Consider the following 70,790-nt stretch of genomic DNA (forward strand, 5'->3'; position numbering starts at 1 on the left):
AAACCAAGATTAGAAATAAACCCCATTCCTTTAAGTTGCTTCTGTAGGATGTTTTTACCCAGCAACAACAAGAAGAAGTAATATACTCAAGATGGCCTGCCAAGAACTTCTAAGAGGAAGGAGAAAGCAGGGAACAGGGAGACTAAAAAAGAGAAGAGGGGGATAGAGAAAAGCAAGGGATATGAGGGGAGGGGAGGAAGGGAGGATAGTTGAGGCCAGCAGAAGAACTGTAACAGCCAAGGCTGTACACACATGTAATCCCAGCACTTGAGAGCCCAAAACATGGAGACTGGAAGCACAAGGCCAGTCTGGCTATATCAGATGTTTCCTTTGTTGCTGGGTCCAAATACATAACAGGAGCTACTTGAAGGTAGAAGGGTTTGTATTTTGGCTCTTGGTTTCTTGTCAGAACAAGTAAGGTGTCAGGGCCAGTTCAAATCAGTGGTGGCAGTGGGGGATCAGCCCACTCCATCTGAAGGCTCAGGAATCCAGAGCTCTCAGCAGGAAACTATCCAGCTATCACCCTCCAGTTCACAGCTCTGGGTCAAAGTTGGCCACTGGGCTCCTAAACCAGTGTCACCAGCTGGAAGACAAGCTAAGACATCAAAGGCCTGTGCCTCTGGGGTCATTTCACATTCAAACCATAACACTTCACTATGTAGCAAGGTTCTATCTCCTATGATAAAACTGGACAAAATCCAAGCAGGAAGGATCGAAAGTTTGGACCATCTTTTCAGAACTCAAGCCAATGACACTCTCCCAGTTTGCTACCCACATGTTATCCATGAGATGCCAGTGATAGTCAATACTCCCACAGAAAAGCCAGCACTGTCATAAAGAGTCTACTTAACTCATTGATGAAGACCTCATGATTGGGGAGAGCTGGAACTTTTTATTATAGAACTACATCATCTTGGGCTATTACTTAATCCCTGTAAATACCCATTCATCACTGAACATATTAAGTGAATGTGGTGTTAAGTATCATAGGTTAGGGTTCCTCTTCTGAGGAAAAATAGTTATAGAATAAATCTATAATAAGTAAGGGCACTGTAGTGGCTGTTGTGTGTCAACTTGACACAGACTGGAGTTATCAGAGAAAAGTGATTCAGTTGAAGAAATACCTCCATGAGATCCAGCTGTGGGGCATTTTCTCAGTTGGTAATCAAGTGAGGAGGGCCCATTGTGGGTGGTGCCATCCCTGGGCTGGTAGTCCTGGGTTCTATAAGAGAGCCAGCTGATCAAGCCACGGGAAGCAAGCCAGTGAGAAACATCCCTCCATAGCCTCTGCATCCTGCTTCCTGACCTGCTTGAGTTCCTGTCCTGACTTCCTTTGGTGATGAACAGCAGTGTGGAAGTAAAACTTGCTTCTTGGTCATGATGTTTTGTGCAGGAATAGAAACTCTGACTAAGACAAGCACTTATGTGGTCTACAGGCTATGTATGGTCCAGGTCGTCCAAAGTTGGATGTCTTCCAACAGAAAGTCCAAGAATCTAGTAGTTGTGAAATTCATGAGGCTGGATGTCTCAGCTGGTTTCAGAATATAGAGTTATGCTCTTATCACAGTGAAGGAAGAGGGGGAGGTTTTTGCTTCCATGGCATTTACATAGGCTTCCAGCAGAAGCTGTGATGAGTCTTCCCACTTCAAATGATTTAATTAAAATTTTAATTTAATTTAATTAAGAATCATAATCCCTCACAGGTGTAACCACCATCTTAGATTTTTTGTTAATTCCATATGCAGTCAAGTCGACAACCCAGAATAGCCAGCACAGGTCTACCACTTGTCAACTTGACACACAATTGTTTCTTCATAAGTCATTCTTAATTTACAAATAAAAGCAATCACCAAGTCATATGCCTCAAAGGTATAGCTATCCAATATACAACTGCAAACTCATTACATATTTAACCAGGTCATAATTATGCCCAGCACAATAGAACTATCTTCCATATAACCACAAGCACAGTATAAGTTATAGAATAGATGTCAATGTCCCTTGAGGAACATTCTCTTAGTGTCTCAAATGTAAATATGTTAATCACTGATATTCTTTTAATGAATATTACATTGTAGTACATGATAAAGAATTTGAAGAAAGAAAACAGAAATATCTGTAAAAAATGCATTCCTTTCCTTTTAAAATATATTTCTCACATGTATATTGCTACACAGATGCATTCTTAGCAAGAAGTGACCAAAACCCTCATGTCAATGACACTCATTTCTGCAGCTGGTCAAGTGGCCTTCGCTGGTCCCTGTTACCACCTTCTCCACTGCTCCTGCTGCCTATTCTCCTCTCTCAGAGGTCTCAGCTCTTTTTCTAGAGGACGGCACAGACCTTCATTTCTGAAGGGTCAGTGTCCTCTGTCATCCTGTCTGTATTAGGCTGTTGTAGTTTCCCATTGACTTAGGACATGGTGGCACCAGGAGATGTCCTAAAGGCTCTCCTGCATTCCAGACATAATCTTTCTTACCTCAATTGTGGAGAGGCAATCCAATGTCCCCTTGGTAATCTGGAACAATGACCCCTCCCAACACTGTTATTCATTTCTTAACCTATTTGTTCAAGGGCATCAGAAGGCCAAAGTGGCCTGGGCAATGTCTGAGCTTCAATGTACAAATATATAGAGGTCAATGCCATGTTTGTTCTATGTCCTGGCAGAAGCACTCCCTGTTCTGAAGCCAAAATGTCTAGGTCATCAGAAATTAAGGTCACAGCAACAAGAAGCAAAAATATTTCTAGTGGGTTTTCTTGGTTATATTGAGTGGGACAAACCAGTTTTTACACATTATTCCAGGATCCGTGTTTCCTGGCTATGGGAGAAACTATACAACACATTGGATGCTGATTCAAAGTATATATTCCCCCAAAGGTATGCTGGCACAGCCTTCCAGGCTGCTGTCACTCAATTGGCATTATAGCTGATTTTTTCAAAAAGCCATTCCATCATTTTATCAGGATATCTGCTTCAGGATGGGAGGGAACTTGGTAAGACCAGAAAATTCCATGATTATGGGCCCACTGTTGTACCTTGAAGGCTATGAAGTGAGTTCCTTGGAAGCAATACTGTGTGGAACACTATGAGTATAGATAAGACATTCTGTAAATCTATGGATGGTAATTTTTGCAGAAGCATAGCATGTAAGAAAGGCAAATCTATAACCAGAATAAGTATGTATTCCACTAAGGACAAAGCATTGTCCTTCCCATGGATGAAATGGTTCAGTGTAGACAATCTCCCTCCAAATTGCTGAGTTGTCTCCCTAGGGAGTGGTTCCATGTCTAGGTCTCAGTGTTGGTCTCTGCTAGTAGCAGATATGGCCCTCACCTGTTAGCTGTATCTAGGTCAACCTTGAGGAGCCCCATTCTGATAGCATGGCATCTTTGGTCATAAATCCACTGGGTAATGACAGAGATGATTAGAACAAGAAGTCAGTTCTCCAGAAAACAGTTCGACCTATCTTCTGTTTTACTGACATTCTCCTCACTGGAAATCAGCTTCTGGTGATTGTTTATATGGGAGACAAGAATCTTCACATCTTCTTCCCATTTGGAGAGATCTACCCACATACTCTTCCCAGAGATATCTTTCTCACCAATTTTTCCCATCATGCCTTTTCAAGTCTCTGACAATCCAGCTAATCTCTTGACTGCAGCCCCTGAACCAATGAACACTCCCACATGAGAGGTGATGAAATAAGAGAAGTTCAAGCAGAACTGCGAAGAGGGCAAAGAAGGTTTGGAGGGTGCATGTGGGGGATATAGGAGTGAGGTCTCTGTAGGGTTAGGTCAAGTAGGTGTCCATGGAGGGGTTTCCTCTATCAAAGTTGAAAAGAGAGGGAGTAGAGAGATCTAGGTTTTGTTTAGTCTTGGGAAGAGGTTTGGCCATTATCAGGACAAAGTGGAGTATGCCTTGAGTCACCCAAAGAGGGATGAGAATGGAGTTCAAAGAAAGAAAAGCCAAAACAAAGGGCATCTGACACTACTTGACAGCACATTGGCAAAATTTGCCAAAGACCACTGTGAACCTGATAGTCAAATAGTGGGTAGATCTCTCAGCAGCCATTTACTGCCTGCTGAGACTGTTTGCCAACCTTATATTGGGGCCAAGGCATATCAGCCAATAATCACAAGAAGGTAGTGAATCTCAAAGATAGTTCTAATTCTGAGGTAACAAAAAGACTAAAAGAGACAAGCAATGGCGTTGAAGATTCCATTTTGGAATGGGAAGAGCCCAGGATTGAGCAAGTAAGAGGGTCAGAGCATGCAGAAGAAAGACAACCTTGAAAAGGTGGCAGTGGAGAACTTCAGAGTAAGCAGGACATGGAAGAGACTTAGGAAAGGGTCTTGAAGAATCACTCCAGGAGGAAGAGTCCTTTAGCATTGGAACTGAGACATTGGTGCTGGTTGATGCTCTTAATTGCTGAAGGGACAGACTCAGTCTAAGTGTGTCCCCAGAAGAGAGAATCCTCAGAAAGATGCTAAGCATGGGGTATCCAGGAGTGAGTGCAGAAGGTTCTTAATGCACCAGCAGAGTTTTTGCTCAACAGGGTCCAGGAGTCCAGAAAGATAGAGAGACAGCAGTCTCCAGAGACCCAATGAGAGAGACAGACACTGATGTGTCAGCTACAAAACATCACTTAAACAAGTAGCAAAGAACAAACAAGTGAGCAGAGTATGGGATGCCTTACTTATAGTTTCTATTGCTGTCATGAAACACAATGACCAGTAAGCAAGTTGGGGAGGAAAGCATTTCTGTGTCTTACACAATGGTCACCATTGAAGGGAATCAAGACAGGAACCCAAAAACTGCAGAATACATTCGGGACGAGCTGGTGCAACAGCCATGGAGAGGTGCTGTTTACTGGCTTGCTTTACATGGCTTGCCCAACCTGCTTACTTATAAAACCCCAGGACCACCAGCCAGGGAGGAATCATACCACCCACAATGGGCTAAGCCCTAAGAAATGGTCTACAGGTTTGCCAACAACCAGATTTCATGAGGGCATTTTCAGTCAAGATTTGTTCTTCACAACTTGGCCATAGTTGTGTTGACTTGACATAAACCTAGGCAGCCCAATGGAGGAGAAAAACACCTGGGAAGTCCAACTCTAAAATTTGCAGTTGAATATGGTAGGCAGCAGCAGGCAGCCAAATCAATTGATCTGCTCCCAGAAGTATGTAAAAATGGCACTTCCATTCTGTTAGGATGGACGGGACCCTGTGGAAGGTGCCCAGGGTTCTCTCCCTGGTTTCTGAACCAGAGGAAATCCAGTGAAGTCATCAAATTAGGCAACCTAGTGGGGAAGAAAAAGCATAATTAGAGATCAAATATCCAAGGTGCTCTCCTTTTCCTAGGGGCAGAAGAAAAAGGAAAATATCAGAGAAGAAAACAGGTTTTACATGGCAGCAGGGAAGGGATCTTTGAGCTGATTCAGGCTGTCTACATGGAAGGGAACTAGGTCCCTCACCTGAAGTAGCAGATTTTGTGGAAATATTAGAGTGCCTATTGGCAAATAGCAATGCACCATACACCTCTTTTCTGGTTCACACAGACCCATATTTAGGCTTTGTTTGTGGAGCCAAAGTCCTTCCTGTTTGAGGACCCACACTTCTGTTTTGGAGACAGTGCCTTTGGACCGAACACATGTTTACTGAGTGTCTACACCACTATTGACACAAAAGCCAAAGCTCTCAGAGTGAAGGAAAAGGCATACTTTATTCTGGAGACATTTTGCCAGGCAGTGGTCAGAGACCACAAATTTCTGTTACCCAAATTCCATGTTTCAATGTGGAAGCAGTTTCACAAAAACTATAGCTTTAAAAAAGAAAGTCACAGATAAAGGCAAGTTTAAAAGGCATGGGTGGATACCTGAGAGAGGCAGCTGCATCAACATGGGGGAAGCTTCTCTCTAGGCTCACAATGTCATCAGCTGTCATTCTTAGCATTGGTGTTGCAGCTAATCATCTGCTGGGGTCATCGTTTCTATTGTCATAGGCACTGGTTCTGACACACAGGAGGCAAAACATGGATGTTCATGGAGCCAGAACTGCAACTGTGATCTGTTCCACCATGCCACAGTTCCTGAAATAATGGCTCTGAGACACTATTTATGAATGCTTAGGTCACAAAGTTTGGATCATTTCTTCTAGCTTGTAACTCAATTATCCTGTTTAAACTAGTCTAAGTTCTGCCACAAGGCTGGTTACCTCTCTTCTGTTTCATGATCTGTCTCCTCAAAGCCCAGGGTGTATCTCTTGCCGCACCTGACTCTATCCCAGAGTTCATCTCTCTCTACCAAAAGGCTCAACACCTATTTCCTGCCTTAGATAATAGGCCATTAGGTGAGGCTTCCATACACTACACAAGAGATTCTCTTTACAGAGAACGTAGCACACAGGAAGTTAATGGGCATCTGGATGGACCAGCAAGACTCCAATCTCTTTATTGAAGTGAAATTCTCATTAGCCAGTCAGTTTCTGCAGACACAGACTCCTTTCAGATTTCCTCCTCTGCTGTCTGGTGTGAGCATGGTAGTGATGCCACCTCTCCCAGAAGGACTCTGTCACAGTCCTGTCCCCTCCTGCCTCCTCTACTAAGCACAGGTGGCTTGCCTTCAAAAATCTGTTAGCCAAACAGTGTAGAGCACATCTCTCCTTAGAATGTGCCCAATCCTGGCAGAAAGGATAGTAATCTAGAAGCAGGCAAAGACCTGTCAACATTGAGACATGTGATTATTACTCTATGGTTTTCCATAAAGAACAGAGGTGCATGGACAGAGTTGTATTTTTTTTTTCTTTTTTACTTTTTTGAGGTGACTTGGGGAGCCTAGAACAAAGTTCAGATGCAGCTCTTCCTAGTGACAAGTGTACACTGTCATTTGCCCTGACTGCATACCTGTTCCATACTTACCTTTGAACTATTATAGAAACAGAAGCCACAATGAGAACATCCAGCCAACCTGTTGTTTAAAACATTTCGGAGGGTTTCCTCACCAGGAGGTGTGTCTGCAAGACAGAGTCTTTAAGTCATTCTCACCACAAATCATCCTGTCAGTCCATCTCAAGTGTGAGCAGAGAGCATAGCTTGTCTGGGACAGCATTTCCTAAGAGGAGGAAGGAGTTCCTTGATATAAATGGGCATCAGTATGCAGGAGTAAAACACTCCATGAAGGCAACAAAGCCACACATCAGGACTCATCTAAGTGATCCTGGCCACTGGCTTCAGCTCTACAGGTACCCAGGGAACCTTCTCTTTGGGGACAGACAAAGGAGCCTCCCCAGGAGTTGTGTTACTGGCTATGACCTACCGTTTTGGTTCAGGGGAGGCGAGAACTTATTCTTAGGGAACTGAGGTTGAATCAGGATATTTTTGTAATGCGTAAAAATTTCTCTCTTGTCTGGTTCTTCATGGCTCTGGAAGGTACAGGTACCATGGGCTATGCTCATGGAAAGTGAATGTAGCCTGCTCCTTCTGACCCTCCCCTGACAGGATGTACTGAGACCTTGCCTAATCCAGGTGCTGATGTAGGAGGCAGGAGGGGACAGAACTGTGACAGAATCCTTCTGGGAGAGGTGGCATCACTACCATGCTCACATCAGACAGGAGATGTCTAGGGGTCAGAGACCACAATTCCTTGGTAAATCCATGGCCAAGAAAAGGGCTATATTCTCTCCTAGAAAGAAATGAAAGCAACAGCCAAGCCACTGAGCCAAGGCTTCTCCATCACAAACACACTAGCCCATTTTCTGCGGAAATCGTTTTGGATCAAAACATAACTGACTGCTTTCCCAGAGAAATGGTTGCTTCCATCTGATTGAAGATGAGGCAGCTGAAGCCCTTGGCTCCTCTGCAGACATGTCACTGCCCTGGGGACATGAGGAAAAGCTCCAACACCTCCCTTCCCTCCCTGTTTTCCATTTTCCTACACTCTTCTGGTCTCCTCTCCCCTCCATCTTCCCCTCGGCTCCCTATCCTTACCCCCTCCTTCCCCTCCTATTGACCTGCCCTCTCTTCCTTGCACTTCCTCACTCCTCCTTCTTCCATAATCCGTCTTGTCCTCTCTTCCCCTATTCTTTCTTGCCTTTCCATTCCTCTCTCATCTACTTTCCCATCTGAACTCCCTTACAACCAGGACAGAAGCTACAGCTGGGCGGCCTTGTTTACCATGATCACAGGATTCAACTATGTTCACTACTTCAGGGGAGTATGGATGAGTTGGCCCTCTGGACACTATCCACCTCCACTCCCACACTGTGATGAGCCAGACACTTTGGCCAATTATGTCACTGGGCCACTCAGCGATCTTCCTGAGAGATCTAGATGTTTGCTTGACACCACACAGCCATCCTGACAGATGAACTGAAGTCTGGTACAGGTATCAGAGACACCAATAACATTTGTTATTGGACCTGTCAGGAGGCCTTCCAAGCCTGAGGCCATGTAGTACCATGGCAGGATTGAAAGGGCCTCTCCCTATTCATCCTTATAAGAGCTGTTCTCGGGGGTGGCAGGGCTTTGGCACTGAGCCAGATATCTCCAGTGATATAGCCTGGCGCATTGAGATTTCTTTTTTTTTTTTTTTTTTTTTTTTTGGTTTTTCGAGACAGTTTTTCTCTGTGTAGCCCTGGCTGTCCTAGAACTCACTCTGTAGAACAGGCTGGCCTCGAACTCAGAAATCCACCTGCCTCTGCCTTCCAAGTGCTGGGATTAAAGGCGTGCGCCACCACTGCCCAGCTTGCATTGAGATTTCTTATATATGATTTCTGGATGTAAGGCTAAGTCATAGCTTACAAAATTTGTCCATGGTCTTTTCCTTCAATCTGGACTGGAGCTTACTAACAGGAGAGGGGCCAAGTGCAGAGGAAGAGGGCTCCTGCATTTTAATGGGAATCCAGAAAATGAGAAGAGACATTAAGATTACTCATGTCTTGAGCCCAGCTCTGAGTTTTTCTCTCCCTTTATCTGTGAGGCTGGAATGATCTGTCCACTTTATGAATGCTGGTTCTCTTAAATAGAAAAATTGGTTTCTGCAGTAGCACTTCCTCCATGGTAGAAGGGAGCTCGTGATGAAGTACTGCCATCTGAGAGATCAGAGAGCCTCCCATACAGGCAGGAAGAGCAGCAGAGCAGGGCACAATGCCAGCCAGATGGGAGACCTAGACAATGCTCAGAGCAGCAGCTGGTCCTCCCAGACTCAAAGGATGTTTTCCTTTCAGCCTGGAGAACACAGAAGATGGCCTTCATTGTAGCTCTGGGGCTCCTGATGGCAGGGATCTGTCCTTCTGTCACCTACTGGGCAACTGCAGATGGGCAACTGGGAAAGCACACTGCAGTCCAGAAAGACAGAGACCATGAAATACAACTGGACAGTGTCACACTGGCCTCCATCAACACTGACTTTGCCTTCAGCCTCTACAAGAAGCTGGCTTTGAAGAATCCAAATGAAAATGTTGTCTTCTCCCCACTTAGCATCTCATCTGTCTTATCCTTGTTGTCTCTGGGAGCAAAGGGCAAGACCCTGCAAGAGATTCTAGAAGGTCTCAAGTTTAACCTCCCAGAGACCCCTGAGGCAGATATCCACCAGAACTTTGGGCATCTCCTACAAATGCTCATTCAGCCAGAGAACCAGGTTCAGATCAATGCAGGTAACGCCCTGTTTATTGATAAGCACCTGCAGATCTTGACAGAGTTCAAGGAGAAGGCAAGGGCTCTGTACCACACTGAAGCCTTCACAGCAGACTTCCAGCGGCCTCGTGAGGCCAGAAAGCTCATCAATGACTATGTGAGGAAACAGACCCAGGGGAAGATCAAGGAACTGGTCTCAGACCTGCATAGGAACACATCCATGGCACTAGTGAATTTCCTCAACTTTCAAGGTGAGAGTGGTCACTGGTTGGTGAATGGAGGGAGAGGATATTGGCTGGGAACCACTGATCACTGGAGAGGTTGTAACTCACATCCTTAGAGCTATGTGCATCCAAGTACTTAATACCCACATCCCTTACTTCTCCTCTGATATTTTTTTATGATGTTAATATAGATCCTGAGACGTGCCCAGCAGAAACCCTGAGCTGTCAATCTAAGAAGGCTGATCTGGGCTATGACTTAAACTTACTGACTAGCAGAATGTCATATCTTCCACTGCCAGTCAGATTTGAGTAGGCCAAAGCTATGGCTACTGTCTACAAAAATGGAATCCCTAAGTCTGCCTAAAGCAGGCATTTCTAATGTACTCCTATAGGAGGTATCCAGCCCTGCTGGAGAGCTTCAGGCTGTATCAGGGTCTAGGTGGGCTGGGACTTCTTGACCTAAAGGAGACTTGTGACACTAATCTTAAAGGGGATAGTAGCATAACCCCAAACTAGTGGAGAATTGGGGAGAGTTCCTATATATAGGAAGACATCTCCCATGAGCCTATTGTATGATGCAGTGATCTTAGGCATGGAGAAGCAGAGACTGGCAATTCCATTAGAGAAGTGGAGTGTCAGCCACACAGTGGTCTGTATTTAGTGTCTGGCTGCATCATGGAATTTTTCTCTTATAAAATTAATGTACATCCTAAAATGTCAATAATCCCCAAACTCTCCCTGGACAGGGAATCAAATGGGACTTGGGTAGTTGATAGTTGGAGACTAAGCTGGAGACAAAATGTGTAAGAGAAGTCAGGGAAAATCCAGGGATCTAACACCCACCACTCTCTGCCTGATAGAGACCAGAAAGGTGACAGCCCAGATATTGTTGCCTGACAGAAGTCATGATGTAACCAGATCTGGGGTGCATCTTGGGTTAATTAAAGTTAGTCCAGGGTAGAGTGAGGGAAGGCCTGGACTATACGCAGAAAATCAAGGTGACCAGGGAAATATAGGATAGAAGGACAGAAGGCCAGGAGGCCAGCAGGCCAGGAGGCCAGGACTGCACTAGAGCTTCTGTGGGCTGCAAATGGTAGAAGCAGAGATACTGCATGAAGGGTTAGACTGAAAGGCATGGCTCTTTCAACTCACACAGGACACAAAATCAAGTGCTGCTTGGTGTGAGGTTTGATGTATGTCTAGGCTGTTAGATTCCAAGGCCAAGATATTGTTTCATTACCAAGTTCCACAGTATACATTGGTTGAGAGGTCATAAACTAGAGATCTGGGATAAGCCTGAGCTGATATCAGTGATTCTCAGGGTGGCCATAGTTCATGCGTGTGATGACGACATTACCCATGTCTTAACCCACAATCTATTTGATCATGGACTGCTCATGATGTGGCAGAATGCAGTCTCTGCTCTTATATTTTGCCTAAAACCTGTCTCACAAGCCATTGCCTTATAGATGTGGTTCCCATGAGGAAGAAGGGACCCTCAAGTATCCACTGTCTCCAGTCTTCCCACCTTCACTCTGGTCTCTCTTACACACTGCACCCCAGATACCTATGTCAGGAGCTCAAGTAGCCAGGCTGTAGTTTTGAGGTTCCCTTTTCAAACTAAACCTGGATCCTTATTGCTACCAGTTAGTCTACCTATCAAAGTTAATCTAGTTAAGGGTATGCCACCATGAGGGACTTTCTGAGTGACTAAAGATGGATGAGTTGCTGTCACAACTCAGAAGCTGAGCATAGATGGGGAGAAAGTGGAGTGTTTCTATTGCTGTTACAATCTGATTTGCCTCATCTTTAGGCTTTTGGAACGTGACTTTTGACCCTGAAGACACATTCCTGGGAAATTTCACATTGGATAGGAACAGGACCGTGAACGTGCCCATGATGAAAACCGAGGAGCTAACCACAAACTACTTCTGGGACGAGGAGATGCAAAGCACTGTGTTGGAGCTGAATTACATAGGCAATGCCAGCTTCCTGTTCATCCTCCCTGAAAAGGGCAGGATACAGTATGTGGAAGATAGCTTACAACCCCAGTCTCTGAGGAAATGGAGGAAATCTTTGAGGCCCAGGTGCTTATCCAGGACCCAGAACAGACCCTGATCCCTGTAAAGCTGTTGTCCTGATGGCCAGTGTCCCTGTACCCCAGATTCTCACTTATATCCAGCGTAATGATTTAAGTGTCAGCAGGGAACAGATAAGAGTTGAGTTGAATTTCCCTCCTCTGTCTCAGTTGATTGGGCACCTGCGTTTACTCTGGTTAGTGTTTTTTGACAAAATGAGATGAGCTTGAACAAGGAATGAGATTTTCTGTGTCTCTAACAGGCTGTAAATGACAAGGAGTCTTGAATGTGTCTTTAGAGGGCAGAGGGAATTTTGTTGATATATCAACTTTGAGAAACTCTGCCCTGTGTAGCCGTCTTCTTATCAGACATCTATTCATGATTCATGAAATGGTCACCTGAAGACCTATTATGTGCCAAGTTAGGACTTTGATGCTGAGAGAGTATCAGAGATGAGTGAACAGAAATTCTCATCCTTGTAGGTTATCTTGTAATAAAGAAAGAGAGAATATGGGGATGAAATTAGAACTAATCATTATTTAATAAGTTAAAGGTCAGGTTGAATGCAGTGGTGAGGATAAGAAGGACAACCAAAGGTGAGGAAAGTTGGAGAATGATGCAATGACCAGTGTGAAGAGTAGGGTCATGAGGTGATGACTGAGGGACAGAATGGCAGGGAAGGGCTGCATTTTATGGATCTAAGAGGAAAGCATTCTCAGTCAAGGAACAGCTAATACAAAGCCAGCTTGCCTGTCCACTGTAAACACTCTCAGGTACTAATGGATAATCAATGTATCAGGAAGAACAGACTTTCATGGTCTAGGCATGGGTGGAAAGAGGGCTCTGCTCCCATGAGAGGGCTGTTATTGAATGCTACCCCTCAGACATAAGTTGTGTTGGGTGGATACAGATTCCAGTGACTCTTTCCTTCCTTGTTTTTATTCTCAGGCTGCTAGATGAACTCTCCCTGCCCAAGTTCTCCTTATCACAAGGCTACAACCTAAATGACATCCTTCCAGAGCTGGGTATCAAGGAAGTCTTCTCCACACAGGCTGACCTGTCTGGGATCACTGGAGCCAAAAATATAAGAGTCTCTCGGGTAAGACAATAAACACAGGGTCAGTCATTTTGGGTCCTGAATGTAGACAATTCAGGCCATGAGGACATGTGGAAATGTTCAGTATGTGAGAAAACCTGCATGACTGAGATTCCTCAAGCCTGGGAGAGATAACTCATAGCCTAGTTACTCCATCTTAGCGTGTGAAGCCAATCCCTTCTTTAAGATCTTGACTTTAACACATCCAGAAGTCAATGATAGGGAAAGTGCCTGTGCTTGTTTTTAGACCACATGGGTCCCAACCTGTGCTGCACTGAACAGCTCCCCACAACACACTGCAGAGCCACCCACAATCCACTGCTGGACCACCCACAATCTACTGCAGAGCTACCCACAATCCACTGCAGAGCCACCCACAATCCACTGCAGGGCTACCTACAATCCACTGCAGAGCCACCCACAATCCACTACAGGGCCACCCACAATCCATTGCAGGGCCAAAGCACATCCAGCTTCAGCTTCTTCAATGCAGTGCTGTGCCATTACTATGTGACCAGCAGGTTACTGCAGTCTAGAAATGTGAAATCATGCCCTGTGCAACGCTGGTGAATATCACAGAGGCTGGAGTAGGAGAGATGTTGAAACCTGTTGTAGAAATTATTTAATCTCAGGCAAGGTTTCTACTTGGCCTTAACTATTTAAGTTCCTGAATGAAAGACACACCCAATCTATATATTTAAATAAGCCTTAAGCAGCACAATAGCTGGGCAGAAGCCTAGCCTCAATGTTATTAGAACCTACTTTCCTATCGATACCCCGAGTTATTATTATGTTTCATTTGGGCTTCTCTTAACTCCAATTGGACAACCCGCAGGGCTATATTCTCTTGATGCTGAACCCATGGTGGCTTCTGCTTTCTCCTTCTGCACTTCTTCCTCCTTGTGGCTCTCCCTTGGACCCCAAGCCCTTGAAACCTAAGTCCCATTTATGTTTCTTCTGCCAGGCTCTTAGCATCTTTATTTACCCATCAGAAATAACTTGGGGACAGGTTCACTTAGACTACATATAGGCTCTCTCTTCTCCAGAACAGCCAGGTTTTGGAAGTCCATACTTAGCATTACGATGGATAGCAGAAGACCAAGCCTCAACAGAAACCTACACTGTCTGCCAGCACCCTGGCTGTTCCCGGTGGGGCTGTTGGGAGGCTGCATATGAGGAAACTCCTGCCACTGCCTGCTCCTGTCCTCCTGTTGTAGTGATTTGGAACAGCACAGATTCAGACACTAAGCAGAACAAGGGCATGCCTCATCTCACAGCCTGAGCAGAGACTTGGAAATGCAGGGTTAGAGCCCAGGGAAGGAACAAGGAAATTCCCCAGCAGTGAGGTCAGCACACACTGCTTGCTCCAGACCCCTCTCCTGCCCTCCCTGGTCTCCAGTGCGTGATGTGTTTCTCTCCCAACAGATGATCCACCAGGCTGCGCTGGATGTTACTGAGACACACACAGAAGCAGATGCCACCACAATAGCCCGATATAACGTCCAATCTGCAAAAATTAAGCCTAAAATTGTTAAGGTGGACAGGGAATTCTTGTACCTTATTTTAGACCCAATGTCTGAGATCATTAGCGTTATGGGCAAGGTTTCCAACCCTTTAAGAAACTAGATCTTTTCAAGTGGTGGGGCTTCTTTCCAGGTTTGATTTGCTTTTTGGCTTCTATCCTCTGATTGGCTGGGATCTGCTTGTAATTGTTCACTGAAGTTGATTAACTTTAGTGGTCACACATACACAAGGGACTGTGGATGGTCTGTGTCGGGCATCAATCCCATTGGCATCACTAGCTCATATTCCTGGGCCTGAAATCTGTCTCTCTTCCACTTCCCAGATGGAGTTCTCCATCTTCATCACCCAAAATGAATAGGTAGGAGCAAACAGTAAATAAACCTATACCTGCACAGAAAGTGTCCAGGCAGTGTTCACTCAGCTCCTGTGGGCAGGAGGTGGCCTCTAGTGACAAGAGGGACATATACAATGCCAATTGCACTCTGTGACTCCTGTGGCCCATATGTTATTATGAGTTCCTTTTACTGAGGAGGAAACTGAGGCACCAAGAACCTCAGCCATTTTTTCCCATGAATCACAGCTAGACATTATGGTATTCCAAGTGCCCTGATGACAAAGGGACAACTTTCACCAAGCAAAGAGTCTGTTTCTGCAGTGTCACAGTAGTAGTGATAAGACTCTGGATGCTTCACAGAGAGCATCCAAAGAGACCTGGAGTTAGAAGGTAGCTCTGTGGTGGTGGTGGTGGTGGTGGTGAGGAGAAGGAAGAGGAGGAAGGAAGAAGAGGAGGAGGAGGAGAGACAAGAATAGGATGATAAGGAGCTAGTGGTGGTAGTCAGATGACCAAAAAGAAAAATTTTGTGTGTGTGTTGGGGAGGGGGGGGGGGTGGGGAAGAACAATGGAACCATTTCTGAGGATCTGACATGAGGTCCATTTAAGTAAAGGGCAGAACAGACACTAGATGGTAAAGAGTCTGGCCCTGTGTGATCCTCTAACATTTCTGAGCCATAGGGAGCCTTGGAGGGGTCAACTACTGCTCCTGTCTTAGGAATGCAACATGTGTGGCTACAATGCAGAGGACTTGGTAGATCAGGGGTCATGGGGAATGTCATTGAGGGAAACTTCAGGGAACATCAGGAGAAATCTGGAGAGAGGAGTGGGTGATAGAGCTCAAGGGCTGAGCCAGGTTAGAATCTAGATAGAGGAGGAGAGGAGGCCAAGATGCATCTGGGTCAGGTGCTGGGCGTTCATGGAGAATCCTGTGAGTCAGGAAACACAGCCAGAGGCTTGCAGGCAGAGAGAAAGGTTTATATCTAAGTGGAGACACACCTGAGCCTCAAGGCTCCTGAGAACACACAGTGGCAGGTGGACCTGTGGTCAGCAGAGAATCACACACACAGGATTCCCTTCTTGGTGCCCACAGAGATACCATGCATATGACTGTGGAGCAAGAGAACAAGGGACCATCTACGGACAGCAGCCAAGTGTCCCCAGAATGACAATCTGCCTGTCAGTCGGGACCTTGAGCTGGCCACCACATGCAGTCTATAGGTAGTGACATAACTCATCTGTATCCCTCCATCCATTAGGACCTCTGACCACATGTCTAAGGCGTTTGAATCTGAATAAATCTCATGATGTTCATGCAGTGGGTCTGGAACTTGTGGCTGACATAGAGTCCATCTAAGAAGAGAGTCTACAACATAGATATCAGGCTTTACTTCTCATTTCTTGCGGGCTGACATTTTTCCATGCCTCTTGCCAACCAGATATCGCCTTGGTGAAGAAGCCTCTAAAGAGGGAGACCTGGTGTGCAGTAGAGGTGACAGATTGTGGAGGGGAAAGATAGGAGCCTGGAAACATTGCTGTTCACTGCGGTTCAATGCCTGGGAACTTCCTGCATGACTCAGTGGTTTCTACATGCTGATCATTCATTTCTTAACATTTAACAATTGAATTAGCTGAGGGGCGGGGTCTCACACATGACATGTGTCCTTTCTTCCTTGCTTCTGCCCATGATACACTGGGTCTAATGAAACTCAAATATATAGTCACCTTGAGGTTTTAACCAAACTATCTGCAGAGGTCATTGCTAATGTCTCATGAATACACAATGGTTGAGTATTCATGAGAATGTCTGCCATGCTGCACTATGGGATAGGGAGTAATACTACCAGCAATAATTATAATAGCCATTAATGTCCTGGCTGCCACTTCCACCCTCACACTATCTCAAGCCCTGCAGCTACATCTCAGAAACTGATTCCAAATGCAGGCATATGACAAGACCTTGTCAATCTAAGTGACGTGTGGTTGCAGGGCTAGAATTCCAAGCCTTCCTGGACAGCAGGATGAATGGAGAATGGTGCAGCATCTTAGGAAACGTTGATGCAGCAATTGCACTCTAGGCAGGTACTCGGAGGAACAGGAAGCAAGGACATGGCAGGCACTGCAGGCAGCATCCACTATGCTTCTCACAGTTGGCAAAGGGCTTGTGACTCAAGTGTCTCCCAACAGATGCATGGATGAGCAGAGCTTGCTCAGGCCACACACTATTTCTGCATTAGACAAACGAGGGAGGTGCCATTTCCTGCTGCCCTGTGTGTGAGCCTGCCAACATGCTCACAGGGAAAGAAGCCAGACACAGTAGGGCCCGTGTCATGTGACCCAAAGACATGTGATCCCAGAACAGGGGAATTCATGTACATATAGAATCTTCTACTGGTTGTGGAGAGCTATGGGGAGGGAGGGGATGACTCATCAATGGGCATGCAATCAGTTGAGCAGTGACTAACATAGCTTGAAACTAGATTTAGAAAACCAGAGACAGTAAGAGCAGAAGTGAGGCAGCTCTGCATGTGCCAAGAATTCATGGGAACAAGCAACTGAGCTGTACAAATGGACACAGAACTGGGCTCTCAGAAGCTGACAGCAAGAGCCAAGGACCTGAGGCAGAATACAGTTGGTAAGTTAGAGCAATGGGAATGAGGTAACAGATGATTCCAGAAGGTTGAAAATAAGCAGATCATGCAACACAGAGCATAGGATTCTGCCTGCACACGGCAGGGCCATGAGATGTCTCAGTGAGAGTGGAGGAGTCACATGGATCTTTCCAAAGGAGTGTAAAGGCTCAGTGATTGGTGCCAAAGACAACAAGTTCAGGTTTTAATAAAAACAAATCCCATGCTCCGATACAGACTTGTTTGGGATGATTCAGAAAGAAGGCTAAAGACTCCACCTCAGCCCATGGAGGGGCTGTGTCCTGTATATCAAAGCTGAAATAAGAGGAAGCCCGTGTTATGCCCAGTTCATGGGAACCCCAGGAGACCACCAGAAATTGTGATACTGCTGTAATAATTAAAGAGATTTTTTTTTATTATAAAAGTCTGGGCCAGGATCAAAATCTTTCCTGCTGCACAGATTAGGAAAGTGATGCTCAAGTGTAGGGCTTTGAGTGAGATTATATATATATATATGTATATATATATATACACACACACATATATATGCACATACACACACACATATATACATACACACACATATCATACACACATACACACATACACACATACACATATACACACATATACATACATATATTCACATATACATATATACCCATATATGTATGCATATATACATGTATACATACACGTATATGTGTATGCATATATACATGTATACACACACACACATATATGAAGATGCATAATATGGGGCTCTCTACCCTGGCATTATGTGATTGGGTAGAGGAAAGGGGGTGCTGTCCTTCAAACCTGACATTTGTTCAGAGAGGTGACCTGACAGAGAGGTGGAATCACACAGCTGGAGAAGGACCTTTTTGGCCTGGGAAGAAGTAACTCATTCCATTATCAGAGGCCAGTGTGTTTTTACAAAGAGGCCACAGCTGCCTGGGAACACTTGATTGCCTCTTTCCCATAGCTCAAGGGTGGCTTTCTCACTTCAAGGATAGGAACTCCTGCCTCTGTCCAAGGCAGGAGCCTCTGTACAGGGAAAGTCCTATCTGTTAGAATTATCACAACATGGGAATGCAATGTGTGGTACTGGATTCGAGGCCAGGTTGGACTTCCCTTTGTCTGACCTCTTCAATGGTCAGAGGCATCTTCATACTGGGGGTTGGGGAAAGGGAGTACTGGCCATTCTGGCTCAACACAGGGACAAGAAAGTGCAGGATTTGATATGCAGTGATGGGGACAGGTTACCTGTGTCTCTTCACCAGAAGCTCCAGGTTCTGGTCAGCTTGGGGAGATTGTTAGGTTTTTTCCAGGTAAATCTGGTAACTCTGGCACTGGGCAGAGTGGGTGGGGCCAAACAATGGAGGTCAACGAAAGCCTGAGCATGGGCTCTCAGTCCATTTGCTGGCACCTGGGCAGCACTTGTCAAGATCAGTGAGAATCTGATACTCAAGTATGGCACTTCCTGCCTGTTGAGACTGTCAAGCTTATTTTGTGGCTGATGCATATCACAGTCCAAAAGAAGGTGGTGAGTCTTAATGGCAGTTCTAGTTTTAAGGTGGGAAAGAGACTTAAGGAGACAAGGAAGTGGAGTGGAAGAGTCCAGTGTGGAATGGGAAGAGCCCAGGACTGAGCAATTGAGAGAGACAGAGCAAGCAGAAGAAAGACAGGCCCTGACTGAGGTTGCAGATTTTGTGGGAATGTTAGGGTGACTACTGAGAAATAGAAATGTGCCACTCATAATGTTCTTTTCTGGAACATGGAGACACAGCATTAGACATTGTTTACTGAACCCAAACTCTTCTTGTTAGGACCAGAACTTCCATTTAAGGGACAGCAGTTTTGGACCTAACATCTGCCTACTGAGTGTCTCATCCCACTGTTCACACAAAACCCACAACTCTCATCCTAAAGGGAATACAATCCTTCATTTTGGAGCCATTTTTGGTGACAATGATCAGAGAAAACATCTTCCATTACCCAAATTCTATGTTCCAATGTGGAAGCAGTTTCACAAAAACTTTATTATAACTTTACAAAAGAAAGAAAGTCACAAATCAAGGCAAATTTAAAGGGCATGGGTGGATATCTGAGAGAGGCAGTGGCATCAACATGGGGGAAGCCTCTCTCTAGGCTCAAGATGTCATCGCCACCATGCTTACCTCTTGGGTTGCAGCTATCTGTCTGCTAGTAGATTTAATTGTCACAGGCATCAGTGATACACATGGAGGCAATACATGCATGTCTATAGAAACAGAACTTAGCACCTCCTAATAAGGTAATTGGTCTCTGTATGACCCTCCAAGGCTCTACTGAACTGAAATTCTTACCAACGAGCAGTCTCTGCAGACACAGACTCCTTTTAGAGTTCCTGCATTTCCTGACATAGGCAGCTTCCCTTCAGAAATCTGTGGAGAGCAGGTCTCTACTTAGAATGTGCCCATTCCTGACAGAAAGGATGGTAATACAGATGCAGTCAAAGACTTGTCAATATTGAGACATGTGATTATTGATCTGTGGTTTTCCATAAAGAAGCCAAGAAACATGGACATAGAGTTGCATTCTTTTTGAAGTGACTTGGGAAGCCCAGAACAAAAGCCAGATGCAGCTCTTCCTTGTGTTAAGTGGGTTAGGGTTGCTGCCCTGGTTTTTTGCCTTGAATGCTCACCTGGTCCATACTGACCTTTGAACTATTACAGAAACAGAAGCCACAATGAGGACATCCAGTGTTGTGTAGAAGACTCTTAGTGGTTTTGCCACCAGGAGCTGGTTCTGCAAGATAGAGCCTGTAAGTCTTTGTCATCATAAATCATTCTATATGTCCATTCCCAATCCGAGCAGAGCACAGATATTCACGTCAGCATTTCCTAAGAGGAAGGAGGAGTCCCTAGATATAAATGTGTACCAGTGTGCTTGAGTTAAAAACATTCCAGAAAGGCAGAAAACTGGCACATCGGGATTTACCTAACAAATACTAGCAGCTGGCTTTGATTCTGCAGGTAAGGCCCATAAAACCTTCTCTCTGTTGAGAATGGAAAAAGCCATCCCAGGACTGTGTGCTCCAGGCTATGACCTGGAGTCTTTTTGTTTGTTTGTTTGTTTTTTTGGGTTTTTTTTTTTGTTTGGTTGGTTTTGTTTTGTTTTGTTTTGTTTTCGAGATAGGGTTTCTCTGTATAGCTCTGGCTGTCTTGGAAATCACTTTGTAGACCAGGTTGGCCTCGAATTCAGAAATCCACCTGCCTCTGCCTCCCAAGTTCTGGGATTAAAGGCATGCACCACCACGCCCAGCTTGACCTGGAGTCTTGATTTGGGGGCAGTAAGAAGTTGTTCTTAGGTCACCCAGTATGAATAAGGGACATTTCTGCAGTGCATAACACTCTCTTCTCTTGTCTGGGTCTTCATGCCTATGGAAGTGGCAGGCACCATGGACTATGCTCCTGGAAACTGAGTAGAGAGTCCTCCTTCTGACCCTCCTCAGGGGGAATGCTTTGAGACCTTGCCTAGCCCAGGTACTGATGTAGGAGCCAAGAGGGGACAGAACTGTGACAAAGTCCCTGTGGGAGAAGGGGCATCACTGTCATGCTCACATCAGACAGCAGTCGCCCTTGCTCCCAGAAACATGCACCAGATTCAGTGCTACAAAATCTGTCCAATGTTGTTTCATTCAGTCTGGACAAGATCTTGTTGATAGGATATTGCACACATGCAAAAGAACAGGGTTCTCTGCCTTCTCATGTGGCGTTATACAAATCTAGAAAGGGACAAGAGATTATACATGTTCTGTGCCCAGCTCCAGGTTTTTCTCTTCCTTTATCTGTGACAGTGGAAAGACTGTTTACCTTTCTGGTTGCTGGTTCTCTTAAATAGAAAAATTGGGCTCTACGAGAGACTTCCTCCATGGTAGTAGGGAACTCAGGATGGAGTACTGCCGTCTGAGAGGTCAGAGCACCTCCAGTGGGAAGTCACAGAGACAGGAAGGGCAGCAGAGCAGGCCACAATGCCCACCATGTGGGAGATCTAGGAGATGCTCAGAGCACCAGCTTGTCCTCCCAGACTCAAAGAATGTTTTCTTTTCAGCCTAGAGAACAGAGAAGATGGCCTTCATTGCAGCTCTAGTGCTCTTAATGGCTGGGATCTGCCCTGCTGTCATCTGCTGCTCAGATGGCACACTAGGAATGCACAATGCAGTCCAGAAAGACCAGGACACTGGAAAACAACTGGACAGTTTAACACTGGCCTCCATCAACACTGACTTTGCCTTCAGCCTCTATAAGGAGCTGACTTTGAAGAACCCAGATAAAAATATTGTCTTCTCTCCAGTTGGCATCGCAACTGCTCTGAACTCCTTGACTCTGGGAGCAAAGGGCAACACCTTGGAAGAGATTCTAGAAGTTCTTAAATTCAATCTGACAGAAACATCTGAGGCAGACATCCACCAGGGCTTTGGGCACCTCCTACAGAGGCTCAGCCATCCAGGGGACCAGGTACAGATCAGGACAGGCAATGTCCTGTTTATTGAAAAGCACCTGCAGATCCTGGCAGAGTTTAAGGAGAAGGCAAGGGCTCTGTACCACACTGAGGTCTTCACAGCCAACTTCCAGCAGCCTCATGAAGCTATGAAGCTCATCAATAGCTATATGAGCAATCAGACCCAGGGGAAGATCAAGGAACTGGTCTCAGACCTGGATGGCAATACATCTATGGTGATAGTGAGTGATCTCCTTTTTAAAGGTGAGAGTGGTTTGTGAAGAGAGGGAGAGGATGCTGCCTTGGAACCTGTGTCCTTACACTGACCTCTGGAAAGGAGGGGCTCAGGCCTCAGAGCCTTGTGTGTAACTGTTTATTACACAATGCCCTTACTTCCCCTCTGAGAATTTTAAGATAGTGATGTAATTCCTGGGACATGTCCAACAGAAACACTGAGCTATCTTTCTAGGAAGGCTGATCTGTTCTGTGACTTGAACTTAATGACTAGCAGAATGTCACATCTTCCACTGCCAGCCCTCCTAGGTAGGCTTAATCCATGTCTACTCCCTACACAAATAACATCCCTCAGTCTGACTAGAGCAACCATTTCTAATATGCTCCTATATAAGGTATCCATCCTTCTGGATACCCTCGGTCTCCAGCAGGGTCCCGTTGAACTGAGACCCAAAGGAGCCTAGTTACATTAATCTTAAGGAGAAAGTATCATAGCCTAAAACTAGTGAAGAGCCAGCCTTGTGGGAGGTTCCTACATAGGACTTCTTCCCTGAGACTGTTATGAAATGATTTTGGCTGTGGAGAAGCAGGGTCTGGGGAAAAGTCATGAGAAAGGAGGAATGTCCCTTAGGCAGTGCTGTGTGTTAATATCTAGCTGCTTCTTGGAATTTTACTTTTATAAAATTTATATATGAAAGATCAGAATTCCCAAAACACATTCTTAGGGCAGGAAATCTGCTGGGACTTGGGCCCATGATAGTTGGAGACTCAACTGGAGACATTACAGATAAGGGTAGCTGGGGAAAATCCAGGGAACCCACACCCACCATTTCCTGCCTGATACAGACTAGATAGCAAGGTGACAGCCAAGAAACTGTTGCCTGACAGAAGTCACGATATGAATAGACACTGGTTAGATTTGGTGCTAATTAAAATTAGTCCAGGATACAGAGTTTGAAGGCTTGGACTATAGGAAGAAAATCAGGTTGACAATAGACAGAAATATAGGACAGGAGGACAGAGGACAGAAGACAGGAGGACAGGAAGGCCCCAGAGCTGCTGTTGGCAGGGGATGATGGAAACAGAGTGACAGCATGAAGGGTTAGACTGTAGGACGTGGATCTCTGAAGCTCAAGTGCTGCTTAGTGCTAGGTGGGATGTATGTCTAGGCTGCAAGATTCCAAGAGCAAGAACTTGGTTCATTACCAAGTCCCAGTGTGTATACTGGTTATGGGAAGAAAAACTAGAAATCTGGAAAAGCTTGAGCTGATATCTCTGACTGTCAGGGCGGCCATTTCCCACGTGTGCGATGTGGACTAATTATCTCTGTCTTAGCCACAATCTATGGGATTATGAACTGATCGTGATATGGAAGAACTCAGTCTCTGCTGTTTTATTTTGCCTAAAACCTGTCCCACAAGGCATTGCCTTCTAGAGATGTTTCCCCTGAGCAAGACAGGATCCTCAGCTCTCTCCTGTCTCCAGTCTCACCACCTTCACTCTAGTCTTTCTTACACACTCCACTCCAGAACCCTGACTAGGTCAGGAGCTCAAGTAGCCAGGTTGTGGATTTTAGCTTACATTTTAAACCAAATCTGGAAACTCATTGGTACAATTTTGTCCACCTTTGAGGTTTTCTCCAGTTCAGCATATGCCACTCTGAGGGACACTGTGAGTGACTGACAATGGATGGATTTCAGAAGCTAAACATACATAGGGAGGAAGTGTCCTGTTTCTGTTGCTGTTACAGTCCGACTATTTGCCTCATCTTTAGCGAAATGGAAGGTGCCTTTTGACTCTGATGACACGTTCATGGGAAAATTCATAGTGGACAGGAGTAGGCGTGTGAAAGTGCCAATGATGAAAACTAAGAACCTGAGGACACCCTACTACCGGGATGAGGAGCTGAAATGCACTGTGGTGGAGCTGAACTACGAAGGCAATGGCAAGGCCATGTTCATCCTCCCTGACCAGGGCAGGATGCAGCTGGTGGAAGCCAGCTTACAACCAAAGACCCTGAAAAAGTGGAAGAAATATTTGAGGCCCAGGTATGTGTCCTAAGGACCCAGAAATGGGTCCCTGTACTGCAGTTGTCCTGATGGCCAGTGTCTCTGTGCCTCAGTTTCTCACTTATGTCCAGTGTAGTGGTTAAAGTGTCATCAGAGGAAAGGTGGAGTTTGGTGAATTCCCTTCCTCTGTCCCAGTTGATTTTATTGGGGTTAGTGTTGCTGACAAGATAAGATCAGTTCAAATGAGGAATGAGGTTTCCTGTGTCTCTGACTGTAAATGAGAAGGAGTCTTGAACGTATCTTTGGGAGGCAGAGGAATTTATGATTGACAGGAGATGAAGATGAGTGTTCAGAATCGGCTGTGCCCTGTGTAGCCATTGCATCCCCTTATCAGTTATTCATTCCCTATTCATGCAATGGTGACTTGAAGACCTACTCCGGGCCATGCTCTGACTTAGACTCTGAGAGAGTATCGGAGAAGGATAAGCAAAAATTCTCATCCTTGCGGGCTATCTTGCAATTGAGGAAGAGACAGTAGGGGGTGAAAACAGAACTGGTCAGTATTTAATAAGTTAAAGGTAAACTCCGAATGCAGTGGTGAGGTTGAGAAGGACAAGCAAGGGTAAGGAATAAGGGAGTCTGATGCAGTGTCCAGTGTGAATAGAAGGGTCACTAGGTGATGAGTGAGGACAGGCATGACAGGGAAGGGCTGCACTATGTGGATCTAACAGGATAGCATTCTCAGTCAAGGTACAATTAGCACCAACTCAGTTTGCCTGTCCACTGTAAACACTCTCAGGCATTGATTAATAATTAATGCATTAGGAAGAGAAAAATTACTTGGTCTAGGCATGAGTGCAAAGAAGGCTCCTTTCCATAGAGTGGGCTCTCATAGAATGCTGCCCTTCAGAGATAAGTTGTGTTCATTGGGCATAGGTTCCTCTGGCTCTTCAATTTCTCTTTTATTCTCAGGAAGATAAAAGAGCTCCACTTACCCAAGTTCTCCTTATCCCAACACTACAACCTAGAAGACATCCTTCCAGAGCTGGGTATCAGGGAACTCTTCTCCACACAGGCTGACCTGTCTGGGATCACAGGAGTGAAGAACATAACAGTCTCTGAGGTAAGACAAGGAACACGGCTCATTCACTTTGAGTCCTGAATGTAGACAGTGAAGGCCATGTGGACATGTGGAGATATTCAATGTATGAGAAAACCTACATGCCTGAGATTCCTTAGGCCTGGGAGAGAGAATCATAGCCCAGATACTCCTTCTCAGAGTGTGCAGCCAGTTGCTACTTTAGCCTCTGGATTTGAACTCATCACAGAGTCAATGATGGGGAAAGTGCCTGTGCTTGGTTTTAGACCACATGGGTCCCAACCTGTGCTGTACTGCAGGGCTCTCTACAGTCCACCGCAGAGCTCTCCACAATTCACTGTAGATCATCAGCTTCTTCAGTGCAGTGCTTGGTCATTACCACTTGATCAGCACATATAATAGTAGCAGTAAAGGTAGTAACAAGGGATCAATGGCAGTTCTGATGAAAGATCTGAGAATAGGAGAGAAGATGCCCTCAGACCCTCATCACACATTCTTGGGTGCACAGCTTGTTGGTGCTTAGTCTTCTCTCCAGTGCCCACTCAGAGCCCTGGACTGAGATCTGTACCACCAGGGCATGGTAGTCTGGAAATGTGAAGCCATGCCCTGTTCCATGCTGGTGTATATCACAAGGAGGTTAGAGCAGGAGAGATGCTGAAACTTGTTGTAGAAATTATTTACTTGCACGTGAGGTTTCTATCCCACCTTAGCTATTTAATTCCTGGATGAAAAACATACACAACCTTTATATTTACAATAAGCCTTAAGCAGCACAATAGCTGTGCAGTGGCCTGGCCTCTACATTTTTAGAATCTATTTTCCTATCAATAACCCAAGTTATTACTTACTATGTTGCATCTGGGTTCTCTTAACTCCAATTGGCCAGCCAACACTGCATTGGTAGAGTTTAGCAGTTGACCATCCTGTATCCATTTGTCCTTTTTAACATCATTCTCTCTACCAATACAATCAGGGTGTTTCTTGCCCAGTGGCTAACATCCCTCAATTGAAGCAACTCCACATAGGAGCACTGATGCTCATCACCTTCCTGGAAGCAGTCTGGGACTATTGTCAGGAGCAGTCATGTCTTGTAGTGAAAAGATATTTTAATAATGAAGCAATATCTAATGCCATATTCAGTGGATCTCTAATGCTTTTGCAACCATATATCAATATATAACACAACTGAATTATTAAACATTGATTATTTTAGCTATTTACTATTTAAATAATTTTGAAAACATTTTAGTGTAATAAACTAAATTAGAATCTAATATGACCATGATTTTGACTACCTGACTCTTAGCCTGCATTACTTGATTATTTTAAACAGTTTGTAATAGAACCTATTTAAAGGACTAGGATTAAATCTTGTACTGTTAAATGAGGTACATAGGCACAGTGCCTAATAGTACCAAAATTAATTTTAAATATTGTATCAATAAACAAAGAATTATATCAATGAAAAGCTTAAACCTCTCTCAATATACAAATTCTGCACCAATGTAAGAAAATATAACTTCAATTCTGCATCAAAATATAAAGATTTCTGCCAATGTATGATTTTTGGCTGTAAAATTCTTTAAGAGTAATTTAATAACCAATCCCGATTTGTCTAATTTCTTATAGTATTACAATATCCCCCATTTTTTCAACCCCTTTTCCTTTATCTAAGGAACTAAGAGAAGAGGAAAAGAAAGATAGAAATTCCTGAGTCTAAGTTCTCTATTTGGCATCCTTCCTGTCTAAAACTATAATTATTTGTAAATTATTACTTAAAAAATGACAACATATCTATACTTCAAGCAATAACCAATCCACACACCTTAACTGAAGGGATTGGGAAGACCATAGTTTTTATATCTGCTTCCTGCTGAGTTGGGGAAAAAATTCCTAACCCAAAAGGAAACTGAAAAGTTGTTAAATCAAAATAAAGCTAGCTGTTATTCTTTGTTGTCCAGTCTCTATGTGATGAGAAATTTCAGAGCTTACATGAATTCCTGACTGAAACCGTCTGAAAACCTGGATGACCTGAGGTCATCATGGACAAGCAGCCCTTCCTGAAGTTGTTCTCGAAGCCAGTCTCTGAAAACAACATCAGTTGAGGCAGCATCAGGCAGGCAGCTGGAACAGCAGGCCATTTCAGCATCTCTGAGGGTGAATCTTGTCAGGCCTGCCCACTTGGTATTTCATTCTATAATATATGAACCTTACAACCAATATTTATTTCTAGAAGGACATTTGTATGGAATGTGCAAGATGCACATATCAGTTAAAGATGAAATTTTGCTCCTTGTTTGAGCAGGTGGAAGACAACTGTTCCTAAATAAGTTAGTTTAATTAATAACCAAGTCATAATAAATCTTCATTCATGCATATGCTGTTCCCATATAGAGGGATTAGCAAACCATGCCACCTCTTTGGTCTTCTTGATTTTTGCTTCCTGTCTGAAGCCAAGTTATTCAGAGACTCTTCCTCTATCAAATTTTATCCTTATTTTTTACTTTCCTATTGACACAACTACAGAGCCTCTCTGCTTGATCCAGCAACCCGAAGTCATCAAAAGTATAGATTGACTCAATTCAGCAGGCTCCTTTTTATTTAGGCCTCTCTACTTGACCTTTCACACAGAGGACTTGTAATACCATTATAACCACCAAACTTATAGCAACCTTCACTTTGATAATTAAAACATTTAAAACTATTATTATTATTATTATTATTATTATTACTTAGTAAGATAGGGTTTCTTTCTATCTGTGTCCATCCTTTTCCTTCTAAACATTGGGATCAAAGGCCTGGATTTATTCATTCATCCAATCCAATTAATTTCTCCCTTCTTTCCTTAAATCATGTATAGCAATTTGTTATCTCTCCCTTATTTGAGAATTAATATCACCATGGATAAATATACTTATCTCCCCCTCTCTTTATAGAAATTTAATTAGTATACATTCCCATATTTTACTTCAGTTAAATATCTTTCTACTTACTGTATAAGCCTATTTTCAGGCCTACATGTGTGTCACATGCTAGGCTCAGCAGTCCCAGTATTCCCGTGGATCCCACTTTCTAAGAACCCAGAAGCTTCCGATAGCACTGGCACCTTACATTTCCGTTCATTCTCTACACTCTTTTTTTTTTCTCTTTTTGTTTTTGTTATTGACTGTAGGAGGCAGACATCCTTGCTCTCTGACCTCTGATCTGCCTTCTTCATTGCAAAGCGGGGGCTCCTAGTATCTCAGAGGCACTTTAGAAGCCCCGGAAAAGACCTCAGGCTGGAGTCTGAGCCTGTGGCCAGCACACTGTCTGGGTCTGCCTGGTGGCACAGCTGTGCCCAGGCTTGTGCCACGAATCACAGAACTGTGTGCACCAGTTTATCACACATATTGTCCTAATCCCAAACCTGTGCTGCTTGGGAGAGAAACCACTTGACTTTGCTATGAAACCAATTCCCTATGAACAGCATATGCATAAATGAAGATTTATTATGACTTGGTTATTAATTAAACGAACTCATAAAGGGACAGCATGTGTTTTCCATTGGAGAATCACAAATTAATTTTTAAGTGAGTTTTTGCCAGATAGTGAGGTGCCAATATGTTGTAGAAATTATTGAGTCATGGCCAGAGGTCCTCAGCTGTATAGGTTTCCAAATGAAAGTCATATACAACCTTTATTTTTACAATGTCTTAAACAACATAAAGCTGGGCAGTAGTAAAGCCTCAATGCTATTAGACCCTACTTTCCCATTGATACGCTGAGTTATTACTTACTATGTTGCATCTAGGCTGCTCTTAACTCGAGTTGGACAGCCCTCAGAGCCACGTTCTCTTGATTCCGAACCCATGCTGGCTTCTCCTTCCTCCTCCTGCACATTCATCTTTCTTGTGGTTCTCCTTGAATCCCAAGCCCAAGAACCTAAATGAAAATTATGTCTCTTCTGATCAGCTATTGGCTGTCGGCATCTTCATTTACCCATCAGTAATATCTTGGGGACAGGTTCACTTAGTCTGCATGTAGACTGTCTCTTCTCTACAACAACCTAGTCATGGAGACCCACATTTTGCATTTTAATAGATAGCAAAAGACCAAACCTCAACAGAAACCTGCACTGTCTGCCAGCACACTCGCTGTTCCCTGTGTGGTTGGCTGTTGGGAGGTCACCTGTGGGGAAACGCATGGCATTGCCTACTCTTGTCCTCCTGTTGTAGTGATTGAGGGCAGCACAGATTGAGACACTGAGCAGACTGAGGGCATCTTTCATCTCACACCCTGAGCCGAGACTTGGGAACACCAGAGTTAGGGATCATGGAAGGAGCAGAGAAATTGGCCAGCAGATGAGGCCAGCACTTAGTGCTTGCTCCAGAACTCTCTCCTGCTCTCCATCATCTTCGGTGAGTGATGTGTTTCTCTCCCTACAGATGGTCCACAGCACTGAGCTGGACATGACTGAGAAAGGCACAGAAGGAGATGCCACCACAATAGTCAAATACGATTTCCTGTCTTCAAAAATTAAACCTATGTTTGTTAAATTTGAGAAGCAATTCCTGTACATTGTTTTAGAACAAGGTGATTTATGGATCCAGGTAATGGGCAAGGTTATCAACCCCTCAGAAAAGTAGAACTTCCTGAGTTGTGGGGCTTCTTTCTAAGCTAACAAATTGAGTCTCTTTGCAATTGTTGGCTTCCACCCTCTCATAGACTGTGGCATTTTTGTAATTAAACAGTGACCTTGATTAACTTTACTAGTCACACATCACATGAGCCTGTGGATGGTCTCGGTCAGGCTCCTAGTCTTCTTGGCAACACGAGCTCATCTTCCTGAGCCTTAACACAGCCTTTCTTCTGCTTCCATGTTTACTCCTCTTTACCTGCCTCTATCAAAAGCCTGGGCCCAGCAGGTTGGCCCACTCCTCAGATATGCTCTGATCATGTCTGCTTTCCACTTCTGCAGCCTTGGTGGAACTATGAAAGTTTACAGGCCAACCCATATGGACAACAGGACAAGGTACTGGACAGGAACATTCTGCCCTGTCTATTTGCAGCATCTGAAACACTTGGTGCCCAGTTTCTGCCTCAGTAATCCCCAATACAGTCTGTACCACCCACTGACCCTTGCAGGGTCTCCTGACTCTGTCCACACAGTTGGAGTCCTCTCTCCTACAGCTGTGTGGGGCCTGTTGCTCACACCAGCTCCTCTCCCCCAACACTCCTACCCAGGGCAGAGTAGTACCTTTTCTCTCAGTTCCCAGATGACCAGACTCACAGGACAGCTGGACTCCTCCACCTTCATCACCCAAAATGTAAGGGAGGAACAAATGATCAATAAACATATCCCTGTACCGAAGTGTCCAGGCAGTGTTCACTCAGCTCCCTTTATGGATGAGGAAACTGATGAACACAGAGCTTCATCTTTTTCCCATTACACACAGCAGGCCATAATGGTTTCCAAGCTCCCCGGTGCCACAGGGTATCTGATCCTGGGGCATCACAGTGTGGTTGGCAGGTAGAAGATAAGACAAGACTCTGGGTGCTTCACAGAGAGCTTGGAACAGGAGGGGAGTTATGTGCTGAGGCCAGAGGAGGAGGAAGAAGAGGAGAAGGAAGAGATGATCTGAAGATCAAGAAGAAAATTTTGTGCATGGCAAAGAATAATGGAGCCATTTCTATGATTCTGAGATGATGTTGCTTTAGCAAAAGAGCATCATAAACACTAGATGGCAAAGAGCTTGGCCCTGTAAGATCCCTCAAACATTCAGATCTATAGGGAGCTTTGCAGGGGTCAAGGGTCAATAGCTGCTCCTGTCTTGGAAATGTGCCATGAGTGGCTACAGTGCAGAGAAATGGGCAGGGTGGTGGGAATTGTCCTTGAGGGCAGCTTCTGCAAACATCAAGGACATTTGGAGAGAAGAGGGTGTGATTTAACTCAGGGGCTAAGCCAGGTTAGAGCCTAGATAGAGGAGGAGAAGAGGCCAAGGTGCATCTGGGTCAGGTGCTGGGCGGCCATGGAGAATCCCGTGAGCCTGGAAACACAGCCAGAGGCCTGCATTTAGAGGGAAAGCTGTCCATCCAGGTGGAGACACACCTGAGCTTCAAGGCTCCTCAGAAGACACAGTGACAGGTGGACCTGTGGCCAGCAGAGAATCACACACACACAGGATTTCCTTCCCTAGTGGTCACTGAGATCCCACACATATGACTATGGGGTAAGAGAAGAAGGGACTGTCTACTGACAGCAGCCAAGTTTCCCCAAAATGATAATGTGCCTGTCAGTCAAGGCCCTTAGTGACATGACACAACTGTATCCCTCCATCTGTTCTGACTTCAGCCCAGCTGTCTAAGGAGTTTGGCTTTGAATATGCCTCATCTGCCCATGGGCTGGATCTGAAACTTGTAGCCAAGTTCTGAGTCCACCTCTTACTGGAGTCTAGAACCCAGATATCAGAGTTTATTTCTCCTCATTCCCGGGCTTCTCAGTCCCTTTGCAATTACATATAGTCTAGGTGATGAGCCCTCTAAAGGGAGAGGCCCAGTGTGCAATAGAGTTATCAATGAGAAGTAGCTGTGTAATAGGGTAATGTGTGGTTCTCAAAAACACCTTGTGCCTTGTCCTTCCATCCTTGCTTCTGTCAGAAGGCTCACCAGGTTTAATATGACAACTGATTATCTTGTGATTCTGAGCAAAGTACACAGCAGAGGTACATTACATGTGGCCATACCCACACATGAATAGTCAGAGGATATCTACCATGGAGCACACCAGGAGTGAGAGGAACAGCAGTGACTGGAATGATGAGACCCATGGAGCCACTGGCCCTTCTTCCACACTTGTACTTCTGTGACCTTCTCAGCCACATCAGGAAACAAATTCACAATTCAAGCTTTGCAGAGCACGGTCTTTCCAGGTGATGTGTGGTTTGTGAAGCCTAGGAGGGCTGGAATTCCAAGCCTTCCTGTGCAGAAGTGGGAATGAAGAATGGTGCAGCATCTTGGGAGAGGTTGATGCAGCAATCTCACTGTAGGCAGGTACTCCGAGAAACAGAAAGCAAGGACATGGCAGGCACTGCATCCAGAATCCACCATGATTCTTCATAATTGGCAAAGGGCTTGTGACTCAACTGTCCCCGAACAGATGCATGGAAGAGCAGAGCTTGCTCAGGCAAACACTATCAAATGAGGGAGGTGCCATTTCCTGCTGCCCTGTGTGTGAGCCAGCCTATATGCTCAAAGAGAAAGAAGGCCAATCCAGTAGGGCCTGTGTCATGTGACCTATATACATGCAATATCCGGAACAACGGAATTCATGTACATAAAGAGTGTTCTAACGGTTGTAAGGAGCTATAGGGAGGGGAGGGTGGAGTCATTCATCAACAGGTATGGAATCTGTTCAGAAGTGACTAAAGTAATTTGAAGCTAGACACTGGAAAATCATGTCATAGGTAGATAGGTAAGGTGACAACAGAAGGCCCATGCAGAAATGAAATGTATGTCCTGAGGGGAGGTTCTCTGAGCTTTAAGGTTGTGAAAGGGCTGGGAAGCAGAGGAAAGGCCCAGCTGTAGGGGAATTTTTGTGAAGTATGGAGCAGGAGTCACCAGGCTCCACCCAGAGCATTGGCAGTGGGGAGCAGAGCTCCTCTCTGTTACCTCCAGGCCTGCTGAGGAGGACTTGGCCAGCTGCAGTCCCTCCTTGCCACTCCCCTGGCTTTGTCCTTTCCTAGTGAGGAGAAATAGAAGCACATTTTAGTATCCTTTGAAACATTCCACCTTCTGGGGCCAAGGAAGAAATATCTGACATTGAGTTTAAGGTCAGTAGTGAGGCGCTGTGTCAAAACCAAAATATAAGAAGAGGGTTGTGCACATGTGTGCACACATATATATTCACCAACACATAGGCACACATAAACACCTCAAAAATGACTCAGTGGTAGGACATTTTCTGATTGTGTGAGGCTCTGAGTTCAAATTGAAGTGCTCTCTCCAAAAGGAAAACTGTGGAAGGACCTCTGCACTGGGAGAAGTCCAGCCTGCCATCAATCTCCTACAAGCAACCTCTGTGTCAGGGCCAGGCTCACCTGCTGAATCTTTTCAGAACTTTGCAAGATTCATTTAAAACATTCACTTCAACTAAACAAGGGGCCAGTGTTTCCCAGCCAGAAAATCATGAAACAGTTCACCACAGCAGCTCAACTCCTGCATACACACACATACACACACACACACACACACACACACACACACACACACACACACAGAGAGAGAGAGAGAGAGAGAGAGAGAGAGAGAGAGAGAGGAGATAAAGTGGCCTTCTCCCCTCTCTCCTTACTTCTCGCCATCTCCTGAAAAATATATTCTGACCCCAAACTTCTCATGCTTCCAAGATGCACACCAGACAGTGGGAGATGCAGGCTCACCCTGTCCTGTGACCTTCAGCATGTGCCCACACCCCCTGAGGCTCCTCCCCCTTCCCTTCCTCTATACTTCTCAGCAGAGAGGATCTTCCTCAGGGCAGCCTGCTGGAGCTCCTCATTCTGCATGTCTCTGCTCTCCTCTCTCAGTATACTTGCACTTGCCTTTCCCTCACAAAGTGCTGATCAGCCCTCTGCCACCTTCAATAGTAGAAGAGATGTAGGGCACCTGCCAGGAAAGATGCTGCCAGGAGGATGCAGGCTGCCATGCATCCTGCCATGACTGCTGACCATCCATTTAAGGAGGGGCTCAGTGGGGAATGGAGCAGCTTTTCACTGAACTTCACTGCACAAGGCAGGTTTGGCTCAAAGGTTCTGAGAGTTTGGAGCCTTGAAGAATGCATTGCCTACAACCAGAACCCTTCCCAACTTAAGTAGGAGAACATAAGCCCTTGACAGACCAATAGACTTGAGAATGTCTATCACCAGCATGGCTATACAGTAGCTACCACACCATCACAATCTCCATGCTTCTGTCCCACCTCTCAGACTGAAGACCAAAAGCCAACAACTATGGCACTTAGCCTAGCCTGTCCTCTGTATCCATAGCAGATTCCAATGCAGACCAGCAATGAATGAATGAATGCAGGAATAGATGAATGAATGCAGGCATCCATGTATGATGAACATATGAATGTTAGCATAATGACAATGAAGCCTCAGTCTTATCAGCAAGCAAGAACATGCACTGAAGCAGATGGACATGCACAGAAGAAAACATACAGGTCCTCTTAATGGAGGAGGTTCTGATGGCAAGAGGCTTCCTGCCAAGCTCAGCTTCTGACAGACCTTCTCTGGGGTCCTCCTACACAGATATGAACTAGACTCCAGAAAGCTCCAGACTGCCAAAGGTCACATGGGACAATGGCATCAGGAAATAGTTTGGCATGACAACAAGTTTTGGCAATAAGTAACCCCAACACAGAAGAAACTCTACTGCACTCCCGTTTATGATAGTGGGAAATGGAAATAGGACAGGGAAATGCCTGTGATCTGAGGCAAGGGCATGGATCCCTAGAATGAGATCCTCAAAGTTGGGTACATAAACAAGTTGGGACGTCTGTCAGGAGCTATAATGGGACAAAATAATAACTAGCAGGTGAGCTTCCTGAGATGGTCTGCTTTGGATTAATCCAAGACAGATTTGCTTTTATACACAAAGCTTATGATAATTCATTTTAGGAAACATTCCTGCTATTAATAAGCTTTCCCTGTTATTATTAAACATATATAACTATGACTAAGTTTTAGCCCACCTCTTTTGCGCAGATTTATGCAGATAGCTGAAGATGCACTGCCTTGTAGTGATGCTATATGGACAAATAGATGACTTCCTAAGTCTTAATGATACTCCTACAAGAATTCCTAAAATTATATCAGTGATTATTAAGCTCTTTTTTAGTGGGACTGCTATTGGGTCCTTTTCTGATAGTCAAAACTGAAATGAGAACTCTGTCAGTCTCCCAAGTGTCATCAGTTAATTGCTCTTAGATGGTAACCAGACTTTCTCCTACTCAGAACACATTCCAAGAGGTTGTAAAACAATTAACCAAAGGACATAAAAAGTGAACTAATGATTTATTATAGGTGCTAGGACCAAAGATAAAATATTAACTGGGTTTTTCTATGTAAAACTTCATGAATAACTTAGTTATGGTTTTCAATTTTTAATGAACCTGTGGAGCTGAGACAGATGATGGATGCTTAGCCAGATAATTACTCCTAATCGATATGCTTGTAAGCATTCCCTGTTCTAAGCTTCTATTTCAATTTATGATTTGACGTTTTGTGTGAACTTGTGATGAACTTTTTAACAAGTGCTCATGTATTTTGAAAGATGTATAAGTACTGAGGACAAAGAGATGAGAAAAGAGGGAAGAAAAATTTTCCATTTCCCTGCTTAGAGTAGAATTTTTCCCTTGCCCCCTGCTTAGGATCTTTCCACTTTCCCCCTTTTCCTCAGATACATTTAATAGGAAACATTTTATAACTTAGTAATAAATACTATACTCATTTTTCAAAGTATTCCCCCCCTTTTTTCTGAGAGTTCCAACAAGCAGGCTGAAAGTTAGAGATGTGTGGTTCCTGCTAAGGAAGAACAAAGGCCACATTTCTTAATCCTCCACTATTAGGGTACAGGTATTGATCACCTAAGCCAGCAGCCTTTTACCCTCAGAAAGAGCAAGAAAGATTTTAGGATTGTTTTATACATTATCATCAGCATTTCAGTACAGTTAGAGAGCTAGAATGACCAGAGACCCTCAGACTTTAAAGCTACACCACAGCCCTACTCTGTGTCCCCCAATGCCATGTCTCTTACCCTCTTAGGGCCAGGAGACTCCTGGTACCTTCCCACTGTTGACTTATTATAAAATGGATATTCAGGATGTAGACACCGCTTAGCCATGCAGGAAGTTCCCAGGTAATCAACCTCAGTGAATGGCACTGTTTTCAGGCACATATCTTCCCCCACCAAGACTGTTACCTTGATTGAATATTGGGTTGCACCCTGTTGAGGGTTCATCACCAAGGCAACAACTGATGGACAAGAGAGGAGAAACCCTCAATGCCCAGGGAGGGAGGAGAAGTAAACACTGACATCTAGGTCCTAGACTGAAGTCCTAGTCCCTATATGGACTCAGATTTTCCCACAAGTTCCAGAACCAGCCCATCAACAGAAGGAGATGCATTTAGAACCAGGGTCCTGAGACATGCAGGCTGCATCCAGGAAGGATGGAGGGATATAGTTTGGAATTGTCAGCATGTGGTGTCCCAGTCTTAGGGTGATGCCTAAAAGACACATTGGGAAGACTGTTGGGACATTTGATTGCTTCAATAGATGAGCCATCTTCTCCCATCTCATGGCCATCAGGGAAGGGTAGCTGATTGCTCACTAGGGATTGGGGTCCTGAGTGTGGCTCACCAGGGTCCAATTCTCTGATGACCTCATGTCCACTGCTCAATGAGTGTTCTCAGGAGTCTCAAGTCTCACCCTGAATGTATAGCTGTCCTTCTCCATGTACACCACTGGCTATGTTTCCAGGCCCAGAGAATTCTCCATGAACAGCAGGTGCCCCGCTGGGAAGCACCTTGACCTCCTCTCCTCCTCCATGGAGACAGCAAGCCAGCTCATCCCTAGAGCTGAATCATCCACTCTCCTCTCCAGCTGAACCTGATGTTCCCAGAGACTGCCCTCAATGGCAACCTTCACCTCTCACAACTCAGTTCTCTGTAACTCTGTATAGAGTACCTTTCCCAAGCGAGAAACTTTGTCTAACCCCTCCTATGTTCCTCATGGCTCTGATTATTCCAGAATCCTCAAGGAGCCAGGCTCTTTGCCATTCTGTGACCACTCCTACCTTTTCTACTTCACCATTCTGTTGTCCCAGAAATCCATCTTCTCTCAGATCCTTAGAAATGGCTCCATTGTTCTTTGCCCTGCCCAAAATATTCTCTCTGGTTATCTGAGCACCTTCTCATCCCCCTCACATCCATCTTAGCAGAAATGTCACCTGATCCATGGACCATTTGGTTCTTCTCTGGGAAATATCAGAGCCCTGTTTCATCATCCACCTGGAAACCATAGTGACACCTCATAAACAGAGTCACAACATGGAGGAGGCTGTTCCTCTGGCACTTGGAAGAGCGTCCCGCAAGCCAAAATGTCTACTTGAGTGGTCATGGGGGAAACAACTAATTTTCCCTCTGCCTCAGTTTCCTCTTCCATAGAAGGGACTGTTAATAGGATATAGGTCAGAGGGCCATCAGAGGAGTCACAGAATGAGTGACAATCTCTACTACTATGTTGTCACTAGAGGCAACCCCTTCCAACAGGAGCTGAGAGAACACTGCCTGGGCACTTTCTGTGCAGGTAATGTTTATTGATCCTTTCCTCCTGCCTCCTAGTTTGGTTGTTGGTGTTCATCTTTTGTGTGAGGTTGGTCATCTGAGATCTTAGAGAGAGGCTGAGTAGGAGTGCCAGGGGGAGAGGAGCTGCTCTGAACCCCCATCCCATGCAGCTGCAGGAATTTGGACTACAACTCTGTGCCAGATATTGGCAAGGTCAGGGGACCCTGCAAGGGGCACTGAGTGGCAAAGCCTGCAGAGGGAAAGCATGACCTAAGAGCATGGCACCAGGTCTTCTCAGATGCTGGAATGGCATTCAGTGCAGCAGGTTCCCCTTTCAGTTCTGGGCCTGATTCTCATGGATTGGCAAAGAGGCTTTCATGGTCCCATCAAGACTGTGCAAGCAGATGTGCTCAGAGCCTATACTGGAACTCTGTGTATTTGCCAATGCCTAGGTTTGGGGTACAGATACATAAAGAGGAGTCACCAGGTGTACTGGCTGGTTTTGTGTGTCAACTTGACACAGCTGGAGTTATCACAGAGAAAGGAGCTTCATTTGAGGAAATGCCTCCATGAGATCCAACTGTAAGGCATTTTCTCAATTAGTGATCAAGGGGGAAAGGCCCCTTGTGGGTGGGATCATCCCTGGGCTGGTAGTCTTGGGTTCTATAAGAGAGTAGTCTGAGCAAGCCAGAGGAGGCAAGCCAGTAAAGAACATCCCTCCATGGCCTCTGCATCAGCTCCTGCTTTCTGACCTGCTTCAGTTCCAGTCCTGACTTCCTTTGGTGATGAACAGCAGCATGGAAGTGTAAGCCGAATAAACCCTTTCCTCCCCAACTTGCTTCTTGGTCATGATGTTTGTGCAGGAATAGAAACCCTGACTAAGACAAATTGGTACCAGCAGAGTGGGGTATTCCTGTGACAACCTGACCATGTTTTGGGGAGGACTGCGGAAGGACTTTGGAACTTTGGGCTTGAAGATCCATTCGTTGTTAAGAGCTCTGTCAGATGTTGTGTATGAGCTTGGAAGATAATGCTGAGAACAGTGCAGAAGATGGAGGCCTGGTTTGTGAAATTTCAGGGGGAAAATTAAAGACTCTCTTCAGGGCCATTGCTGTTTTTATTGTGAAGATTTTGTAGTTCTGGTTAGCTGGGACTGAAGAATCAGCTGTGATTAACAAGATACCAGAACTACTAAAGCAAAAACTTTGCATTACTGGGACTATTGATGCTGGTTAGCTGGAGCTAAGAAATTAGCGGTGATTAAGAAGAGACCAGCATCGTTGAGGTGACATCTTCTGGGAAGTGTTTTCTGAAAGCACAAAGAGGCTGTGTTCCAGAGATAGGCAAGGTTGTGCTCCTTCTGCAGTGGGACTTGGTAATGTGTAAGGGTCACCCAGGTGGTACTGGTTTTGAAGGCATGAAGGGGTCACACAGCAGCTCAGGCTCGGCACTGTGAGAGGCCATGGAAGGCCATTGGTGAAGGTGCAGCCCCAGTTGTAATTGCAGGCCCAGGACTGAAGGGGTCATGCAGTGTTTTGGAGATGCCAGTACCACGAGATGACCACCAAGAGCAGCAGCAGCAGTGGAGTACAGGCATCTGGAGCCCAGAGGACGACGTGTGTGCTACAAAGGGCATGGCTGGAGAAGTGACCCAAGCCCTTGGAGGAGCCCAGAAGATCGTGAGTTGGATCCCAGACGTTGGACGGTTGGAGATTGATTTTTGCTTTGATTGTGACTGTGCCCTGATATTTTCCCTCTTGAAGGAAGAAACTGTTTTAGTGGAGCCCACAGTTAAGAGAGTTTTAATTGTAAAAAGACTTTGGATTTTAAAAGAGATGGATATTTTAAAGAGATTGAAATTTTAAGAATATGTAAAGACTGTGGGACTTTTAAAGTTATTTAGATCTTGGGGATGAATAAGAATGTAAGGGTTGAGGCTTACTAGTGATGTGTTTGTGTGTCAAGTTGACAAGGGGTCAATTGTACTGGCTGGTTTTGTGTGTCAACTTGACACAGCTGGAGTTATCACAGAGAAAGGAGCTTCATTTGAGGAAATGCCTCCATGAGATCCAACTGTAAGGCATTTTCTCAATTAGTGATCAAGGGGGAAAGGCCCCTTGTGGGTGGGATCATCCCTGGGCTGGTAGTCTTGGGTTCTATAAGAGAGTAGTCTGAGCAAGCCAGAGGAGGCAAGCCAGTAAAGAACATCCCTCCATGGCCTCTGCATCAGCTCCTGCTTTCTGACCTGCTTCAGTTCCAGTCCTGACTTCCTTTGGTGATGAACAGCAGCATGGAAGTGTAAGCCGAATAAACCCTTTCCTCCCCAACTTGCTTCTTGGTCATGATGTTTGTGCAGGAATAGAAACCCTGACTAAGACACCAGGGAAGAAGAATAAAGACAGATTCCAGGTTCAGAAACATGCACAGATGCTCCCAAGACACCCGAGAGCCTGACACAGATAGTCCAAAGTCTTCTGTGCATGTGGGATCACTGAGATAGTCAATGTCGCTGTCTAAGCCAACTTTGCAACAGCCAATCAGAGCTTGAATGCCAGGATGTATACAGAGATTCACATATAGGGTCCATCCCAGAGTCCTGGGCAGAATATTCAGGACTTAGGAGAGTTTTGGGCTCTCTTAGGGTTAGTGATTTTGGCTATAAAGAGGGTAGTCTGAACATCTGTGTGAGAGATGACCATCAGGAATGGCCTGTTGAACCACAGAGTGGTTCTTCTACTACGAATGCGAAAATTGACCCCTGTGGCAGCAGCTGCTTCTGTGCCTGTCTCACCCACATCCAGCACAGCCTTGTGGACCATCTGTGGGGAGAGAAACACATCACTCAGTGGAGACCAGGGAGGGCAGGAGAGTGGTCTGGAGCAAGCAGTGAGTGCTGGCCTCACCTGCTGGTGTTTCATTGTTCCTTTCATGAGCTCTAATCATGGATTTCCTAAGCCTCTGCTCAGTGTGTGAGTTGACACATGCCCTGGGTCTGCTCGGTGTCTGAATCTGTGCTATCCTCAAACCCAGTACAAACTGGAGAATGGAGCTAGGCAATGGCAAGGGTTTCCCCACAGGGAGCTGCAGGATTCAGCATCCCTCCAGCTCCCGCCTCTTTGGAATATACAACAGCAATGTACAACCCATGGCTTCACCTTCCCAGACTGCCATGTCATGCTGGGACAGATCTGAGCCCAGGGCTTTAAGTGGGCGCTAGAGAGAACATTGGTCACTGACAAGCTGTGCGCCTAGGGATGTAGTATGGGGGTCTAAGGCATCTTCTTTCCTTTCTTGGGGTTTTCCTCAGAACTGCCATAGATTCCTTGTTATTACTTTTACTGTTAATATTCTGTGTGCAGGTCAAGAAGTCCTGTTTCTGGGCTGCAGTGAAGAAGCTAAAGGGAGAAGTGATTTGGCCTGTTATGTACTGTGGGTAGCCCTACAGTGTATTGTGGGTGCCCCTACAGTGCACTTTGTGTGGCCTTGCAGTTCAGCACATGTTGGTATCCATGTTTCTATGGAGCAACTCTAGGCCCTCCCCACTATAGGCTCCTAGGTGAGCTTATGTACAGGGGTAGAGGATGGACATTTGCTAAGGAAACTCAGCAATGTAGGATTCTCACACATGCACCATCCCCACAGCCCACATGCTCTTCACCATCCACATTCAGGACCCAAGGCGAAGCATCCTGTGCTTCTTGTCTTACCTGAGACACTATCAGGTCCTTGGTTCCTGTGATCCCAGATAGGTCAGCTTGTTTGGAGAAGATTTCTTTAATGCCCAGCTCTGGAAGGATGTCCTTCAGGCTGTACTCAGTAGAGATGGAGAACTTGGGCAGGCAGAGCTCACCTATTTTCCTGAGAATAAAAAACAGCAAGGTAAGAGTCCCTGGACTCTGTGACCCCCTCAATCGACCGTGTCACTGGGTCTCCTCTCCACAAAGAGCCCTTTCCCTAGAGAAAAGCCCTCTTCCCACCCATGCCTAGACGACTTAACTTTGCTCTTCCTAATGCATTAATTATCCATCAGGGCCCGAGAGTGTTTACAGTGGACAGGCAACCTGACTTGGTCCTAGCTTTTCCGTGACTTAGAATGTTTTCCTTCTACATCCACAATGCAATTCTTCCCTGGCGTGGCAATCCTAAAACATCTTCCAATGAGCCTTCTATTTAAAATTGCACACTGCATCAGACTCCAGCTTTCCTAATATTTGGATACTCCCTTTCTTATCTTCACCCTTTTTCACATTTTAACTCTACTAAACTATGGCTAATTTAACTTTCATTCCTACACTCTTTCTTCCTCAACTCTAAGAGGAGCCCAAAGGGTACATTTGTGCTTCAGTCTCTGATACACTCTCAGAATCTATATCAGATGGCACATAGTAGGACTTCAAGTCTTAATCCCTGTATGGTGAATGATGAATGTTGAGAGGATGAGATGGCTACACAGGGCAGAGCTGATTCTCAGAGCTCATCTCCTGTCAATCACAATTCCCTCTGCCTTCAAACTCATTCTAGATTCTGTGTAACTTACAGCCTGTTTGAGGGAGGAAACCTCAGCTCCTTGTTCTAGCTGAGCCCATCTTGTGAACATTGACAGCAAATCAGGGCCCAAAATACATAATCAGCAGAGGGGAATTAAACTCAAGTCCACCTGTCCCCTGGGAAGTATCTACCATTACACTGGGTACTAGAGTGACCGGCCATAAGGCAACAGCAGTACAGGGATTCAGGTCAGTTCTGGATCCTAAGGATAGTCACCTGGGCCTCAGAGAGTTCTTCCACTTCCTCAGGGTCTCTGGTTGCAAGCTGGCTTCCACTTGCTGCATCCTGCCCTGGTCAGGGAGAATGAACAGGGCGCTGGCATTTCCTTTGTACTTCAGCTCCACCACAGTGCAGGACAGCTCCTCATCCCGGAAGTAGGGTGTGGTCAGGGCCTTAATTTTCATCATGGGCACCTTCACAGACCTCTTCACATCCAAGTAGAACTCTGACTCAAATGTGTCACGGGGATTAAAGGGCATCTTCCATGTGCCTAAAGATAAGGCAAATGATCATGTTGTCACTTCAGGACACTCTACCTCCTCCCGAGTTTTGCTCAGCTTTTGAGTTGTCACAGCAATCCATGCATCTTCAGTCATTCAGAGTGTTTGTAAGTGTGACATATGCTGAATTGAAGAAAGCATGGTACTCGATGAAGCTGATATCTATGAGATTTTCTCCAGTCATGGTTTGGATAATGGAACCTCAAAACCACAGCTTGGCTACTTGAGTCCTGACACAATCAGGGATCTGGGGTGGAGTGCATAAGAGAGACAAGTGTGAAGGTGGTGAGACTGGAGACAGGGACAGTTGAGGGTCCCATCTTCCTCAGGGGAACCATGTCTAGAAGGCAATGGCTTGTGGGACAAATTTTAGGGGAAACAGGAGTAAAAAGGCTAAGATCTCCTACATCATGAGCAGTTCATAATCCATAGATTGTGGGCTAAGACTTGGGTAATGAATCCTTATCACACATAAGGGCTATGACAGTCTCCACACATTACAAATACCAGCTCAGGTTTATCCCAGATTTCTAGTTTATGCCTCTACTACCAACGCGCATGAGGGACTTGATAGTTAAATAATCTCTTACTCTTAGAATCTCACAGCCTAGACATACATCCTACCTCACACCATGCAGCACTTGAGCCTTTGCCCTGGGGAGAGTTGAAAAAGCCATGTCCTGTAATCTAACCCATCAGGCTGTCACTCTGCTTCCACCATACCCAATCCACAGCAGCTCTGGGCCCATCCTGTCCTTCTGTCCTCCTGTCTTCTGTCCTGCTGTGCTCTGACCTCCTGTCCTATATTTCTTCCCATTGTTATCTTGATTTTCTGCCTATAGCCCCAGACCTGCCCTATCTCTGCCCTGGATCAACTTTAATCAGCTCCAGATCAACTCAAGGTCTGGTTACATCATGACCTCTGTCAGGCACAATCTCAGGATTGTTACTTTGCTTCCTGTGTCTATGAGGCAGGACATTATGGATGTGAGATCTCTGGAATTTCCTCAGTACTGTTCACTACCTATAACATCTCCAGTTGAGTCTCTATCTATCTTGTGTCCAAGCTTCATCAGAATCTCTGACTCAGAAATATGTCTTGGAAATTCTGACTTTTCATGATAAATGGCTATTTATTTTACAAAAGCAATATTATACAAAGCAGTCAGACACTAAACACAGAACACAGCTTGGCTGACACTTCCTCATCTCTAATGGCTATTATTCAGTCATTGCTTCTCCATGCCCAGGAACACTTCATTATAGAAAAGGCTCAGAGGAAAAATATTGCACAGTAATTGCTCACAGGGCTCTTCACAAGGTGTGAGGTATGCTACCTTCCTTGTTCCAATTACTGTCTTTATGCTCCTTATGATCAAGAAGTCCCCATCCCACCTGGACCTACCTAGAGAGAGAGGCTCTCCAGCAGATATCGACATCTGCTATAGGAACATATTAGAAATGCCAGCAGTAGGAATCCTGTGGGAACCTGTCTCTGCATGGAGTAGACATGGCTTCTGACCAGCAGGTAGGACAGGAAATGTGACGAATGACATGCTGCTTGTAACTAAGTTTAAGTCATAGTCAACTATCAGCCCTTGTAGACTGAGAACTCAGCATGTACCAGGAACACAACCATTGTCCAGAAACAGCTCAGAAAAGGAGACTGATGAGTAACAAGAAGTTAGGCACACATGTCTCCAAGGCTTTGAGCACCTCCTTGACAATGATCAGCATACAGGACACAAGTTACCCTGCCAAGATCCTCTCCCTCCACTCCCCAGGCAGTGACCACGCTCACCTTTAAAGTAGATGTAATTCACCAGCACCATCCATGTATCCATATCCAGGTCTGAGATCAGTTCCTTGACCTTCCCCTGGGTCTGATTGCTCACATAGTCATTGATGAGCTTTGTGGCCTCGAGAGGATGCTGGAAGTCTGCTGTGAAGGCCTCAGCCTGGTACAGAGCCCTTGCCTTCTCCTGGAATTCTGCCAGAATCTGCAGGTGCTTTTCAACAAACAGGGCACTGCCTGTGCTGATCTGTACCTACTCCCCTGGATGGCTGAGCCTCTGTAGGAGGTGCCCAAAGCCCTGGTGGATGTCTGCCTCAGGGGTCTCTGTGAGATTGAACTTGAGACCTTCTAGAATCTCTTCCAGGGTGTTGCCCTTGGCTCCCAGCGACACGATGGCCAAGGCAGCTGAGATGCTAAGTGGGGAGAAGACAATATTTTTGTGTGGATTCTTCAAAGCCAGCTTCTTGTAGAGGCTGAAGGCAAAGTCAGTGTTGATGGAGGCCAATGTGCGACTGTCGAGTTGTGTCCCATTTTCTTTGTCTTTATGGAATAGAGTGTCTCCTTCTAATGTGCCATCTGGGAAGCAGAGGACACCAGGGCAGATTCCAGTTATTATGAGCCCAAGAGCTACAATGAAGGCCATCTTGTCTGTTCTCCAGGCTGAAAAGAAAACATTCTTTGAGTCTGGGAGGACCATTTGGTGCTCTGACCATTTCCTAATTTTTCTACCCTGGCTGGCATTGTGCCCTGCTCTGCTGCTCTTCCTGCCTCTGTGACTGCCCACAGGAGATGTTCTGGCCTCTCAGATGCAGTACTCCATCCTGAGCTCCCCACTACCATGGAGGAAGTGCTGTTGCAGAAGACAGTTTCATAGCAGAGAACCAAGATTCAGAGATTTGAAGGGACATGTTAGGGTCACCTCTCTGTGCAGCTTGGTGAGGATCCAGGTTACATTACTGGTAAGTGGCTGGTTTATTGTTGGCATTGGGAGTGGTTTTAGAGAATGTCTAGCGGTCCATGTCCTCTATACACACCTGAAGTAGGGAGCCACAGGCATCAATCATGGGCTATCGTTGAAAGCTTGCAATTATGGTAATCAAGGCTATCTACCTTTAGCCTCTGACCATTTGTTCAGCTGTGTAAAGGTGAAGGTGGATGGTAAATGAATATGAGGCAGAGGAAGAAGTGGAGAGAGGAGAAAGGAAAGAAGAGAGTGGAGTGGAGAGAGGAGAGTGGATATGAGAGTGAACAGAGGAAAGAGGAGAGAAGAGAGTGAATAGAGGGGGAGGGGAGAAGAGAAAGGAGAGAGGAGAGAGTGGAGAGGAGAGAGGAGAGATGGGAGAGGAGAGATGAAAGAGGAGGAAGAAGTGAAGAGAGAGGAGAGGAGAGAAGAGAGAAGGGAGAGGAGATAGAAGGAAGAGGAGAGAGAAGGGAGAAGAAAGAGGGAAGAGGAGAAAGGAGAGATGGGAGGGGAGAGAGAAGAGAGGGGAGAAGTCTAGAGAAAGAAAGGAGAGAGAAATGGAAAACAGAGGAGCAGAGACATAGGAGGAGGGAGAGGGAGAGAAAGCAGGAGAAAGCAAAGGGAAGAAGGCTGAGAGAGAAGAGGAGCACACAGTGACCTGGGGAGCAGAGGAGGGTGTGTTGGCACTAAGCCACTTGTCCCTGTGGCTGTAACCTCCCTTAGATGAGCCAAGGACCTCAACAACTTGGCTGCTTTTACCCTGTGCTTTACTTTCAGACTGATGCAACCATTTCTTTGGAAACGCGCTAAATAATATTTTGTGCCAAAATTATTTTCAGAGAAAAGAGGTTGTTCAGTTTGTATAGCAGGAGATGTGGCTCAGTGACTGAGCCTTCTTTGCCTCCCTAGTTGAGGGGGAAGCCCCTCTGCTTGGCTAGGGGGTCTGGTATCTAAGAGGGAAGTGGGGTCCCAACCCCCCAGGCATCTCCTCTGTGGTGTGAGCATGGCAGAGCTGCCACGTCTCCCAAAGTGACTCTGTAACAGTCCTGTCTCACCCTAGCTATGGCAGCAGCATGCAAGCTACACATGTCTCTAAACTTCCCTCCCTGTGGAGTCAGAGGAGCAGACCCCATTTACTCTCCACAAGCAGAGACCACAGTAGTTGTATCTACCACAAGCATGAGAAAACAATCAGAGAGAAAATTTTATGAACCCAAGAAATGTTCCCTGATTGTAAGCCAGTATCTCAGCCAAAGCTCTTGCCCCACCCCCACAAACATAGGTTTCAGGCAGAAGCCAGTACCACACAGTCCTGGGAAGGTTCTTTCTCTGTCCCTGGGCATTACCTGCAGAGTTTACTCCAGCCATCTTCCAGCCTCTGTGATAGCTGACTCCTGATGTTCAGGGTTGCCGCCTGCCTGGCATGTTGTTGTCACCAGTGCACATTAAAGCCTGTTTATCCCCACCAAGGTCTCCTCCCTCCTCTTAGGAAATGCTGGCATGGACAAGCTGTGCTCTGTGCTCAGACTGGACATGGACAAACTGGATGATTTCTGGTAACATGGATTTATAGGCTCTATGAGAACTCCTTCCTGATGGGAAAATTCCCACCTCTGTTCTTCACAAGCCCTATGATGTCTTGTGCATGTCTTCTGTTTATCAAATGGTTCAAAGTTAATCTGGAAAGGGGAAAAGTCAGAAGAGAAAGGAGAGTGCACCACTTCTACCCTATTTGTCACTAGGGATGGCTGTGGCTAACATTTGTCTTCAATCGTCTAAGTCATTTTAAAAATGAACACTGAAAACTAACTAAAAACAAACAAACAAACAAACAAACCAGTAGCCCTCCTTTATACAAATACTAAATGGGCTATGCAAGAAATTAGAAAAACAACATTTTTTTACAATAACCCCAAATAATAGAAAAGGTTTAACTCCAACCAAGCAAGGAAATGTCCTGAAGGACAAGAACTTCAAGTGTCTGAAGAAAAGAAATTAAGGAAGATATCAGAATATGATGCTCCTGGATTGGTAGGATTAACCTACTAAAAATGGCCATCTTACCAAATTCAGCCTACAGATTCAATGAAATTCCCATCAAAATTCCAGCCTTGAAAGAGCAATTCTCAACTTCATATGGAAAAAAAACTAAACTCCCAGGATAGCTGAGAGGCTCTGCCAGAGCCTGACAAATAAAGATGAAGATGCTCGCAACCAACCATCGAACTGAGCATGGGGACCCCAAATGAGGAGTTAGGGAAAGGATTGAAGGAGCTGAAGAGGTTTCCAACTCCACAGGAAAAAATATCAACCAACCAGATCCCCAGAGCTCCCAGGGAATAAACCACCAACAAAAGAGTACACATGGAAGGGCCCAAGGCTCCAGCCACATATGTAGCAGAGGATGGCCTTATTTGACATCAATGGGAGGAGAGGCCCTGGGTCCGATGAAGGCTTGATGCCCCAGTGTAGGAGCATGCCAGGCCAGTAAGGTATGACAGGGTAGGTGGGTTGGGGAGTACCTCATAGAAGCAGGGGAAGGGGATGGGATAGGGGTTTTACAGAGGGGAAACCAGGAGAGAGGATAACATTTGAAATGTAAATAAATAAAATATCCAAACAAATGTAATGAAAAACAATCTTGTACAATAAAATAACTTCTGGAGGTACCATGATTCATGATTTCAAGCTATACTGTAGAACAGTAATAATAAACCCCATGGTATTGGCATGAAGAGAGACATGTTGATCAATAGAATCAAATTGAGTCATCTGGGATAATCCACTGAGCAAAGCAAAGGTTTGGTTTGAATCAGAGTTTCAGTCTACAGTTCAGGGTCTGCTGCCTCCAATACATTCCTGGGTCTATTTCCAATGTCCATGACTTCCTGGTGCCCAGCTCCTGCCTCTCTTTCCCTCCTCCAGGCCCTAGGCTCTGCCACCCACTTCCCTTTTCTTGATCTGTCTACATCTGTCACAATGTTGGAGCCCAAATTTCTACAGCTGAATGGAGCCTGTTAGTCAGAGAAGCTCCTCTCCTTCTATCACTCCTACTCAGGGCAGTGTCATAGCCTTTCTCTTCATTCCCAGCTGACCAACCTCACAGGACAGATGAACACCTCCACCTTCATCACCCAAAATGAAAGGATCAAAGAATCAATTTGTGTATACCTGCACAGAAAGTGTCCAAGCAGTGCTTACCTAGCTCCTGTTGGCAGGAGTGGCCTCTAGTGACAACAAGGACACAGAGATTGTCACTTACACTCTGTGACTCCTGTGATGGCCCTCTGACCTATATGCTGTTATCAGCCCCTTTCATGGAAGAGGAAACTGAGACACAGGGAAGCTCAATTATTTCCCCATGACCACACAGCTAGACATTATGATGTGTGGGATGCTCCTCCAAGTGTCTGGTCAGCCTTACTGAACAGCAGTTCTTGTTTTCAAGCCCTTAGGTATCCTTGATCATTGTCACCATGACCACCCTGAGATGGCTGGGGAAAGAGACTGACTGCTCCTAGAATGGTTCATTCTATCTACTGCATAATTGAACTTGTCCTCAGCTGGAGCCACATTGGATGACCCTTTACATGGGACATAGATATCTTCACATTCTTCTCCCATTGGGAGAGATCTCTCCTCATACCTCTTTACCAGATATCTTTCTCATTGATTTTCTATATATGCTCTTTGCAAGCCCTTGACAATCTATTGGCAAGATCCATGAATCAGTGAAGAATTGAAAATCTGGCCATGTCTCCTGTCCTGTTACATCAGGGTAAAATAAAACTCAATACATTTAATCCATCCAGCTGAGCAACAGTGTCTTCAAACCCCAGGTCTGGCACAGGAAAAGGGTGACCCCAACGCTCTTCAAATGTGCTGGTACTGCTATCATTATTTTTCATGTTCCAAGATTAGTGAAGAGCATGACTTCTGGGCCTCCCCATTGTGAGTGATTGGGTTTAAACAGCATACTTACTCTAGCATTCCAATTTCTTGAGTCTTTAGACCTTTCATCAACACTTAAGCCAAGGATTGTCAGGCATCTCCAACACCCATTCAGTAGCAATTCTTTAGACAAATCTGTAAACTACATTAGTGAAGGACATCCATTTAGAAACTACATGAATTTCTAACATAAACTAGAATGTCCTCTAACTGAGCTAATATCAATAGCTTCAGCCTGATCTAGTTTTATGACCCTTCTGCCATTACCCGACAGTCTTAAAATCTGTTCCCACACATATTTCTCAGCATTCTCGTCACTGAATTGATTCTCTGGCTAGATTATGTCAACTTAACACAAGCTAGAGTCATCAGAAAGAAGGAACCTCAATTAAGAAGATGTTTCAATAAGATCAGCCTGTAGGCAAGCATGTGGAGAAATTTCTTTTTTGCTGATTGATGGAGGGACCAGTCCACTGTGGGTGATGCCATCCCTGGGCTGGTGGTCCTAAATTTTATAAGAAATCAGGCTGAGCAGGCCCTGTGGAGTAAGGAAGTAAGCAGAACCCATCCATAGCTTTTGCATCAGCTCTTGCCTCCAGGTTCCTGCCCTGATTGAGTCCTGTCCTGACTTTCTATAATAAACAGTAATATGGAGCTGTAAGACTAACCAACTCCTTCTTTTACAACTTGCTTTTTGGTCATAGTGCTTCATCATGGCAATATAAACCTTAATGAAGACAACTAGCAAACTCATTGAGCTCTGTAGTAGTATTCTTTACTAGGACCCAACAAATTAGGAGGCTGCAGACCCCAGCACAACTTACACTATCACAGAAGTACCACTCTGGCCATGAAATTCTACATGCAGAAAGCAGCACTAATCAAAATGAAAACAAAGACCTAATCCATCAAATATATAGTTTGAGAAAAGTCTATAAATATATGAACCTTAGTTCTCAATTTTATCATTCTGATTGTAGCTAAATGTTTTTTAATTGAAGTATGTCAATCCAGGATATTGTTTTTCTGCTGAAAGATTCACCCTGAGAAAGGTTTAGGAATACAGTGTTGTGCTGAACACCCATTGTAGTCTCCATCTAGCTATAAAGACTTTCTACTTAATCCAGTGTCCAAGTGTTCTATGGTAGATACCCCACAGCAGTAGTGCACCTCTCCATTGACTACACTTCCTACCTCCCTTCTAGGAGCATACTTAGCCTTAAAGCTGGTTATAGGTCTAGAGTAGAGTATGGGTGGACCATGAGACACAGCAGTCTTGTCCTGTCTGGTGTCTCCTTTAGGAGAGAGAGACAGAGAAAGAGAAAGATATGGACAGACAGAGAGACAGAGACAGAGATGGAGAGAGACAGAGAGAAATGGACACAGAGAAAAAGACAATGAGAAAGAGACACAGAAACAGAGACATTGATTTTCCTTTAGGGGGAATCTCTTCTGGTACTGGACAGTGAAGGATTAATTTCCTCAGTCAAAAGTGGAAAAGGGCAATATTTTAGGAGGTAGGGGTGAAAGACTAGCTCAGATGAGTTAACCCCTTGAAAATCTGAGAGGTAAAAATTCTGCTTCAACACAATTCTCTGGAATCTTCATCCCACATCACAGGATCCCATCCTTCACTAATTGATGCCCTTACTTTAACTGCTGACTCCCTCTGAGGTTGGGACTTGAATTTTCACAGTTGTTTAGCCAACTTTATAGTAATGGCTTTAGTTTGATATTCTGCACTGTGGGCTCTGTTTCTGTTGGAAAGAAGATTCTCTCCCAGCGTACATCTAGAGATCTGTAGAGTATTGGTTCCTATCTGGAACCAATTGACATTATCACTGAATGCATTGTTATTCCTCACCTTATTCTGAGGTGTTATGTGTTGGTTAATGTTATCATGGAGCTTATTCTTTTCCTTTGTTAATTTATCCAGACAATCAATGATCAACCTATCAGCAGCAGCATTTTCCTTATTTTCCCACAAATTGTCAAAGTTTTTTTTTCTTAGCCACTGTTTTGATGCTATGAAAAGATACCATGACCAAGGCATGTCTTATGAAATAAAGCATTTAATTAAAGGCTTGCTTGAAATTTCAGAGCTTAGTCTATTATCACCATGCCAGAGAGCATGGCAGAAGGCAGGATAGTACTGGAAAGCAGCTGAGAGCCTCAGCCTTATCTGAAAGGAGATAGATAGATAGATAGATAGATAGATAGATAGATAGATAGATAGACAGTCAGACAGAGACACAGAGACACAGATTGAGACTATGGCTGGTATAGGCTTTAACCCCACCAAGCCCACCCATATTGACATACTTCCTCCAACAAAGACACACATTCTTTTCTTTCTAATCCTTTCAATGTATTCCACTCTCTGGTAACTAAGCACTCAAATATATAAGCAGATTCTCATTCAAACCTCCACAGTTTCATATACAGAGGCACAAATTTTGTTGCCTCTCACAATTGCTAGAACAAGATAACCAAATGCATTTGTCTCTTTAAGTTTGTAAAAATCCTTCCACACTGAATCTCTACCTGCATCCCTGGCAGAGCAGTGTGCCTGTCCCTGGGCCTCAACGCCTACCTGCCTCTGAGGAGGTCTGCCCTCATGAGGAACACAGGTGAGACCCCTACCATGATACCCACACAAACTGGAACCCCCACAGAGCCTAGCAGAAGTGGGGTCTACCTGGCTTTGCCTGAGCCCCATCCCCCTTCTCCTCTGCACCTCCACCTACACCCACGGCACAGCAGTGTGCTTGCCCTCTGAATCCAACAACCTGCCAGTCTCTGAGGAGGTCTACCCTAACCAGAGACACAGGAGGCCTTCTTTAACCAGAGACAGCAATGATGCCTCCCAGGAGGCCTGCTCTAACTTATGAAACACAGCTAGCTCTACCTGTCTCCAAGGAGGCCTGCTGCAGTCTGAGATACCACCAAAGACAACAAGATGGAGAAAGGCAAGCACAAGAAAATAAGCAACAGAAGCCAATGTAATTTGGCACCATCACACCTCAACTCTCCCACAACATCAAGCCCTGAATACCCTAACACACCTGAAGAGCAAGATTCTCATCTATAATTCCATCTCATGAAGATGATGGAGGTCTTCAAGAAGTGTGTCCATTAAATAAATACAAGAAAACCCAGTCAAACAGGTAGAAGCCCTTAAAGAGGAAACAAATATATTCCTCAAAAATAGAGGAAATAAAATCAAACAGGTGAAAACATTGAACAAAATGTTCCAAGACCTGAAGATGGAAATAAAGGCAATAAAAAAAAACAAAAATGGAAATAACCCTAGAGATGAAAAATCTAGAAGAGAGATAAGGAGCTATAGATGCAAGCAGATCAACAGAATAAAAGAGATGAGAGAGAGAATCTCAGGCGAGGAAGATATTGATAAATCAGTCAAAGAAAATACAAAGTATAAAAAGTTCCTAACCCAAAAATGTTCAGGAAATATGGGACACAATGAAAGGACCAAACCTAAGAAAAATTGGAATAGAAGAGGGTGAACATTCCAAGTCAAAGGGCCACAAAATATATCCAACAAAATCATAGATGAAAACTTCCCTAACCTAAAGTAAGTGATGGCCATAAAAATATTAGAAGCCTAGAGAACACTAAATAGATACGACCAGAAAAGAAAATACCTCCAACATATAATAATCAAAACACTAAATGTACAAAACAAAGAAAGCATATCAAAAGTTTTAAGAGGGAAAGGCCAAGTAACATACAATGGTGTATATAACAGAATTACACCATATTTCTCAATAGAGATACTAAAAGCCAGAAGATCCTGAACAGATGTTATGCATAGCCAAAGAAAGCACAGATGCCAGCCCGGACTACTATAGGCATAAAAATTCTCAATCACTGTATATGGAGAAACCAAGATATTCCATGAAAACAATCAAATTTAAACAATGTATTTCCACTATTCCAGACCTACAGAGGATACTAGAAGGAAAATGCCAACACAAGAAGGGCAACTGCATCCAAGAAAACAAAAGAAATTAATCATTTCACAACAAACCCAAAAGAAGAGAATCATGCAAATATAATACCACCATCAAAAACAAGAATAATAGGAATTAACAATCATTGGTCTTTAATATCTCTCAATGTCAATGGACTCAACTCCCCCAATAAAAGAAACAGGCTGGGTACATAAACAGGATTCATAATTTTTGCTGCATACAAAACAAACAAACAAACAACAAACAAACAAACAAACAAACAACAAACTATACCACAGCAACCAAGACAAATGCTACCTAGGAGTAAAGGGTTAGAAAAAATGTTTTTCAAGCAAATGATCCCAAGAAACACGCTGGAGTAGCCATTTAAATATCCAAATAAATAGAGTTTCAACCAAAAGTAATTAAAAGAGATGGAAAAGGATACTTCATACTCATCAAAGAAAAATTCCACCAAGACAAAAACTCAATTTTGAACATTTATGCCCCAAATGCAAGGGCACCCAAATTCATAAAAGAAACTTTACTAAACCTAAACCACATTGAACTTCACACAATAATAGTGGGAGATTTCAACACCCCACTCTCACAAATGGACAGGTCACTGAAACAGAAACTAAACAGAGACACACTGAAACTAACAAAAGTTATGACCAACTTGATTTAACAGATCTATACAGAAGACTTCATCTCAAAACAAAAGAATATACCTTCTTCTCATAACCTCATGAAACCTTCTCCAAAATATAATCAAACATAAAACAAGCCTCAACAGATACAAGAAGATTGAAACAATCCCATGCATTCTATCAGATCACCACAGACTAAGGCTGGACTTCAATAACAACAAAGCAACAGAAAGCCCAACATACTCATGGAACTCTACTTAATGATAACTTAGTCAGAGAAGAAATAAAGAAAGAAATTAAAGACTTTCATTGAATTCAAGAAACACAATGAAAGCTTTTCTAAGAGGAAAATTCATAACACTAAGTGCCTTCATAAAGAAACTGGAGGGATCCTATACTGGCAACTTAATAGCACACCAGAAAGCTCTAGAACAAAAAAGAAGCAAACACACCCAAGAGAAGTAGATGGCAGGAAATAGCCAAAGTCTGGGCTGAAATAAACCAATTAGAAACAAAGAGAACAATACATAGACTCAATAAAACCAAGAGCTGGTTCTTTGAGAAAATTAACAAGATAGATAAACCCTTTGCCAAATTAACCAAAGGACACAGAGACAGTATCCAAATTTAAAAGAAAAAAATCAGAAATGAAAACAAAGACATAACAACAGAAACTGCGAAAATTCAAAGAATCATAGGATCCTACTACAGATGTCTATACTTGACAAAACTTGAAAATCTAGGTGAAATCGATTATTTTCTAGACATATACCACATACCAAAGTTAAATCAAGATCACGTAAACTATCTAAACAGTACCATAGCCCCTAAGAAAACAGAAGCAGTCACCACAAACCTACAAAATACCAATACCCCTCAAACTATTCCACAAAATAGAAACAGAAGGAACACTACCCAAGTCATTCTATGAAGCCACAGGTGCTCTAATATCTAATCCACACAGAGACCCTACAAAGAAAGAGAACTTCAGAGTAATTTTGCTTATAAATCTCGACACAAAATTGCTCAATAAAATTTTCACAAACTGAACCCAAGAACACATCAAAAATATCATCGTCCCAGTATGTAAGGATGGTTCAATATGTGAAAAGCCATCATCTCAATCCACTATATAAACACACTCCAAAAAAATACCACATAATCATCTCATTAGATGTTGAAAAGGCCTGTGATGAAATGTAACACCCTTTCATATTAAAAGACTTGGAGAGATTAGGAATTGGTGGCACATATCTAAACAAAATAAAAGCAATATACAGCAACCCTACAGCCAACATCAAAGTAAATGAAAGAAACTAGAAGCAATCCCACTAAAACTAGGGGCAATACAAGGCCGCCCACTCTCTACCTATCTATTCAATTTAGTACTTGAATTCTACATTCAATTAGATAACAAAAGGAGATCAAGGGGATACAAATTGGAAAGGAGGTCAAGATAGTCCCCTATTTGCAGATGATATGATAGTTTATATAAGTGACCCCCAAAATTCTACTAGAGAACACCTATAGCTGATAAAACAACTTCAGCAAAGTATCTGGGTTTAAAATTAACTTAAACAAAGCAGTAGTCTTCCTTTATACAAATGATAAACAGGCTGAGAAAGAGATTAGGGAGACAACACCCTTCACAATAGTCACAAGTAGCCGGTCGTGGTGGCGCAAGCCTTTAATCCCAGCACTCAGGAGGCAGAGGAAGGTGGATTTCTGAGTTCGAGGCCAGCCTGTTCTACAAAGTGAGTTCCAGGACAGCCAGGGCTATACAGAGAAACCCTGTCTCAAAAAAACAAAAAAAAAGTCACAATTAATATAAAATATCTCAGTATAACTCCAAACAAGCAAGTGTAAGATGTGAATGACAAGAACTTCAAGTCCTTGAGAAAAAAAACAGAAGACCTCAGAAGATCTCCCCTGTTTGTGGATAGGTAGGATTAACACAGTGAAAATGGCCATCTTACCAAAAGCAATCTACAGTTTCAATGCAATGTCCATCAAAATTCCAATTGAATTTTTCACAAACATATTAAGAACAACTCTCACCTTCATATGGAAAAACAAAAATCCCAAGATAGCTAAAATGATTCTCATCCATAAAAGAACTTCTGGAGGAATCACCATCCCCAGCCTCAAGCTGTATTACAGGAAAAAAGTTATTAAAACCTCATGGTATTGGTACAGAGACAGACAGGTCAATCAATGGAATAGGATCAAAGACCCAGAAATAAACCCACCCAGCTATGGACATTTGATTTTCACAAATGAACCAAAACCATACAGTGGACAAAAGAAACATCATCAATAAATGGTGTCAGTCTATCTGGTGGTCTTTTTAGAAGAATGCAAATCAATCCACTCTTAGCTTCTTGTACAAAGTTTAAGTCCAGGTGGATCAAGGACCTCAGTATACAACCAGACACACTAAATCGAGTAGATGAGTAATAGGGAAATATCTTTGAATGCATAGGGGGAATGCTCCTAAACAGAACACCAACGGCACAGTCTCTAAGATCAACAATTGATAAGTGGGACCTCATGAACTTGAAAAGCTTCTTCTGTAAGGCAAAAGACACTGTCAATGAGATAAATCGGCAACCTATGGACTGGGAAAAGATCTTCACTAACCCTACATCCAATTGAGGTATGTATATATCCAAATATATAAAGGTATATAACCAAAATATATAAAGAATTCAAAAGGTTAGACTCCAAAAAACCCAAATAATCCAATTAAAAATACAAAATTTTAAAATACAGGATAGTTATTTTAATTTTATATCTAATCACATTGTTAAAGGTATTTATCAACTGTAAGGATTTTCTGGTAGAATTTTGGGGCACACTTATGTATAATATCATATCATCTACCAATAGCTGTACTTTGATTTCTTCCTTTCCAATTTGTATCCTTTGATCTCCTTTAGTTGTCTTATTGGTCTTGCTAGAACTTCTAGAACTGTTTTGAATAGTTATAAAGAGAGTGGGCAGATTTGTCCTTGATTTTAGTGGACTTGCTTTAAGTTTCTCTCCCTTTAATTTTATACTGGCTATTTATATTTATATTGGTTTAGTGTATCTGAATTGCCTTTATTATGTTTACATATGCACCTTGTACCCCTGATTGATCCAAGATTTTTATCATAAGGGGGTGTTGGATTTCATCAAAGGCCTTTTCAGCATTTAATGAGATGATCATGTGATTTTTTTCTTTCACTTTGTTTATATGGTGGGATATTTTCATGGATTTTTGAATCTTATGCCAACCCTGCATCCATGAAATGAAGCCAAATTGATCACAGTGGATGATGTTTGGGATATGTTCTTGAATCCAGTTTGTGAGTATTTTCTTGAGTATTTTTGCATCAATGTTCATCACGAAAATTGGCTTGAAATACTCTTTCTTTGCTGAGTCTTTGTGTGCATTACACTTCAGGGTGACCGTGGCTTCATACAACAAGTCTGGCAATGTTCCTTAGGTTTCTATTTTGTGGAATAGTTTGAGGAGTACTAGTTTTAGCTCTTCTGCGAAAATCTGGTAGAATTCTCTACTAAAACGATTTTGCCCTGGGCTTTTTTTGTTTGGGAGGTTTTTAATGAGTGCTTCTATTTCCTTACAAATTATAGGACTACTTAAGTAGTTTATATGATCTTGAGTTAACTTTGGTAAGTGGTATATACCTAGAAAATCATCATTTTATTTAGATTTTTCAATTTTTGTTGAGTACAGGCTTTTAAAGTAAGACCTAATGATTCATTGGATTTCTTCAGTGTCTGTTATCATGGCTCCCTTTTCTTCTTTGATTTTGTTAATTCGGATACTGTCTCTCTGCCTTTTATTTAGATTGGCTAAGTGTTTTTCTATCGTATTGATTTTCTCAAAGAACCAGCTCTTGATTTACTGAATTCTTTGTATGGTTCTCTTTTTTGGTAATTGATTGATTTCAGCCCTTAGTTTTTTTTACTCCTCTTTGGTGTGTTTGCTTCTTTTTGTTCTTTTAGGTTTCAGGTGTACTTTAAAATTGTTAGTTAGTATGTGATATGTTCCGTTTCTTTATGAATGGATTTACTGGTATGAGCTTTCCTCTTAGCACTGCTTCCATTGTGTCCCATAAGTTTGGGTAAGTAGTGCACTCATTTTCAATGAATTCTAGAAAGTGTTTCATTTCTCTCTTTATTTCTTCCTTGACTTGGTGGTTATTGAGCGGAAAGTGGTTCAGTTTGCATGAGTTTGTAAGCTTTGTGTTGTTTCTGTTGTTGACATCCAGCTTTAAATCATGGTGCTCTGATATGATACAAGGGGTTCTTTCTATTTTCTTGTACTTGTGAAGGTTTGCTTTGAGACAGACTACATGGTCAACTTTGGATGAGGTCCTGAGAAGAAGGTATATTCTTTTGTGTTTGGGTGAAATGTTCTTTAGATATATTAGGTCCATTTGATTCATAACATGTATTAGTCTCATGATTTGCCTTTTTAGTTTCTGTCTCAATGGCCTGTCAATTAGTGAGAGTGGGGTGTTGAAGTCTCCCACTATTAATGAATGGGGTTTGAGATGAGAGTTAAACTTCAGTAATGATTCTTTTACAAATGTGGATGTCCTTGCATTAGGGCACAGATGCTCAGAATTGAGACTTGGTGGATTTTTCCTTTGATGAGTATGATTTGTTTCGATTAATTTTGGTTGAAAGTATATTTTATTAGATATTTGAATGGCTACTCCAGCTTGCTTTCTGGGACTGTCTTCTTGGAAAACATTTTCCAGCGGCTTACTCTGAGGTAATGTCTCTCTTTGCTGATGGGGTGTTTCTTGTGTGCAGCAGAATGATGGATCCTGTGTTGGCCTCCATTTTGTTAGCCTGTGTCTTTTTATTGGGGCATTGAGAGTCCATTGATGCTGAGAGTTATTATGACCAATGATTGTTAATTCCTGTGGTTTTCGGGTTGGTAGTGCTTGTGTGTGTGTGTGTGTGTGTGTGTGTGTGTGTGTGTGTGTGTGTGTGTTTCTTTTCTTTTGTTTCTGCTTGTGTAATTATTTAAGCTCCTTGGCTTGGAGTTTTCCTTTGATGGCTTTCCGTAGGTTAGGATATGTGGATATATACTGTTTGAATTTGGTTTTGTTTTGGAATATCTTGTTTTCTCCATCTACTGTGATTAAAATTTTGCTAGGTATAGTAGTCTAAGTTTGTATCTATGGTTCTTCAGAGGCAGTGGAACATCTGTCCAGTCCATTCTGTGTTTCAGAATCTCTGTTGAGATGTTGGGTGTGATTCTGACGTGACTTGGCCTCCTCCCCTTATACCTTTTAATATTCTTTCTTTATTCTGTACATTTAGTGTTTTGATTATTATGTGGTTGGAGGATTTTCTTTTCTGATAGAATATACTTGGTGTTCTGTAAATTTCTTGTGTAATTTTTCTCATTATTTTATTTATTTACATTCCAACAGTTGCCACCCCTCCCACAGTTCCTCATCCCATTCCTTCTTTCCCATGCTCTCCCCAACAGTCATCCCCCTTTGCTTGGACCTCAAGTTCCTGGAGGATTGTGCACATCTTCTTCCACTGAGGTCAGACCAGGCAGGGGCCTCAGACCAGTTCATGTATTCTGCCTGGTTAGTGGTTCCATCTCTAGGAGCTTCCAGTGGTCCAGGGTATTTGAGACTGCTGGTCTTCCTATGGGATCGCCCGCCCTTTCAGCTTCCTTCAATCCTTCACCTAACTCAACCTTAGGGGTCCTCAACTTCAATTCAATGGTTGGGTGTAAGTATCTGCATCTGTCTCAGTCAGCTGCTAGTTGGGTCTCTCAGAGGATATCCATGCTAGACTCCTGTCTGTAAGCACACTATAGCATCAGTAGTAGTGTCAGGTTTTGGTTCCCCACCCTATGTGAGATGGATCACAAGTTGGGTTGATCATTGGACTGCCTTTACTTCAGGCTCTTCTCCAGTTTTGTCTCTGCAGCTCTTTTAGACAGGAACTATTCTGGGTCAGAAATTTTGTCTGTGGGTTAGGTTGGTAACCCCATCCCTCCACTTGAAGCCCTGTCTATCTACTGGGGGTGGACTCTTCGAGTTCTCTTTTCCCACTGTTGTGCATTTTGGCTAAGATCACCCCATTGACTGACTGAATCTAATAGAAGAGAAAGTGGGAAAGAGCCTAGAACTCATAGGCACAGGAGGAAATTTCCTGAACATGACACTAATGGCTCAGGCTTTAAGATCAACAATTGATAAATAGGACCTCATGAAACTGGAAAGCGTCTGTAAGGCAAAGGACAGAGTCAATAGGATAAATCTGCCACCTACAAATTGGGAAAAATCTTCACTAACCCTACATCTGATAGAGGGCTAATATCTAAGATATATAAAGAATCCAAGAAGTTAATCTCCAAAGAAACAAATAATCCAATTAAAAAATTGAGTACAGAGCTAAACAGAGAAATTACAACAGAATCTGGAATGGCTGAGAAGCAGTTAAAGAAATGTTCAAAGTCCATAGTCATCAGGGAAATGCAAATCAAAATGACCTTGAGATTCTACCTTACACCAATCAGAATGGCTAAGATCAGAAACTCACAGGATCAAGGGCCTTGCCTCCCATTGATGCCAGATAAGGTCCCTTCAGCTCCTTCAGTCTTTCTCCTAACTCCTCCATTGGGGGCACTGTGCTCAGTCTGATGTTTGGTTGCTAGAGAGCATCTACATCAGTATTGGTCAGGATCTGGCAAAGCCTCTCAGGAGACAGCTGTATCAGGCTCCTGTCAGCAAGCACTTCTTGGCATCCACAATAGTGTCTGGGTTTGGTGTCTGCATGGTGGATGGATCCCCAGGTGGGGCAGTCTCTGGATGGCCTTTCCTTCAGTCTCTGCTCCACTCTTTGTCCCTGTATTTCCTTTAGACAGAAGCAACTCTGGGTTAAAATGTTGGAGATGCAATGGGGTACCATGCCTAACCTGTGGCTATGGTCTTGACAGGTTCTCCCTCCCCCTTGTGGGGTATTTCAGCCAATATCATTCCCGTGGTGTCCTGGGAGGCTCTTGCTTTCCTGGCATCTGGGACTTTCTGGTTGCTACTCCCAGTTCCCCATCTCCCATTGCAACACACCTCTGTTCAATTTCATGACCCTCTGTACATCTATTCTATCTCCTGCCATACCTGATTGTTTCCCTCTTTTTCCCCTCCCCCTCTTTTCTTCCTCCCAAGTCCCTCCCATCCTCTACTTTCCTTGATTATTTTGTTCCCCTTTCTAAGTAGACCTGAAGGATACACTCTTTGCTCTTTCTTCTTCTTGAACTTCATGTGGTCTATGAGTTGTATCATGGGTATTCCACACTTTTTGCCTAATATGCACTTATCAGTGAGTGCATACCCTGTGTGTTCTTTTGTGATTGAGTTACCTCACTCAGGATGATATTTTTTAGATCCATCCAGTTGCCTGCAAATTTCATGAAGCCATTTTTTTTAATTGCTGAGCAGTACTCCATTGTGTAAATGTACCACATTTTCTGTATCCAGAAAATGTAAGGAACCCAGATATCTCTCAACTGAAGACTGAATACACAAAATGTGGTTCATTTATGCAATGGAGTACTACTATTTAGCTATTAAAAATGAGGAAATAATGAATTTTACAGGCAAATAGATGGAGCTAGAAAATATCATGCTGAGTGAGGTGACCCAGATACCAAAGGACATGCATGGCATGTACTCGCTGATAAGTGGATATTACCCAAAAAGTGTAAAATACCTAGAATACAACCCACACACTGTAAGAAGTTTAACAACCAGGAAGGCCCAAGTGAGGATGCTTTGATCCCACTTAGAAGGGGAAACAAAATAATCACAGGAGGCAGAGGGAGAGTGGGACCTGGGTTAGAGAGGGGAGTGGAAGAGGAAAAGGGGATGATGGTCAGGAATGGAGGGCAGCAACAGGAGAGAAGCCCAGAGGGTCAGGAGAATGCGTGGACATGTGCAGCCTCTGGGGTGGGAGGAGCCTCTAGCCAGTTCCAGAGACCTGGGAGGTGAGAGACTCTCAGGATTCAATGGGGTGACCTTAGCCAAACTTCTTGTATACTTATGACATCTCTTTCTTTAGGTTGGGAAAAATTTCTTCTATGATGTTAAATTTAGTTTCTGGGCCTTTGAGCTAAGGACTCTTCCCCCTCTATTCCCAGGATCCTTAGGTTACATCTTTTCATGGACTCCTAGATTTCCTAGAAGTTTTGTGTCAGGAAATTTTTAGATTTAACATTTTATTTGACTAGTGTATTACGTTTTTTATTGTATCTTCTATGCCTGAGATTCCCTCTTGCATCTCCTGTACTCTGTTGGTGATGCTTGCATCTGTTGGTCCTGCTCTCTTCCCTAGGTTTTCCATATCCAGCATCCCATCACTTTGTATTTTCTTTCTGCTTCTACTTCTATGTTCAGGTCTTACCCAGTTTTAGTTATTTCCTTCATCTGTTTAATTGTACTTTTCTATATTTTTAAGGGATTTATTCATTTCCTCTTTAAAGGCCTCTTCCACCTTTGTAAGATTGGATACAAGATCATTTTCTAGAACTTTGGTTGTGTAGGATACTATTGCAGTGCCTGCTGTAGTAGAATAGCTGTGCTCGGAGATGCCATATTGTCCTGGTTCTTGTTGATTATGTTCTTAACCTGACCTTCTCATTGTCCCTGTATGTTCCTGGCGTAGCAGAGATCCATGAAGATGGGCCTGATCTGGGTACTTCTGGTGCAGCAGGCCTCAAGTGGTCAGCCTTGGGATAGACAACAGTATTCAGGATGCAGTGCATGTTCAGGGCATCTGGAAATGCTCTACGGTACTTAGGAGGCAGGAGATTGGAATGAGAAGGGATCTAACCTGGGTATTCTTTGTGCAGAGGGCCTAGTGGAGGCAAGCAGAGCTGTGGCCAGACAATGGAAGTGGATGCTTACAGTTATCCATTGGACTGAGCACAGGGTCCACAACGAAGGAGCTAGAGAAAGTATCCAAGGGGTCTTTCAGCCTTATAGGAGGAACAACCAGTACCCCCTGAGCTCCCTGGGACTAAAACACCAATCAAAGAAAACACATGGTGGGACTCCTGTCTCTAGCTGCATATGTAGCAGAGGATGCCTTAGTCGGCCATCAATGAGAGGAGAGGGCCCTGGTCTTGGGAAGGTTATATGCCTCAGGACAAGGGAATACCAGGGCCAGGAAGTGGGAATGGGTGGGTTGGGGAGCAGGGGGGAGAGGATAGGGGATTTTCAGAGAGGAAACTAGGAAAGGGGATAGCATTTGAGATATAAATAAAGAAAATTATCTAATAAAAATGATAACTATATGTCCAAGTTTCATTAGACCCAGCTGGTCATTGGCAGAACCCAGGAAGGACAGACACATTGTGTGTGTGAGACTCCACCCCTCAGCTGCTTTGATTGTTGCATTTTAAGAAATGGATGCTCAGCATGTAGAAACCACTGAGCCATGCAGGAAGTTCCCAGGCAGTGAACCACAGTGAACAACAATGTTTCCAGTCTCCTATCTTTCTCCTCCACAGTCTGTCACCTCTACTGCACACCAGGTCTCCCCCTTTAGAGGCTTCTTCACCAGGACAATATCTGGTTGTCAAGAGACATGCAAAATATCAGCCCACAAGGAATGTGGAGAAGCAAACTGATATCTAGGCTCTAGACGCCCTTATTAGGTGAACTCAGACTTTGGCCACAGCTTTTAGACCTACCACATGGGCAGCATGAGACTTATTCAACCCCAGGCTCCTAAGATACCTGGTTAGAGGCCATAATGGATGGAGGGATCAAATTGTGTCATGTCACTACTCATGGAGTGCATGTGGTGTCCAGCACAGATCCTTGACTGAGAGTTAGGCACATTGTCATTTTGAGGACACTTGACTGCTGTCAATAGACAGTCCCTTTTTCTCTCATCCCATGGTCCTATGTTTGGTATCTTGGTGCTCACTGGGAAAGGAAATCCTGTTTGTGTGATTCTCTGCTGAGCACAGGTCCACCTGTCACTGTGTCTTCTCAGGAGCCTTGAGGCTCAGGTGTGTCCCAACCTTGATGAACAGCTTTCCCTCTGTCTGCAGGCCTCTGGCTGTGTTTCCTGGCTCACAGGATTCTCCATGGCTGCCAAGCACCTGACCCAGATACATCTTGGCCTCCTCTCCTCCTCTATCTAGGTTCTAACCTGGCTCAGCCCTTGAGCACTATCACCCACTCCTATCTCCATATTTCTCCTGATGTTCCCTGAAACTTCCCTCAATGATGATCCCCAAGACCCCTGCTCCACCAAGTTCTCTGCATTGAAGCCACACATGTTACATTCCTAAGACAGGAGCAGTGGTTGACTCCTTCAAAGCTCCCTCTGGCTCTGAGACATTAGAGAATCACACATTGCCAGTCTCTTTACAATCTAGTGTCTGCTCTGCCCCTTCCTAAACATACCTTATCTCAGAATCTACAAAATGGTTCCACTGTTCTTTGCCCTGTACAAAACACTCCTTTTGGTCATCTGGATACCACCACTTTCTTCTCCTCCTCCCTCCCTCCTCCTCGTCTTGCTCCCCTACCTTTACCTCCTCCTCCTCCTCATCATCATCCTCACCATCATCATCACCATCGTTCTCATCCTCTGTCCTTACCACAGGGTTCACCTAAACCCAGGTCTCTTTGGGTGCTCTATGTGAAACATCCAGAATCTTGCTTTATCATCCACCTTTCCACCATCACTGTGAAGTCTCAGGAGCAGACTCACTGCTGGATGAAGGTTTTCCCTTGTCATCAGCAAACTTGGAATACCATAATACCTAGCTGTGTATCATGGGGAAATGCCTAAGCTTCTCTGTGCCTCAGTTTCCTCACCCATAAAGGGACTCACAATAGCATGTAGGTCCGAGGGCCATCACAGGAGTCACAGAGTGTGACAATCTCTATGGCCCTGTTGTCACCAGAGGATACAATCTGCAAAGACTCTTGAATCTCCCTTGGGATTCAAGACTTTCACTAACATGAAGAGAATCTGAGGATCTAAAGACAGGACAATAATATTGAATGGCCTATTGAAGTTCACATTCACAATGTCAAATTTTGCAGACAGTGGGACACTTTTGAATCTTGTGGCAGCAGCTGCTTCTGTGTCTGTCTCAGCCATGTCTAACACAGCCTTGTGGACCACCTGTGGGAAGAGGAACACATCACTGAGTAGAGACAAGGGAGGGCAGGAGAGGGTTCTTGAGCCAGCAGTGAGTGCTGGCCTCATCTGCTCATGAATTTTTGTTCTTTTCATGGGCTCTAACCCTGGATTCCCAAGTCTCTTCTCAGGGTGTGTGATGAGGCAGGCCCTCAGTCTGCTCAGTGTCTGAATCTGTGCTGTCCTCAGATCACTACAACAGGAGGACAGGGGTAGGTAATGCCAGGCGTTCCCCACAGGCAGCCTTGCTTGCCAGTGTGCTGGTAGACTGTGTAGGCTTCAGCATGCTCCCTGCTCCAGCCTCCTTGGGAAATACAACAGCAATGCACAGGGCAGGGCTTCCCATTCCCAGGTGGTCACATCCTGCTGGGACAGATCTGAGCCCTGAGCTCTGAGTGGGCACTAGAAAGAACATTAGCCATCTATATCCTGGGAATGTGTGATGGAGGTCTAAGGATATCTCCTCTCATATCCTCAAGGTTTTCTTCAGAACTGCCATTGATCCCTTGTTATTACATTCACTGATACTATTCTCTGTGCTGGTAAAATGGTAATGGCCTGGCACTGCATTGAAGAAGCTGAGACCAGAGTTGATTTGGTGGTACAGTAGATTATGGGTAACACTGCAGTGGATTATGGGTGCCCTACAGTGGTTTGTGGGGAGCTCTGCAATACAGCACAGGTAGGGAACCATGTGGTCTAAAACTGAGCACAGGCACTTTCTCCATCATTGACTTTAGAAGAGTTCAAGTCCAGACAGTAAAGGAGTGACTGCCTGCACACACTCAGTATCTGGGCTAAGATTTATGTCTCCCACAATGAGGGATCCCAGGCATGCAGGTTTTATTACATATTGAACATCCTCACATGCCCACATGGCCTTCACTGTCTACATTCAGTACCCAAAGTCAATAACACCATGTTTCATGTCTTACCTGAGAGACACTTATATCCTTGGCTCCAGTGATCCCAGACAGGTCAGCCTGTGTGGAGAAGACTTCCCTGATACCCAGCTCTGGAAGGATATCCTCCAGTCTGTAGTTTCTGGATATGGAGAACTTGGGTAGGCAAAGCCCATCTATCATCCTGAGAGTAAGGAAGAGAAATGGAAGAGTCACTGGAATCTGTGCCCTGCTGAAACCAGCTAACATCTCCAGAGCAGCCTTCTATAACAGTCCTCTCTCTTCTTAGAATTGGGAACAAAACACCCAGGGAAGGAGTTACAGAGACAAAGTTCGTAGCTGTGATGAAAGGATGGACCATTTAGAGACTGCCGTATCCAGGGATCCTTCCCATAAGCAGCTTCTAAACGCTGACACCATTGCATACACTAGCAAGATTTTGCTGAAAGGACCCAAATATAGCTGTCTCTTGTGAGACGATGCCGGGGCCTAGCAAACACAGGAGTGGATGTTCACAGTCAGCTATTGGATGGATCACAGGGCTCCCAATGGAGAAGCTAGAGAAAGTACCCAAGGAGCTAAAGGGATCTGCAACCCTATTGTTGGAACAACATGATGTACTAACCAGAACCCCGGAGCTCTTGTCTCTAGCTGCATATGTATCGAAAGATGGCCTAGTCGGCCATCATTGGAAAGAGAGGCCCATTGGACTTGCAAACTTTATATGCCCCAATATAGGGGAATGCCAGGGCCAAAAGAATGGGAATGGGTGGGTAGGGAAGTGGGGGGCGCTATGGGGGACTTTTGGGATAGCATTGGAAATGTAACTGAGGAAAATATGTAATAAAAATATTAAAAATTTAAAAAAACAAAAAACCAAAACAAAACAAAACAAAAAACAAAACAAACAAACAAACAAACAAAAAAAAACAGTCCTCTCTCGGGAACAGAAACTCTTTTCACTTATACCTACACCACATGATTTTGCTCTTTCTGATGCATTAATTACTTATTAGTGCCTGAGAGAATTTGTAGTGGACAGGCAACCTGGCTTGATATTAGCTGCTCCCTGACTGAGAATTGCTTTCCTCCTAGATGCACAAAATACAGCCCTTCCCTGTCATGCTGACCACAGACATTGCCTAATGAGCCTTCTGTTTAAAATTAGTCACTGCATCACTCTCCAGATTTCCTTGCTCTTGGATGACCTTCTCAAACTCACTACTGCCTTCAACTTGACCCCTAGCTTAGTAAATAATGATTAGATCTATTTTTATCCCTCTACTGTCTCTTCCTCAATTACAAGATAGCCCATGAGGATGAAAATTTTGGCAAATTTTCTCAGGTTCTGAGTCTAAGTCAGAGCTTTGCACATAGTAGGTTCCTGAGTCACCATTCTATGGATGGTGAATGAATGGCTGATAAAGGGATAAGATTGCTGCAAGGTACACAGTGCTTATCAAAGTCTATATGTCACCACAATTCCTTCTGCCTTCCAAAGGCATGTTCAAGACTCCTTGTCATTTACATCCTGTTAGAGACACAGGAAACTTCATTCCTTGTTTGAGTTGATCTCATCTTGTCAACAACAAAAATCACAGTAAAATGAGGACTCAAATAACTGATACAGAGAAGGGGGATTCAACTCAACTCCACCTATCCCCTGCTGACTCTTTAACCATTACACTAGGTATTAGTGAGAATCTGAGATTCAGAGACACTGGCCATTAGGACAGCAGCAGTACAGGAATCAGTGACAGTTCTGACTCCTGTGGACACGCACCTGGGCCTCAGTGATTTCCTCCACTTCCTCAGGGTCTCTGGTTGCAAGCTGGCTTCCACCTGCTGCATCCTGCCCTGGTCAGGGAGGATGAACATGGCCTTGCCATTGCCTTCGTAGTTCAGCTCCACCACAGTGCATTTCAGCTCCTCATCCCGAAAGTAGGGTGTCCTCAGGTTCTCTATTTTCATCATCTGCACTTTCACAGTCCTCCTTCTGTCCACTATGAATTTTCCCATGTATGTGTCATCAGGGTCAAAGGGCACCTTCCATTTGCCTAAAGATGAGTCAAAGCATCAGATTGCAACAGCAGCAGATACACTCCTCCTCCTTCCCATCTATGTTCAGCTTGTGACTTGTGACAGCAATCTATCCATCAATCACTCAGAAAGTCCCTCATGGTAGCATATGCTAAACTGGAAAATTCTTGGCAGGTAGACCAACTGTTAGCAATGAGGATCCAGGCTTTGTTTGGAAAGGGAACCTCAAAACTACAGCCTGGCTACGTGAGTTGCTGATGCAGTCGTGGATCTGGGGTGGAGTGTAAAAGAGATGAGTGTGAAGGTGATGGGACTGAAAACAGGGGAATGTGGAGAGTCCCATCTTCCTTAGGGGAACCATGTCTAGAAGTTGATGGCTTGTGGGACAGGGTTCAGGGGAAACAGATCAGCACAGACTGAGTTTTCTCATGTCATGATCACTTCATTATCCCATTCACTGTGTCTAATACATGGGAAATGAAGCCTCATCTCAGACATGGGCTATGGCCACCACCAAAAATAATAGGTTCAGCTCAGGCTTATCCCAGATTTCTAATTTATGTCTGCTGAACCAATGTAAACTCTGGGAGCTGGTGATGAAATAATTTTTGCTCTTGGCATCTCACAGTCTAAGCATACATTCCACCCCACACCAAGGAGCCTGTGTCCTGGGGAGAATTGAGAGAACCATGTCCTGCATCTAAACCTTCAGGCAGTCACTTTGCTCCCACTAGCCCCTGCCCACAGCACCTCTGGGGCCTTCCTGTCCCCCTGTCCTCTTTCCTCTGTCCTCCTGTTCTTCTGTCCTCTGTCTTCCTGTCCTTTGTCCTCTTATACTCTGATCTTCTGTCCTGTATTTCTGTCCATTGTCACCTTGATTTTCTGCCTAGAGCCAAGGCCTGCCCTCCCTGTATCCTGGACTAACTTTATTTAGGACCAAATGTACCCAAGGTCTAGTTATAGCATGACTTCTCTCAGGCAGCAATTTCTGGGCTGTCACCTTGCTCCATGGTCTATACCAGGCTGGGAGTAATGGGTAATGGGTATGGGGTTCCTGGATTTTCCCCAACTACCCTTATCTATCATGGACTCAAGTCACTGCAAGTCACTGACCTTTTGAATATTGATTTTATAAAAGTAAAATTTCAGTAAGCAGCCAGATATTAACACACAACACTTCCTGGCTGACATTTCCCTTTTCTCATGAGTTTTCCCTAGTCCCTGCTTCTCCATGCCCCAAACCAGCTCATTACAACAGGCTCAGAGGAGAAGTCCTATGTAGGAATGCCCACAGGGTTCTTCACTAGTTTTGGGTTATGATACTTTTCCACTCAAGATTATTGCTGCTAGTCTCCTTTAGGTCAAAAAGTCCCAGCCCAACAGGACACTGCTGGAGACCTAGCCTTTACAGAGGGATGGATACCTCCTATAGGTGCATACAAGAATTGCCAGCTCTGGTCAGTCTGAGGGATCCCATGTGTGTATAGAATTCCATGGCTTCAGCCCGCTCAGGAGGGCTGCCAGTAGAAGACATGGCATTCTGATAGTAAGAAGTTTATGTCATAGCCCAGATCAACCTTCCTGGATTGACAGCTCAGTATTTCTGTTGGATTGTCACAGGAATTACATCAATATTAAAAAAACAAAACAAAACAAACCTCTCAGAGGAGAAGTAAGGGCATTTTGTAATAAGCAGTTAGACACACAAGGCTCTGAGACCCTGAGCAACTCCTCTCTGGTAGTCAGTTTAAGGACACAGGTTCCCAAGCAACATCCTCTCCCTCCATTTGCCAACTATTCACTGCTCTAACCTCTAAAGAGGAGGTAATTCACCAGCACCATGGATGTCCTCTCTTCCAGGTCTGAGACCAGTTCCTTGATCTTCCCCTGGGTCTGATTGCTCACATAGTCATTGATGAGCTTTGTGGCCTCTCGAGGCTTCTGGACATCTGCTGTGAAGGCCTCAGCCTGGTACAGAGCCCTTGCCTTCTCCTTGAACTCTGCCAGGATCTGCAGGTGCTTTTCAACAAACAGGGCACTGCCTGTGCTGACCTGTACATGGTTTTCTGGATGGCTGAACCTCTATAGGAGGTGCCCAAAGCCCTGGTGGATGTCTGCCTCAGAGGTCTCTTTAAGATTGAACTTAAGAACTTCTAGAATCTCTTCCAGGATCTTGCCCTTTGCTCCCAGAGACAAGGAGCAAAGCACGGTTGTGATGCCAATTGGGAAGAAGACAATATTTTTATGTGGATTCCTCAAAGCTAGCTCCTTGTAGAGGCTGAAGGCAAAGTCAGTGTTGATGGAGGCCAATGTTAAACTGTCCAGTTGTTTTCGAGTATCTTGGCCTTTCTGGACTGCATTGTGCCTTCCTAGTGTGTCATTGGAAAAGCTGAGCATAGCAGGAGAGATCCCAGACATCAGGAGCCCCAGAGCTGCAATGAAGGGCATCATCTCTGTTCTCTAGGCTGAAAGAAAAACATCCTTTGAGTCTGGGAGGACCAGCTGGTGCTCTGAGCATCTTCTAGTTGTCCCATCTGGCTGGCATTGTGCACTTCTCTGCTGGCCTACCTGCCTCTGAGACTGTCCATGAGCTGTGCTAT

General features: G+C 44.3%; 4 protein-coding genes across 5 annotated transcripts; 2 read left to right on the forward strand and 2 right to left on the reverse strand.

The window, feature by feature from the left end:
* The first annotated feature begins 312 nt into the window (after positions 1–312).
* LOC110307045 (serine protease inhibitor A3A) lies at positions 313–14,658 on the forward strand. 2 transcript variants are annotated; one of them, XM_085830638.1, is made up of 4 exons: positions 313–370; positions 11,672–11,945; positions 12,885–13,035; positions 14,458–14,658. In XM_085830638.1, the coding sequence occupies exons 2-4, from the start codon at positions 11,755–11,757 to the stop codon at positions 14,656–14,658; spliced, it is 543 nt and encodes a 180-aa protein (XP_085686764.1). In that variant the 5' UTR covers positions 313–370; positions 11,672–11,754. The 2 variants fall into 2 exon arrangements, with proteins under 2 accessions (XP_085686764.1, XP_021034914.1); XM_021179255.1 differs by lacking the exon at positions 313–370 and adding an exon at positions 9,243–9,885.
* A 6,971-nt stretch (positions 14,659–21,629) lies between these two features.
* LOC110307042 (serine protease inhibitor A3B) lies at positions 21,630–29,969 on the forward strand. The gene is made up of 4 exons (XM_021179252.2): positions 21,630–22,266; positions 24,011–24,284; positions 25,218–25,368; positions 29,769–29,969. The coding sequence occupies exons 1-4, from the start codon at positions 21,630–21,632 to the stop codon at positions 29,967–29,969; spliced, it is 1,263 nt and encodes a 420-aa protein (XP_021034911.1).
* A 10,301-nt stretch (positions 29,970–40,270) lies between these two features.
* On the reverse strand, positions 40,271–44,561 carry LOC110306585 (serine protease inhibitor A3C). Its single transcript, XM_021178654.2, has 4 exons — positions 44,511–44,561; positions 42,426–42,699; positions 41,369–41,519; positions 40,271–40,480 (listed from the first exon to the last, which is right to left on the reverse strand). Exons 1-4 carry the CDS (start codon positions 44,551–44,553, stop codon positions 40,271–40,273), a joined length of 678 nt encoding a protein of 225 aa, XP_021034313.2. The 5' UTR covers positions 44,554–44,561.
* Positions 44,562–65,002: 20,441 nt separating this feature from the next.
* Positions 65,003–70,047, reverse strand: LOC110306586 (serine protease inhibitor A3N-like). Its single transcript, XM_021178655.2, has 4 exons — positions 70,002–70,047; positions 67,934–68,207; positions 66,184–66,334; positions 65,003–65,233 (listed from the first exon to the last, which is right to left on the reverse strand). The coding sequence occupies exons 1-4, from the start codon at positions 70,030–70,032 to the stop codon at positions 65,003–65,005; spliced, it is 687 nt and encodes a 228-aa protein (XP_021034314.2). The 5' UTR covers positions 70,033–70,047.
* Positions 70,048–70,790: the final 743 nt, after the last annotated feature.

The sequence above is a fragment of the Mus caroli genome, unplaced genomic scaffold (assembly GCF_978045245.1).
Source record: "Mus caroli unplaced genomic scaffold, Mus_caroli_1 scaffold_14, whole genome shotgun sequence".
Lineage (NCBI taxonomy): Eukaryota > Metazoa > Chordata > Mammalia > Rodentia > Muridae > Mus > Mus caroli.

What these genes read in the sequence shown, in the direction of transcription:
- LOC110307045 (XM_021179255.1), top strand. Translation starts at nt 9,243, where the DNA reads ATGGCCTTCATTGTAGCTCTGGGGCTCCTGATGGCAGGGATCTGTCCT. An exon ending in GAATTTCCTCAACTTTCAAG is followed by an intron (nt 9,886 to 11,671) that starts GTGAGAGTGGTC and finishes CCTCATCTTTAG; the next exon opens with GCTTTTGGAACGTGACTTTT. An exon ending in AGGAAATCTTTGAGGCCCAG is followed by an intron (nt 11,946 to 12,884) that starts GTGCTTATCCAG and finishes TTTTATTCTCAG; the next exon opens with GCTGCTAGATGAACTCTCCC.
- LOC110306585 (XM_021178654.2), bottom strand. Translation starts at nt 44,553, where the DNA reads ATGGATACATGGATGGTGCTGGTGAATTACATCTACTTTAAAG. An exon ending in AAGAACTCTCTGAGGCCCAG is followed by an intron (nt 41,520 to 42,425) that starts GTGACTATCCTT and finishes TTTTATTCTCAG; the next exon opens with GAAAATAGGTGAGCTCTGCC. An exon ending in AGGACCTGATAGTGTCTCAG is followed by an intron (nt 40,481 to 41,368) that starts GTAAGACAAGAA and finishes CTCTCCCCACAG; the next exon opens with ATGGTCCACAAGGCTGTGCT.
- LOC110306586 (XM_021178655.2), bottom strand. Translation starts at nt 70,032, where the DNA reads ATGGTGCTGGTGAATTACCTCCTCTTTAGAG. An exon ending in AGGAAATCACTGAGGCCCAG is followed by an intron (nt 66,335 to 67,933) that starts GTGCGTGTCCAC and finishes CCTTACTCTCAG; the next exon opens with GATGATAGATGGGCTTTGCC. An exon ending in AGGATATAAGTGTCTCTCAG is followed by an intron (nt 65,234 to 66,183) that starts GTAAGACATGAA and finishes CTCTTCCCACAG; the next exon opens with GTGGTCCACAAGGCTGTGTT.
- LOC110307042 (XM_021179252.2), top strand. Translation starts at nt 21,630, where the DNA reads ATGGCCTTCATTGCAGCTCTAGTGCTCTTAATGGCTGGGATCTGCCCT. An exon ending in AAGAAATATTTGAGGCCCAG is followed by an intron (nt 24,285 to 25,217) that starts GTATGTGTCCTA and finishes TTTTATTCTCAG; the next exon opens with GAAGATAAAAGAGCTCCACT. An exon ending in AGAACATAACAGTCTCTGAG is followed by an intron (nt 25,369 to 29,768) that starts GTAAGACAAGGA and finishes CTCTCCCTACAG; the next exon opens with ATGGTCCACAGCACTGAGCT.